The sequence below is a fragment of the Trachurus japonicus genome, unplaced genomic scaffold (assembly GCF_045865225.1).
Source record: "Trachurus japonicus isolate A0001 unplaced genomic scaffold, Traja_1.0 AP030905.1".
Taxonomy (NCBI): Eukaryota; Metazoa; Chordata; class Actinopteri; order Carangiformes; family Carangidae; genus Trachurus; species Trachurus japonicus.
In genome coordinates, this window is record NW_028221038.1 from 34,615 (window position 1) to 105,668 (window position 71,054).

The following is a 71,054-nucleotide window of genomic DNA, read 5'->3' on the forward strand; positions in this document are numbered from 1 at the left end:
TGGGAAACTGTAACATTTTATGATCAAACACATCTGCTCAACAAGAACAAGAACAGATTTGATGATAAAAATGTAATCCTGACAAGAAGTAATCCCCATTTTATCAAATATACCAGCAATCTGATGACATGTTTTTCTGTAATGTAACAGATTAGTTTCCTCTTTTTTTTAATACCATTACATGTAATCCATTACTCCCCAAGCCTGCCTGTGTGTTTGTCCTCATATGTGTGTCAGTGTCAGTGTGTGATCCTGTGTAGAGCTGATGTGAGACAGATGTTCAGCAGCTGGACACTGGACATGTTACAGTGTTACATGTTACAGTGCCACCTATGGTCACAAAGTGGAATTACAACAACATGAACTGTATGGGAGTCTAACTTAAAATGTAACTGAAATAAATGAAAATGAAGAGAAAGAAGAAAAAAATAAAAAAATAAGGGGGGGTGCTTGTGTAATGTATATACTAATGAGAGGCTCTTTATTTCCCGACCTCTACAGACACAGTTAATGACTGACTGACTCTACACTGTTGTCTATGATGCTGCTGTGCTGCTTCCATCCTTCACTACAGTGTGTGGTGCTGGACGCTGACGTCACTGGAGACTTCCCACAATGCATCTGTAATCAGAGAACTGATCAGTGATCAATGTGATGTGAATAAAAACATGTGTTTGCAGAGGTCAGAACCACAGACTGAGAGCAGAGTCTCCAGGATCCATCTGTCTGAGTGACCAGTCCAATGAACCACCACCAAACCTCAGTTCCGGACCTTCAGAGTCAAAGTAAGAGATCTGATAAAAACCTGGACTTGAGTGTGTGCGTGTGTGTGTGTGTGTGTGTGTGTGTGTGTGTGTGTGTGTGTGTGTGTGTGTGTGTGTGTGTGTGTTCTTGTACTTACTACCTTGTGAGGACCGTCGAGAGTTTTGGTAACACTTTACTTGAAGGTGGCGTCATAAGAGTGACATGACAATGTCATAAACGTGTCATAAACATTAAGTCAATGTCATTAAACATTTATGACTGTTGTCATTAAGTGTCATTCGTTTTTGTAATGACAAGTTGACATTATTTTGGTTGTCTTGATTATGACACCTTGACATTAAATGGATAGTTCACCCTAGAATGATATTTCGCTCATTATCTACTCACCCTCATGTTGACTAAGGGCTGGAAGAAGTTTCAGATTCCTCCGTGGCTTCTCTGAGTTACAGGGGGTCTCGGCATAGCAGTGCATGTCCATATAACGGTTGCAAAGGGACACCGGAGCTCTTCGTAAAAAAACACACACAAAAAAACATCCAAATACCTCCATGATGCTCGTATGTAATGTCCGTCTTGTGCTGAAGCCCCAAATTGCGTAATTGTCCCGAAAAAAATTAAATAAGTCTATATTTTAAGCTTGTTTGTAGCGGAAGCTTCTCGAAGCTCCTCTTCCTGGTCCGTCCAAATCTCGCGTGATTTGCGCCGGCGTCAGTATGCGTCAGTGCGGTTACTGCGAATCACGCGAGATTTGGACGGACCAGGAAGAGGAGCTTCGAGAAGCTTACGCTACAAACAAGCTTAAAATATAGACTTATTTAATTTTTTTCGGGACAATTACGCAATTTGGGGCTTCAGCACAAGACGGACATTACATACGAGCATCATGGAGGTATTTGGATGTTTTTTTGTGTGTGTTTTTTTACGAAGAGCTCTGGTGTCCCTTTGCAACCGTTATATGGACATGCACTGCTATGCCGAGACCCCCTGTAACTCAGAGAAGCCACGGAGGAATCTGAAACTTCTTCCAGCCCTTAGTCAACATGAGGGTGAGTAGATAATGAGCGAAATATCATTCTAGGGTGAACTATCCCTTTAATACTGACAATAAATAAAAAACAAATCTATAACAACAGTGTCTAAAAAACATTTAAAAAAAACATAAATAAATCATTCAATTTCCAGGTGGAATTTTATGTCAAGGCATGCCTTGACCTCAGCTGCAGCGCTGCAGTTGTAGCCGGGACGGTCTGCAGGCCCCGGCTACACTGGTTGTGTTCTGACCTGTCTGTATTTTGTAGTATGTTACTGTCATGATGTAGTGTCATGGACTTGGTTTTATCTCATACTGTTGATAATATGTTCTGTATTTTTAGATTAGCCGCCTATGGACTGGTGTTGAAAATTAGCACTTGTGCTAAACACACTCAAGCAAAGCATCTGGTCTGTCCACTGGAACAGTCTTAATGTATTTGTGATGTCCATATCAAATAAATAAACATAACATAACATAACCCAGGGGTGGGTTCACACTCAGGTGTATTCCTGTATGATGGCGACATAAAACAAAATGGATGTGAGTGAATCTTCTCCTACCACAAAATAAATAAAATACATTTAGCAAGTAGTACATGGAGGACGCACTACCACATGCACACCACGCACACCACACACACACTCACTCACTCACTCACGCACGCACACACACACGCACGCGCACACACACACACACACACACACACACGTACAGGGAGAAATCGCGGCAAAATAACTTTTTCTCTCCTGCTCAAAACGGTTCTTAAAACATGCTACTCGACAGAAAACACCACAAACACATCTCCAAACAGTTTTACATTAACATTCTTTCGATAAATTAGCATTAAAACTCATCAAATATAACTTTTTCGTCCTGGAGCCTACTACATTACCTCAATCAGTCAGGAACAGTGCAGACGGACGAGAGAAGGGAGCTACATGCGTCAAATCCGCAAACTTTCAAAATAAAAGCTTGGACTAGTAAAAATGAAAGAAATACAAAAATAAATCCATGAAAGTTTGAATTATACTGCTTTACATATGGATCTTTGTTACTATAATTCAATAATTCTATTTTTGTGGATTTATTTTTGTATTTCTTTCATTTTTACAAGTCCAAGCTTTTATTTTGAAAGTTCGCGGATATGACGCATGTAGCTCCCTTTCTCTCGTCAGTCTGCGCTAGAGATGGGATTTATGGCTCTTTGAGGGGAGCTGGATCTTGGTGAGCCGTTCCTTTCAAAGAGCCGTTCAAAAAACTGGCTCATTTGACTGATTTTTTAAATATTTATTAAGTTTTAAGAAGCCAGCCTGGTGGTAACTCATTTTATCTTGGAAATAATGGGGTGAGATTTGGAACAAAATAATACAAAATTAGATATCCCACTAATATCTGAGTTTGCACGCCACTTACGTAGCCAATGCGCTGTTCCTGACTGATTGAGGTAATGTAGTAGGCTCCGGGACTAAAAAGTTATATTTGATGAGTTTTAATGCTAATTTATCGAATTAATGTTAATGTAAAACTGTTTGGAGATGTGTTTGTGGTGTTTTCTGTCGAGTAGCATGTTTTAAGAACCGTTTTGAGCAGGAGAGAGAAAGTTATTTTGCCGCGATTTCTCCCTGTGTGTGTGTGTGTGTGTGTGTGTGTGTGTGTGTGTGTGCGTGAGTGAGTGAGTGTGTGTGTGGTGTGCATGTGGTAGTGCGTCCTCCATACTAGTCTACTTGCTAAATGTATTTTATTAATTTTGTGGTAGGAGAAGATTCACTCACATCCATTTTGTTTTATGTCGCCATCATACAGGAATAAACCTGACTGTGAACCCACCCCTGGGTCAGAACACAACCAGTGTAGCCGGGGCCTGCAGACCGTCCCGGCTACAACTGCAGCGCATAAACATAAAATTCCACCTGGAAATTTTTTTTTTTTTTTTTAAAGTATATTTTTTGTCTTTTCATGCCTTTATTCGATAGGACAGCTGAGAGTGTGACAGGAAATGGGAGGCAGAGATGGGGGGAATGACATGCAGGACAGGGCCGCCCGACGCGGGACTCGAACTGGGGCCGCCTGCAGCGAGGACTACAGCCTCAACACATGGGGCGGGCGCTCTACCAACTGAGCTAAACACCGCCCCTCCACCTGTTATTATAGATTTGTTTTTTATTTATTGTCAGTATAATTGTTTTTATAATTTAAAGCTTTCAAAAATGTTTGATCTCTGTTTTACGTGATGTGAAAAAATTATTGTCATAATTGTGTCATGACAGTCAGTTTATCCTTCATGATATGTTAATGACAAATACAAATGCTACCACTTTACTTGAGGTCAGAGAATTTCTTCATTACACTGTCATAATGGTGTCATGACAGTCAGTTTTGGGTATCCTGTCCACATCCTGTCAAACAACAATGACCAAGTGCTAGATTTGTTCTGTAACCTTGCACATCTAATTAATAATCATTATGTCAACAAAACAGAAAATATCTCATTAATGTCAAGTTGTCATGACAAGGCCCTTTTCTGGTAATGTCAAGTTGTCATAATAAGGACATCCCAAACAAATTTAATGTCAAGGTGTCATAATCAAGACAACCAAAATAATGTCAACTTGTCATTAGAAAAACGAATGTCACTTAATGACAACAGTCATAAATGTTTAATGACATTGACTTAATGTTTATGACACGTTTATGACTGTGTCATGACACTGTTATGACATTGTCATGTCACTCTTATGACGCCACCTTCAAGTAAAGTGTTACCAAAGTTTTTAACCAACAGTGTGGACAGTTTTGGGAAGTGTGGATATTTTGGCCGACCCTCACTTTTACCAAGAGCTGTTTGAGGGTTAAGACTTTAGGTTATAATTAGGTTTAAAGTAAGTTAAGAGTAATGGTTAAGGTTAGGGTTAGGGGCTACGGAGTACATGCTGTCAATAAGTGTCCTCACAACAATAGCATTACAAGCATGTGTGTGTGACATTGCTGAACAGGAAATGACTTCCTGTTTTGTGTGTGTCCACTGATCAGTGATCAATGTGATGTGAATAAAAACATGTTTGTGTTTGCAGAGGTCAGAACCACAGACTGAGAGCAGAGTCTCCAGGATCCATCTGTCTGAGTGACCAGTCCGATGAACCACCACCAAACTTCAGTTCTGGACTTGGACCTTCGGAGTCAAAGTAATGGCACTTTTCCACTACACATTACAGCTGAGTTCCTCTAGTTCCTCCTCCGCAGGGGCGGGGTCATCGCGAGGCCGCATTGTCTCTCTCTCTCTTTTTTCAATCCGCTCATCAGCTCCAAACTCACTCGTCTGCACTTCGTTAACAGACCACAGCGTGATTTACACGCAGAATCATCTGACTCAAGTGAAGGAATAACAACAGTCTCGATACAGATCAGAAATCAGAAATTTCCGGGTTTGATTCTCATGTCGGACGTAGCGCTTGTGACTCTTCCAGTGACGACGCTCTGCCCAATCAGTGGAAGGCAGTCGGCTGACGTCAAGTTATAGTATCGCTTTGCCTGCTTGGAACCAGGGCCGAGGAGGTACTAAAAATAGTACCTGGTACCAGGTACTAGGGCTAGTGGAAAAGCAAAAAAAGCGGGCCATGCCGCTAGTGGAAAAGCGCCATAAGAGACCTGATAAAAACCTGAACCTGAGTGTGTGTGTGTGTCCACTGATCAGTAATCAATGTGATGTGAATAAAAACGTGTTTGTGTTTGCAGAAGTCAGAACCAGAGACCGAGAGCAGAGTCTCCAGGATCCATTTGTCTGAGTGACCGGTCCAATGAACCACCACCAAACTTCAGTCCTGAACCTGGACCTGGAACTTCAGAGTCATGGTAAAAGACGGTTTCTACTGTAAACTGAGCTGAAAGTGATTCAGTCATTAGACTCATGTGAAGGAAACAGAGAGAAACCAGGAACCAGATCCATCAGACTCTGAAGGTTCACAACAAACCTCAGAGACAGAAACATGCACACACACTCTGTCCATCAGACTGATGAAGCACAGCGTCCTCATGTTCCTGTGTCATCAGCCTCAGTCAGTGTGAACGTAGCTGCACCAACACTTTAATGATCCACACGTCTGAGCCTTTAAACTGAAGCCAGAGTAGAGATTAAAGCAGCTGATACACACAGACCTGTATTTTGAAAAGTCAGGAACCAGACAGGAGTGATCAGTGTTTCCTGTTTCCTGTCTGTGACTGTCTGAGCTTCTCCACAACATGTAGTGAAGCTCAGGTGGAGCTGCTGAAGCTTCTGTTGTCAGCTTCAGTCTCCTCACACTGGATCAGAGCTCCAACACAGGTTGATTAGAGCCACACAGCAGCGTCTGGATGAGGAGCTCATTAGTTAAAGAGCTGATAGGACTCAGTCCAGAACCAACATCAAACACATGATCAGTGTCTGAAAGAGGAAAACACCACCAACAGCTTCTCAATCATTTCACACATTTGGAGTAAAAAGCAGATGAGACGACGCAGAACTGAAGAGACTCAGACTAACAGGGAGTTTGTTTTAGAGTCCAGATTTAAGGTCAACAGATAAACAGAGACAGAAACCAGACCAGTTCAGGACCAGGTCTTCATTCAGTTTGTCTCTCTACACTCGTCTTCCTCTACTTTCTCTCTCTCTCTGCTCCTCTGGTTACTGAAGCCCCGCCCCCTTGAGGTGGTTAACCAATCAGAGCTCAGATGTGGAGCTGTGACATGTTGTTGATACAGAAATGTCTTGACAGGAGGAAGAGGAGTGGTGTCTCTGTGGACCAGCAGCTGTCCTGCTGTGGTCTCTGTCAGGACGTCCTGAAGGATCCAGTCTCCACCAGCTGTGGACACTGGTTCTGCAGACAGTGCTTCACCTCAGACTGGGACCAGTCTGGTTCTTCAGGACCCCCCTCCTGTCCCCAGTGTGGAAAAAGACCCAGATCCAGAGGTGGACTGCAGACAGCCAATCAGAGCAGCTGTGTACAAAGTGAGACTGAACATCTGTCTGCTGATGTGGTCATTTGTGAAACCAGGACCTGTTGTTTTCTCCAGAGTCATTGTTCCATCACACAGCACTGACATTTAAGATGATGATTCAAACCTTCTCTTTGTTGTCTGTAGTTTTTTCTGTAGCTGATGAAAATAATCTGATCAGATTGTCAGACTCTCTGTCTTCAGTCTGACTCTGTCTCTTCTCTCTCAGCAGATCGTGGTCTGCAGGAGGTTTTAGATCAACATAAGATCAGTCTGAGGAGCAGATGTGAACGAGTGACTGAAGGAACTGAGGGAACAGGAAGTGGAACAGGAAGTGAAACCCTCCTCAACAGGATCTACACTGAGCTCTACATCACAGAGGGACAGAGTGAAGAGGTTAATACCCAACATGAGGTGAGACAGCTGGAGACAACGTCCAAGAAGAAGACCCTCCATGACACTCCAATCAAGTGCAACGACATCTTTAAAGACTTACCTGTCCAACAGAGAGAGGACGTCTCTACGGTCTCATCTGTCCAACAGAGAGAGGACGTCTCTACGGTCTCACCTGTCCAACAGAGAGAGGACATCTCTACGGTCTCACCTGTCCAACAGAGACCCATCAGAGTGGTTCTGACCAACGGCGTCGCTGGCGTTGGAAAAACCTTCTCGGTGCAGAAGTTCACTCTGGACTGGGCCGAGGGCTTGAAGAATCAAGATGTCAGTCTGCTGGTTCTGCTTTCGTTCAGGGAGCTGAACCTGATCAGAGATCAGCGGTTGAGTCTTCTCAGGCTGCTCCATGTTTTCCATCCAACATTACAGAAGGTCACAGCAGAGCAGCTGGCTGTCTGTAAACTTCTCTTCATCTTTGACGGACTGGATGAAAGCCGGCTGTCACTGGACTTCAACAACAGGGAAGTTGTGTCTGATGTCACACAGACGTCATCAGTCAACGTGCTGCTGACAAACCTCATCCAGGGGAATCTGCTTCCCTCGGCTCTGGTCTGGATCACCTCCAGACCTGCAGCAGCCAATCAGATCCCTCCTACATGTGTTGACAGGGTAACAGAGGTCCGAGGCTTCACTGACGCACAGATGGAGGAGTACTTCAGGAGGAGGTCCAGTGATGAAGATCTGTCCAGAAGAATCATCTCACACATCAAGACGTCCAGGACCCTCCACATCATGTGTCAAGTCCCGGTCTTCTGCTGGATCAGTGCTACAGTTCTGGAGCACATGTTGACCACAGACCAGAGAGGAGAGCTGCCCAAGACCACGACTGACCTGTTCTCACACTTCCTGCTGGTCCAGACAAAGAGGAAGAAGAACAAGTACGGTGAAGGACATGAGACGAGACAGGAGCTGACGGAGGCCGACAGGGAAGTTCTTCTGAAGCTGGGGAGGCTGGCGTTTGAACAGCTGGAGGAAGGAAACATCATGTTCTACAAAGAAGACCTGGAGCAGTGTGGTCTGGATGTCACAGAAGCCTTGGTAAACTCAGGACTCTGTACTGAGATCTTCAAAAGAGAGAGTGTGATCTTCCAGAAAACAGTCTACTGCTTTGTTCATCTGAGTGTTCAGGAGTTTCTGGCTGCAGTCTACATGTTCCACTGTTTCAGAAACAGGAACACACAGGTCCTGAAGAAGTTCCTGGTAGAACAAGTCAAGGAACATAACAGTGACTTGTCTTCAGATTCAGATTCAGAATCAGATTCAGAAGGAAAAGAAGAAGAAGAAGAAGAAGAAGAAGAAGAAGAAGAAGAAGAAGAAGAAGAAGAAGAAGAAGAAGAAGAAGAAGAAGAAGGTGGACAATTTTCTGATAATGGTAGAGATTTAACTCAGGATGACTTCCTGCAGAGAGTCTTGCAGAAATCCCTGAACAGTAGAAATGGTCACCTGGACCTGTTTGTCCGCTTCCTTCATGGCCTCTCTCTGGAGTCCAACCAGAGGCTGTTAGGAGGTCTGCTGGGTCAGACAGACAACAGTCCAGGAACCATCCAGATAACCATCAACAACCTGAAGAAGATGAAAACTGATAAAATCTCTCCTGACAGAAGCATTAACATCTTCCACTGTCTGACGGAGATGAAGGACCAGTCAGTTCATCAGGAGATCCAACAGTTCCTCAAGTCAGAGAACAGATCACAGAAACTCTTTGAGATCCAGTGTTCAGCTCTGGCCTACATGCTGCAGATGTCAGAGCAGGTTCTGGACGAGTTGGACCTGGACAAGTACAAGACATCAGTGGAGGGACGACGGAGACTGATCCCAGCTGTGAGGAACTGCAGGAAGGCTCGGTGAGTCCAGACATAATCAATATAATTATTGATCTGTAATTTAGATCAGTAGTTCACATAAGCAGAGTTTTTTTTCCTCATTATTTTTAGTTTGAATTTGAAAACATTATGTCAGGGATAATATAGAGTTAGCAGGCTTTGCTTCAGGGTCCCATCCGTCCTGTGAGAGTGATGAGGATCATTGCGTCCTGTCAAACTCAGAGAAGAGTCATCAGATGCATCAACTGTGTTTTTACTGCAGCTTTCATCTGATTTGATTCTGACACATTTGATATTTTCTCTCTTCACAGACTTGTTGGTTGTCAACTCTCAGAGAGTCTCTGTGAAGTCGTGGCCTCAGCTCTGAAGTCCAACCCCTCCCACCTGACAGAACTGAACATGAGTAGAAACTGGGACCTGAGTGATTCGTCAGTGAAGGTTCTGTGTGCTGGACTGGAGAGTCCAAACTGTAGACTGGAGACTCTGAGGTGAGTTCACTGACTGGACCTGTTGGACTTTTGTCTGTGTTCAGTTCAAATGTGTGAAGTTCAGTTTGAAGCAGCGACTGATTGTGACTCCATCTTACTGCATCTGGTAGAAGGTGAAGGGTCAGAGGTCACTCAGAGGTCAGTGTGATGATGATGATGATGATGATGATGATGATGATGATGAGCTGGCTCTCAGATGAAGCTGTTTGTGTGTGTGTGTGTGTGTGTGTGTGTGGTCCTGGATCAGGTCTGGACCTTTAACCTTTGATCCAGTTCAGTCCGGAATCAGAGAGTTGTAGTCAGTGTTTAATCCAACAGGTATTGATCAGATATTGATTGTATATTGACAGACTGATCTGAGGTCAGCAGCAGCTGATGAATCTGTGCTGAATGTGGATGATGTGTGTAGAAGGCCACATGATGATGATCCACAACAACACAAGGACAAAGTCCCTCTACTCATTTACACACTGACCATTGATCAGGACACATCTGATCAATCATCAATCATTTCATCTTCTTCTTTTATTCTTTATTCAGATTGGAGCGCTGCGGTTTGTCAGAGATCAGCTGTTCTTCTCTGGGTTCAGCTCTGAAGTCCAACCCCTCCCACCTGAGACACCTGGACCTGACCAACAACGAGCTGCAGGATTCAGGAGTGATGGGCCTGAGTGGTTTTCTGGAGAGTCCAGACTGTAGACTGGAGACTCTGAGGTCAGACTCTGTTTTATTTCTGTGCTCAGATGAATGTGATGCGAAAGTTGTGTTGATACTGAGCTGCAGACATGAGGCTGATATTATACTGATCCACACTGAGGCTGTAGGACAGGGTAGGCAGGTGCTCACAGACCAAGACCAGGGCTGTGGGGGGTTTGGCACCTCAGGAAGCTCATCACACAAAAACCTCACAACAAACACATTTATGCACAATGGTTTACACAGATCCAAGTCTTAAACATGTGCAACACCTTTTCCCCACAATCCATGCCGTCCTGACATCAGCTGTTATTAACACACAACTCAAATCAATAACAGGATCACATCACACAACAAACCTTTAACACAATCCACACTCAAACCTGAGCAACAAGGATGTTAACTGTACACAACAAGATGTTATTACAAGGTTTACAACAGATAAGACACACAACCTGGGCTGTGTGTGTGTGTGTGTGTGTGTGTGTGTGTGTGTAGAAGTGTATGCACTCCTGCACTCTAGCACTTTGTCTCTCAGAAACTCTTTTGATCCCCCTACTCATGGTGTTGTAAAAATGTCAATGTTTTATCTTGTTAATAGTTGTTTCGTTATGTCCTTGCTGTCTGCATTGCTATGTCGTTTATAATACTATGTTTTTCTCTCACTGTACTGTTTTTATGTTTTGGGACTCCGGATGGAAATTAGCACTGTTGCTATAATCTGGCACATTTACATATTTTTTATATGTTCATTAACTCATTGAGTGCCAGCCCTTTTATAAAATGGTCAGTGCCATGTGCCAGCGTTTTGGGGCATTTTGAGTAATATGTCAAGACCCAGAGAATATTTTGTACTATGACTCTAAAAACACCAAACAGCTGAAAGGAAAGAGGAGACTCTCTATTTAACTAGGGAAAAACCCATTTGTTTGTACCTTGTTCCATTCTTGATATATCTTAAGTTGAATAGAGCCTGGTTGCACCAAAAAGACCACCTTTTTTCTAGAAAGCTGAGAAAAATGCATTTTTGTGAAAGAGAGTCTCTCAAGAAAAACAGTGATTTATCCGTTTTCATTTTGGCTTCAAAAACATATAAGACATCTGAAAATTTCATTTCACATGTTTTTTCATGTGAACTGAATCCCCCCCCCCCCCCCCAAAAAAAAAAGACAAAACAAAAAACAAAACAACAACAACTAAAATACAACAAGTAGGCCTACGAGCAGTTGCTGCCGCCCCCTCAGCCTCTCCTACGCCCTCCTCCCCCTCCCCTCTCCTCTCCTACTTCTCCCCCTGCTTCATCCCCTCGTCTCTGAAGTAGGGAGGGAGTCTTCAGCCTCTCTGCTGGACGCGGCCGTCGGTTTCAGACAGCAACTGGTGAAACTGACTCCGCGATCCGCTTCGGCATTTTGGTGCTGATCATCCAGATCAGTTTACCTTTCCTGCCTCCTCCGATCACTTCATGCTGGAGCTATGCTAACGGCATGCGTGGTTAAGCTTTCCTCCAGCTCCACGTTACACTTGTTCCAGGCTCTGCCCATCGTTTTTCTCTAGAAATAGAAACTTTTTTATCTCCGTACCGATTGCGCTCGTCTTCTCCTTCTTCGTCACTTCTTGCTCTGATCTACAGTCTTCTTCGTTCGATGCATCCCAGAAGCCCCAAAATTACTCACAGTGTGCGCCCCATTTACCAGCCGCAGAAAAGTGCATTTGACGTCTATGGACATCATTGGCACTCAATGAGTTAATGTGCACTGTCCCACCCAAATAAACAAATAAAGTCAAGTAAAGTAAGTGTCAGAGAGAGAGTAGGTTAAAACTTGCTAACTGTCTCCCGTCAGATAAAAGCTGCTGTTGTTCTTCAGATGAAAGCTCATTAAGGTGTTCACCTCTCCAGTGGAGCATCACTGCAGTTGAATTAGCTGCTAAACTGCTGGAGGCTAAAAAGCCAGGGGACACGTCTGTGTGTTGACCATTCACCAAGGCAATGTGAACAGCAGTGCAGCTCAGACATGGTGCAGTTAAGTTAAGGGGCAGCGTAGCGTTGTGCCTCTTCACCTACATGTGAACTCTCTGTGGGAACTTACTGCACATGTGCAAACAGTCACATACACACCGTACTGACAGAAGAGGCAGAGCAACTCTGGGCCTTTGCTCTGTAATACTACACATGGCTGAGTGGTTTGTGCAGCTGCTGCCTGGACAGAAGCTAGCTCTGTTTACTGGCTTTTATTAGACCATGAAAATCACCAAATTCGGACACATTGAACTTGTAGTAAAGTTATTTGAAAGTCCAAAAGAATCCAACTTTAGATGAAGTGAATAAATCAAAGCCCTGACTGCACATCACTGGTTTTTAGTCCAGCCTGTGGCCTCGTGCCTACGACCGAATCACAGCCGTGCTGATATACAGTACAACAGCACTCCCTCTCGTGTGATATTGCTTAAATAACTGATCTATAATCAATAGCTGCTGGCTCCACCTCTTTCCTGAGGCTCTGTGATGTTTATAGTGAAAGATTCAAAGCCAACATCCCATAATAAGCTGGTTTCAGGTTTTTCTGTCTCTGAGCTTCATTCAACATGTGTTTCTACACGTTAGTTGTCATGGTAACAGAGTCCAGCCTCACATGTTTGTTGTCTTGAGCATGGTCAGTAAATCTCTGATCAATGTGGCTGCACAACATGAGTTTGTCTGGATGGAGCCACAGGTGGAGCTGACAGGTGAAGAGGCGGAGTCACTGCGTCTGTGTTGAAGCAGCAGCAGCTTCTCATGAATATTAATGAGCTGTTTTCTCTCTATGTGACTGTTTAACCTGCTTCCTGTTGCTTCAGCTGTTGGACTTTGATTTTCTAAACTTGTTCTTTCTGACGCTTCTTCAGCTCTGAACAGATGATGAGACACTGAATGATGTCAACAAGGAGCTTTGTCCTCAACTCACTGCTTTTATTCTTTATTCAGATTGGAGTGGTGCAGTTTGTCAGAGATCAGCTGTTCTTCTCTGGCCTCAGGTCTGAAGTCCAACCCCTCCCACCTGAGAGAACTGGACCTGAGGGACAACAACCTGCAGGATTCAGCAGTGAAGGATCTGAGTGGTTTTCTGGAGAGTCCAGACTGTAGACTGGAGACTCTGAGGTCAGTTCACTGACTGTTACTGTTGTAGATCTTAGATCTTTGATCCACAACTGAACCTGATTGATCTTCACTCAGGACTTGAATCATCATCGACTTTGATGTCATGAATGAAGGACGTTTGAAATAGTTGTTGTCTCATGTTTCCAGTTGTTCTTCTCTCACACTGACAATGACTCTTCACTTTCAACTCAACTCAACTCAAAATGTATTTATGTAGCGTGTAGTGTGTGTGTGTGTGTGTGTGTGTGTGTGTGTGATCTTCATTTCATGTTCTTCTTTTATTCTTTATTCAGATTGTCGGGCTGCAGTTTGTCAGACATCAGCTGTTCTTCTCTGGTCTCAGCTCTGAAGTCCAACCCCTCCCACCTGAGAGAACTGGACCTGAAAGGAGGAACCAACAACCTGAGCTCTTCATCTCTGCAGCAGCTTCGTGATCTTGTGAAGAGTCCAGACTTTCGACTGGAGACTCTGTTGTGTGACTGATCTGTAGCTGTTTCCACAGCTGATGAGACTGTGGGAGTGAAATAAAGTGTAAAGTGCAGCAGGTGAACCTGTCAGGATGTGACATCACACATGACATCATCTATGACATCACAGACTCAGAAAACGCTGCAGCAGCTTCAATGTGTCAATCATCAGTGATCCAGTCACAGGTAAAGGTGTTGAGTCAAACAGGAACAATGAGCTTCACCTGTCACTCAAGTACAGGAAGTACTTTTACTCCAGTAACTCCAAACTAAATACTTTTACTGTGATATTGTAATTATAGAAACTTTTACTCTGCTCCTATATTATAGTATTCACTGTGATACCTTGTAGAGTAGAGTAGAGTAGAGAATACTTTATTCATCCCGAGGAGGGAAATTCATATTAGTGTAGTAGCTCACACGACAATGACACAAAAAAGAAAGAAAGATGGAGTAGGGTCGCCGGATGGAGCAGGGCCGCCGGATGGAGCAGGAACCGCCGGGTGGAGCAGGAACCGCCGAATGGAGCAGGGCCGCCGGGTGGAGCAGGAACCGCTGGGAACCGCCGGATGGAGCAGGAACCGCCGGGTGGAGCAGGGCCGCCGGGTGGAGCAGGACCGATGGTGAAGAGGCAGCTGGGTGGATCAGGATCATTGGTGGAGGGGCCAAATCATTTTGCTTATCTGCCCCACTACTATATTCCTCCATCTTGCAGCAAGGAGAGAGGAGCCGTCCACCACCGCTGCTTTCCTGGTCAGTCAAGGTGCCATGAAGTGGATGATCCAGGCCGTCCAGAATTGCCTCCTCCTTCTTCAGTGCTCTAGTGCCTCAGGATGTTTAGTCTGTATCCTAGCAACAACTTCATGGAGAACTTCAGATGGAACTTAAGCAGTTGCCATTAGGTGGGATGTACACAAGTGTTGTTATGATTCGAAAAAATAAAATAAATGTCTACTTTCTGAGTCTTCACCAATATCTCCAGCTCTTCATCACTCTTGTTGGGCAGAGAGTTGATATTTCCAATGATGACTGACCTCAGAAAGGACTGATAGGACATCTCCACCTCCAAGCCTTTAACTTTGCACCAGCAGCAGCACAACAACCACCACAAAAGCACCTCTTCAGATCATCTGAGGACAGGATGGTGGTGTCCTCCAGATCTGTCCATTTTCAATGAAAGAAGCTCATCTCTGAAGAATCTCTTCTCCCCAGAGAAGCATCCATCAGTAGATAACAAAAAACACAACAAAAATAAAGCAAATGTTGAGTAAAAACTCAAAAACTTAGAGCTACCAGACTTTGCTGCTCCCAGTTGAAGCGCATGTTCCGGAATCAAAGAAGTAATTGTAAGAAGTAATTTTACTGTGATGCTGTATGTACAGAAACTACTCTTATTGTTCTACTGTAAATACAGTTATTTTTACTGTGTTACTGTAAGTACAGGGAGTACTTTTACTGTGGTACTGTAAATAAAGGATACCTTGAAGTGCAATTATTGTGATTCTGAAAATACTTTTACTCTGGTACTGTAAATATGAGAAGTATTCACTGTGATACCTTGAAAGAAGTACTTTTACTCTGATACTGTCTACAGAAACTACTTTTATTGTTGTGCTGTAAATACAGTAAGTATTTTTACTGTGTTACTGTTAGTAGCCTACTGCCACATCCACTTGTCGTGCACAACAAAACACAGCAAAAGACCAAAATACATGTTTTATAACGAATTTCTTCTTTTCGCCTTCAGTCTTATTAAACAGAAAGATGCCATTTAATTAAACTATTTAGTATTATTGATAAGTATGATTTACAAAAGAAACCCTAGCCTTTATTTTATAACTTAACACACATATGTACATAATTTCCTTCCTTCTTTTTTCAATATTTGCTCTTTCAAGACTCAACATGTAGTCATAACACATCAGAATATCATTGCAGAGCAGCTAAAACAACAACAGCATGAAAAGATAAATATTATTTAGGTGTCAGGCTCAGTTACATTTCAAAATGAAAGTGTTTATTTTCGCAAATTACAATAAAAGGTTGTTTTTTTTCATGGTTTTTACAGTGAATGTGTTGTCGAACAAGAGATTATGAATAAACGCAAGAACTGTCAGGTTTAGTTTTTTAATCACATGTGAAAAACTATGGAGTGATTTTTAAATTTTTTTTATTGATTAACTCTTTCGCGACCATTGACGAGTAAACTCGTCACAGCCTGCCGAACGTTCACGACCATTGACGAGTAAACTCGTCAAAACCGTTTTTTTTTTTACAGATTACGATAATAGACACTCTGAGGTACCCTGTGTGTGAATATGGTAGTCCTCTGATATGTAAAACAGTTTTAAACTAAAATCAAAACATAATATTTTTTATAAACTGTGTGATCTTGGTTTTGTTTGAGTAATCGTTCTCCTTGAATGCTGCTCTGGGGGCAGCGTGCAGCGCTGTGCGGCTGTCGGCTACAGTGTTGCCACTTTCTCGCTGAATCTGGCGACTTTCCAAACCCTCTTTTGACAAAAGCGACCGACGACAAATGTGGCGAGTTTTTCCGGTGCTGTTACAAACGTTTCTGCTTTGGAGACTCGGTTTTGAAAGCCCGTTATCACGGCTGTTTTCACGGCGCTGTGCAGCAGAGCGGGTGCTCTGCAGCGGGGGCTGTGACCGGCCGCCCCCGCCCCAGAGCACTCATCGCCGGCCAGTCACACAGCAGTGTCACGGAGCTGCTGCGCTGCAGCCAGAGACCCACACCGCTGCACCGCTGCTCTCCAGGCTACCACACCCCCCAGATTTGCCTACAAATATATTTATTTAGCCGTAGAAATGATTTGGGAGACGCCACACTGCAGATTATCGGTAAAATGAGCGGAATGCCATTTGACACAAAAGTGCGTTTTTCTCTGAAACTAGAGCGGGAGCTCCGTTTTTGGAGAAACCCAGCTCTCTTCTTCTACTTCGTACTCACGAACGAAACGGCGGAAAAACTCGCCGTTTTTTCGACGAGCACGTTGGAAAGTCACTCTTCAATCACGTGAAGACCGTTTGTTTCTAGGTGATGTACAGAGTTCGGTTCAACGTGAGATAAAAGGTAAACAAATAGCCAAAAACATGTGGTCCTGAGCGGATGTGCTGAGGAATTAGTGTGGTCGCGAAAGAGTTAAAACAACCTGATCTTATTTTGATTTATTTATTATTTATGTTTATTGATACATATTGGAGCACCTGTCTGATGTTTCATGTTTGATTGTATGTACAACCCTGTTCTCTGTACATCCCTTTGTATGTACAATGTTTTCAATAAAGCTCATTGGGGAAAAAAAATAAGAAGTTTCCGGTCGGAACTCTTCTCTTCTTCGTTCACAGACTTGTAAAAATGCAACTTTACATTATTTTAACCACCGGTTTGCATTTAAAAGTGTATTTTAATACCTGAAACATTTTCATACATTATATTTTTAAGGCATGTGTGCAGTCGTGTGGCGGTTTTTAAAATTTATTTATAAGACTTGCATTCCCCGCCGTCCTGTCGCTGGGGCGGTAATATTCTGGTGTCGCCAGAAAACCCTTCCTTTACTTTCTTTACTGCTCTTAGCGGTGAGCTCAAGCAATACATAACCTCCATCAAATTTTCAAGCAGCCAGAAAGCGATTAAGACTTTCAATATATATGTGAAAACTTTTGTAAATTTGTAAATTCCGCCTGGAGAGGAGGGAGATGGTGGAGGAGGAAGAGGAGGAGGGAGAAAAGGAGGGAGGAGGTGAAGGAGGAGGAGGAAGCGGAGAAAGAGGAGGGAGAAAAGGAGGAAGGAGGTGGAGGAGTAGGAGGAGGGGGAAGAGGGGGGGGAGGAGGTGGAGGAGGAGAAAGAGGAGGAGGAAGCGGAGGAGGAGGGAGAAGAGGAGGGAGGAGGTGGAGGAGGTGGAGGAGGAGAAGGAGGAGGAGGACGCGGAAGAGGAGGGAGGAGGTGGAGGAGAAGGAGGAGGAGAAGGGAGAAGAGGAGGGAGGAGGGAGAAGAGGAGGGAGGAGGTGGAGGAGGAAGAGGAGAAAGAGGAGGGGGAAGAGGAGGGGGAGAAGGAGGAGAAAGAAGATGAGGAGGAGGTGGACACAAACACACTCTTGTAACGCTCTTTAAAATAAATGTCGTCACTCTGGTGAAAAACTCTCTCCGGTCCTCACAACGTAGTAAGAACAAGAACACACACACACACACACATGAAGCCTCGGTCTGATCCGACGTCAGGAGACGAGCAGCGTCAGATCACCTGACTCACCTGAACGTGACGTGAGTCGTCCTCACCGTCACCAACGTGCACTGAAACAGACGGAGGAGAAGATCCACTTCACTGGAGTCTGAGAAAAACCGGTTTCCTTGAACGCAGCCTGAAGAGTCATGAGTTATTAAACCAGGACACAAACTCATTCACAAAACCTGACGAAGCTTCAGACATGTGAACACAGCGACACCTGGTGGTCGATCAGAGTTACAGCAGCTTTTTACACATCACTGACTTCACTGTGTCAATCTGGTCTCAGAGTTATTAGATCTAGATAATTAATGTTTAATGGTTATTAGTGTCGTTTACATGTGACGCTGTTAATGAGCTACAAACGCTGGGACGTGATTGGACAATAAAACATCATCAAAATACAACTTCACTACAGTAAAGGAAGGAGAGAGAAGAGAGAGGAAGAGGGGGAGGAGAGAGAGAGGAGGGGGGAGAAAGAGAGCGTAGAGAGAGGGGAGAAAAGGAGAGACAGAGGGATGGAGGCAGAGAGAAAGAAGGAGAGGATAGAGAGAGAGAAGAGAGAGGAAGAGGGGGAGGAGAGAGAGAAGGGGGGAAAGAGAGAGAGGGGGAGACAGGGAGAGACTTAGAGGGAGGGAGGAAGATAGAGGGGGAGAGAGAAGAGAGGGGGAGGGAGGAAGGGCAGAGAGAAAGAGGGAGAGGAGAGAGAGAGGAGAAGGGAAGGGAAGAGAGGGAGAGAGAAGAGGGAGGGGGAGGGAGAGACTTAGGGGGAGGGGGCAGAGAGAAAGAGGGAGAGGATAGAGGAAGTGGGGGAGGAGAGAGAGAGAAGGGGGAGAAAGAGAGCGTAGAGAGAGGGGGAGACAGGGAGAGACTTAGAGGGAGGGAGAAAGAGAAAGGAGAGAGAGGGGAGGAGGGAAGGGGAGAGAGAGAGAGAGAGAAGGGGGGAGGGAGGAAGCGAGAGGGGGAGGAGAGAAGAGAGACCTTTGACCTTTAACTTTCCCTTTAATTCATCAAATACTTCACCTCCATAAAAGCAGATGCATCAAATCAGCCACATACAGATCAACAGCAGCAACATGAACAAACATTCTCCTCCTCCTCTTCTTCTACCTCCTCCTCCTCCTCCTCCTCTGAACACATCAGGTCTGTGGTGTATTAATATAGAATATTAATATTATTGTTATTATTTATTAAATAGCATAGTGGTTCACATGAAGTGGCAAATTGTTTGAAGTTGTCATGGTGATACGATATGAGTCCTGTTCAGTCATTGGTCAATATGGAAAAGAGCGACCGTTGTGTGTGTGTCTCCATGGTAACGCTTCAGTGTCGATCAGCTGTCTGAGGAGTTGCCGGTGTTTCTGTTATTGAGATGTTGTGAGATGGAAATAAACAACGAAACTAAAGATCAACAATACGACTCGGAGTCATCATCGGAACCCACACCCCGGTACACAACAAGGTCCACTGTAGCAAGTAGCCGTCCTGAACCAATCAGAGAGAGGGATGAAAATAATGCTGATAATGTGACTGGCCACCAGTGACACGCCCACTTGTTACACATGATAATCTATTCTTTCTAATCCCAGAGTCAGAGATGAACTCAGCACAATCAGCTTCTGTTCCCCACAGAAAAACACCTGTAAGATTTACAACAAGGTTTACAACAGATAAGACACACAACCTGGGCTGTGTGTGTGTGTGTGTGTGTGTGTGTGTGTGTGTGTGTGTGTGTGTGTGTGTGTGTGTGTGTGTGTGTGTGTGTGTGTTCCTGTATTTAGTACGTTGTGGGGACCGTCGAGAGTTTTTAACCAACAGAGTGAGGACATTTTTGGGAAGTGAGGACATTTTGGCCGGTCCTCACTTTTTCCAAGAGCTGTTTGAGGGTTAAGACTTTAAGTTATAATTAGGTTTATATTAGGTTAAGAGTAATGGTTAAGGTTAGGGTAAGGGGCTAGGGAACACATTATGTCAATGAGTGCATTTCTAAAACAATTTCATCATGATTCTCCTTGTATCCTCCTGGTTTCTGTGTGGACTTACATTTAGTTGTGGTTGTGTTTTCCATATATGGTCGTGTTGCCAGACCGGGGCGAGTTAAGTTACAACACTTAGACACAAATTAGTTGATGACAACATGTGTGATGAATAAGACAGAGAACAGACTGAGCTGTAACTTGTAGTGGAGTGTCTTTAAACCTCTCAGCAGCTCTTCTACCACAGCTGGATCTCAGCTCACTGTTTATTCATGGTGTCAGAGTTCACCTGTCCACACAGGTGTAATACCAGGAGTTACCCAGCAGGTGGCGCCACTCTACTGTAGAAAGTGACTTCCTCATTATAATTTATTGTTCAGTTTAAAGTCCATGAGATGAACTTTAAACTGAACAATAAATGATTGTAACTGCAGAGCAGAGGGAGGAGGTAAAGGTGTTCAGACGCCATTTTAGAGTGAACGGAGCAGAAGGAGAGAAACTGAAGTCTGAGACGAGTGAGTGTCAACACAACATTATTATTATTATTATTATTATTATTATTATTATTATTATTGGGTTGTTGTGGTTGTGTCAGAGTGTGAGAGTCAGTGTGTCTGTGTGGACTGTGGAGGGAAGAAGAGTCAGACGTAGTCCGTACATACGTCAGCACATTGTCTCAGATTCACCTCCACACAACTTCTTCAAACTCAGAACAAACATCAAAGGTCAAAGGTCACGGTGACTGGATAAACATGGATTTAATGTCAAAGTCATAGATATATACACGTAGATGCTGCATTCAGGCTTGTCAGGCGCGTCAACACGGCCGCCATCTTGGTCAGGGGTTTCTGACCATAGACAACAAGTCAGACCCGGTCAGACCCTTGTAGAATAAATTACAGTCTATGTATGCATGTGTGTGTGTGTGTGTGTGTGTGTCTGAGTATGTAAGTGTAGGCATGTTCAATATAAAAACATATATTATATACAAAACAATTAACAATCTATGTTGTATCACAAATTTATGTCTGACATTTATAATAAAACAAACTTGAAAATCGGTTGAATATTCAGTGAGTGATGGTGATTTTAATGGTTGATAGACCTCTGCCTCTGTAGACTAATGCAGTAAGTAGACACGGCTTCCCCCTGCCCAAGATGGCGGCCGCGTTGCAGCATCGTTCCAATGGACAGCAGCATCAGAGGAGGCGTCTACGTGTTCATATCTAAAGTCAAAGTCCTATGAGTGGTGGAGGTCAACAACCAATCAGTTTAAAGTCCATGAGATGAACTTTAAACTGAACAATAAATGATTGTAACTGCAGAGCATAGGGAGGAGGTAAAGGTGTTCAGACGCCATTTTAGAGTGAACGGAGCAGAAGGAGAGAAACTGAAGTCTGAGACGAGTGAGTGTCAACACAACATTATTATTATTATTATTATTATTATTATTATTATTATTATTGGGTTGTTGTGGTTGTGTCAGAGTGTGAGAGTCAGTGTGTCTGTGTGGACTGTGGAGGGAAGAAGAGTCAGACGTAGTCCGTACATACGTCAGCACATTGTCTCAGATTCACCTCCACACAACTTCTTCAAACTCAGAACAAACATCAAAGGTCAAAGGTCACGGTGACTGGATAAACATGGATTTAATGTCAAAGTCATAGATATATACACGTAGATGCTGCATTCAGGCTTGTCAGGCGCGTCAACACGGCCGCCATCTTGGTCAGGGGTTTCTGACCATAGACAACAAGTCAGACCCGGTCAGACCCTTGTAGAATAAATTACAGTCTATGTATGCATGTGTGTGTGTGTGTGTGTGTGTGTCTGAGTATGTAAGTGTAGGCATGTTCAATATAAAAACATATATTATATACAAAACAATTAACAATCTATGTTGTATCACAAATTTATGTCTGACATTTATAATAAAACAAACTTGAAAATCGGTTGAATATTCAGTGAGTGATGGTGATTTTAATGGTTGATAGACCTCTGCCTCTGTAGACTAATGCAGTAAGTAGACACGGCTTCCCCCTGCCCAAGATGGCGGCCGCGTTGCAGCATCGTTCCAATGGACAGCAGCATCAGAGGAGGCGTCTACGTGTTCATATCTAAAGTCAAAGTCCTATGAGTGGTGGAGGTCAACAACCAATCAGTTTAAAGTCCATGAGATGAACTTTAAACTGAACAATAAATGATTGTAACTGCAGAGCATAGGGAGGAGGTAAAGGTGTTCAGACGCCATTTTAGAGTGAACGGAGCAGAAGGAGAGAAACTGAAGTCTGAGACGAGTGAGTGTCAATACAACATTATTATTATTATTATTGTTATTATTATTATTTTTATTACTGTTTTTGTTGTTAGTATTGTGTCAGAGTGTGGGAGTCAGTTTGTCTGTGTGGACTGTAGAGGGAAGAAGAGTCAGACGTAGTCCGTACATACATCATATAAAAAAACAAACAATTTATGTAGTATCATAAATATATGTCTGACATTTATGATAAGCCAAACGGCTTGAGAATCGGTTGAATATTCAGTGAGTGATGGTGATTTTAATGGTTGATAGACCTCTGCCTCTGTTGACTAATGCAGTAAGTAGACATGGCTTCCCCCTCAAAGTCAAGGTCAAGGTCAGGTTTATTTATAGAGCACCTTATAGACAACCTTGGTTGACCAAGGTGCTTTACATAAAATAAATAACAATAAAATACAATGCTACATTTCAAAAGACCATTTAGGCAATGACACATACATTCAGCAAACCAAACAACTTCGTCTCACACAGGTCTGAAAGCCTGGGAGAAAAAATGGGTTTTGAGAGAGGACTTAAAAATCTCTGACGAGTGGATATTAGGGGTGGTGAAAAAAATTGATAATCGATTAATCGCGATTATTAAATGACTGATTATGAATCGATTATTAATTTTCCAAAAATCGATTATTAATATTTTTTTTTTTTTAATTTTAAATTTAATTATTATTATTATTATTTTTTTTTCAAATTGTAATACAAAGGCGAGTCCTCCTGTTACTGGATGTCATACAGGATTTAACCACAAGGTGGAGCGGTCTGTCTGTCATAACAAGACGCCGTGTAACTGAGCCAGCGAGCAAGTGTGTCTGCACAAACAAGGTGCTAACAAGGTGCTAACGGTGCCGGAGCGAGACAAGATCGATACAATTGAGTGGCGACAGCTTTTGATGTCGCCGCCAGCGCGGTCACGTGGTTCATGTTCCAAACGAGGCTGCCGCTGTCATGTTTTTCTATGGGACAGACAGCAGTGAGCTTGCTTTTGAAGCATAAAGTCCGCTAGCTTAATGCTAACGTTGTATAATGTAAAACACCATAGACGGGCTAACAGAAATTAGCATCGCTACAACCATAGCAGTAAAGCTGCTAAAAACTGTTTTAATTCTGGCTTTAGCGCTGTTAACACGTCACAACATGTGGACCAGCTGGTCTTCCTCCATAAGAATCTGGTTGCTCCAGAGCAATGATTTGATCACTGAAGTTGAAGTTACACAGCGTGCTCTGTTTTTATAACAGTAGGCTAAAGTAAAATGTGTGCAAGCTGGTTGTTCCAGAGCAATATTATTTGATCATTAGTTACGTGTGTTGTGTTCTGTTTTTATAACTGTGTACATTATCTAAAGCCTACAGTAGCCTAAAATATGTGTTGCATCTGTCTTTCAAAAAAATAGACTTACTAATTTAAATCTCCTTTGTGACACTTCCAAAAATACAAAGGGTCCATGATCAGTTAAAGTAACTTATTGTAACAAAAAATCCAAGAATCAAAAAATGAGCCAACAAGCAATCAACGCACAAAGAGAAAATTAATCTGTGGTTTTCAATAAACAGAGATGGGACCAAGTCACACATGTGCAAGTCTCAAGTAAGTCTCAAGTCTTAACCTTCAAGTCTCAAGTAAGTCCCAAGTCATTTTTCTTTGGGCAAGTCAAGTCAAGTCACAGGTTATGTCAAGTCAAGTCCAAGTCAAGTCGTGCATAGGTCAAGTCAAGTCCAAGTCAAGTCACCTTATTATTGCAATTTCACCCGCAGAATCTAATCTAAATAAAGTGAAGACAATATATTAGAATAGAATAGAATAGAAAATCTATTATGTCTTATGTCTTATCATGTCTTATAATGCATTAATGAGCATACCTGATCTGATCACAAAAGGTTAACTCCTACTACATCAATAGAATAGAATAGAAAATCTATTAGCTATATTCTATCATGACAACACCATTCTCAGCCTGCACTCATACCAAGTAGTTAGATATTAATTTGATATTTTATATTCAAAAGTCAAAGAATGTGTAACATTGAAACATTCCTGGATGCTATGAGTGACAGGCAAACAGCTGTGTAGTCACTGCAGATTCTGCAGCAGTGAGAATGTGAGGCTGAAGGAGAGGAGAATTTTTTATTTTTAAAAAGGACACGTTAGCTCCTCGCTATGGTAACGCTGGTAACAGGTGACTGTTAGGTCTATTGGTTACTGTGCGTTTGTCCCGACTCTGAACAGCGGCGGTGACGCAGCGTTAATGAAGCAGCGTCAGGCCGATCACCGTCACTTTTTTGAAATTCCGGATTAAATCTCTGTTTAAAAACACTGAGCTGCGAGCGTGATAGCACTCCATGGCCATGGATGTATATTATAGCCAACAGATCCATGTAGCACGCCCGCTGCAGCGACCCTGGAGGCCCCTCCGTACCAAACCCCCCTCTCACTCTCTCCCCCTCCCTCTCTCTCTCCAGCGGTCCTTTCAAAATAAATGCATAAAAAGTCCGGGGAAAAAAAAAAAACACCGACTGAGCTGGTGCCGTGCCGGTGAAAAATTCAGCGGTGGCGGCTGGTCATTCAAGTCATTCAAGTCATCGTGTCTCAAGTCAAGTCAAGTCCCGAGTCTTTAACCTTCAAGTCCGAGTCAAGTCGCAAGTCTTTTATTTTTTGTCAAGTCAAGTCAAGTCGCATCAAAATAGCGACTCGAGTCGACTCGAGTCCAAGTCACAGTGACTCGAGTCCCCATCTCTGTCAATAAATAAAAATAGGCTAATAATAATTCAGCAACTGACTGATAATAATCACAACAATAATCATTAATAATCGAAAATCGAATCGATAATCGTTAATAATCGAAAATCGGTCTGTAATCGAATCGAGACTTCAATAATCGTAATCGGGAAATTGGGCCAATTAACCACCCCTACTGGATATGCTGTGGTAAACTGTTCCACAGCTCAGGTTCAACCACTGCCAACGCTCCATCGCCTCTAGTTTTCAGCCTGCTTTGAGGCACATCCAGATGTATTTCATTTGCAGATCTCAGAGCTCTGATTGGTCTGTGGACATGTATGAGTTCTGCTAAGTACACAGGGGCCATACCGTTTAAACTGGACAGGAAGCCAGTGCAGAGAGGCCAGAACTGGGCTTATGTGCTCCTGTTTCTTTGTGCCTGTCAAAAGACGAGCAGCAGCGTTCTGCACAAGCTGCAGGCGTCGCTAAGAGCGCTGGTCTAAACATACAGACAAGGAATTACAAGTCTGTATCTTGGGCGGCAACATCAGAGGAGCTTCTATGTGTTCATATGTTGTCCTCTGTGGATTTGGGTGTGTCTTGATTCTGTGTGTGTGTGTGTGTGTGTGTGTGTGTGTGTTACTGGTTTCCCTCTCAGACTGACTGAAGTCCTGAAGATGAGTGGTAATGTGGAGAAACAGGAGGACAGATCAAAGTCTCTGAAGAATGACTGGTCCAAAGGAAAGCCTCCAGTCTTTAGACCTGGACCTGGACCTGGACCTGGACCTTCAGAGTCACAGTAAGAAACCAGATACAGACCTGTGTGCAGGGTTGGGAGTGTTACTATTAAAATGTAATCCAGTATAATTACAAATTACATGTTAAAATAATGTAATCACACAATTAAAGTAACATACTGGATTATGTTTAGTTACTTTTGGATTACTTCAATACCAAACATGCAAATTAAGAATATCAAGCAGCCAGCATGCATCAATCCTCATCGGTTAGATCACTCAAAGTCTAAAGCACTGAGTATCCCATAAATGTCAAAATAGAACAATGGACAAACTCCAGATTGTAGTCCTTCAGAGTCCTGAAGCTGACAGGATGTCATGGAGGAAGAATAAAATAATAGTGGAGGTGGAAAACTGCAACATTTTATGATCCAACACATCTGCTCCACAAGAACAACAACAGCAGATCGACCTCAGAAAGGCAAAGTGACCTGTTGTTCACATTTCAGTCTCACTTTCTACACGGCTGTCGTCAGGTCAGCTGGTAGTTCTCTGTGATTCTGTGATCTGGTCTCCAGCTGCTCTGGGATCTGGAGACAGAGCAGTGGGCCGTGGTTTGATCCCACAGTCGGAGCTAAACCGCCACCCAAATGGAGACAGTGTGTGGCTTTGGGCTCCACACAGATGGAGGCTACACAGGAGGTGGTTTCACGTGTTGGTCTGTTGTGGTGTTGTGTCCTACAGTGTCACTATAGCCGTTTTCCCACTAAAATTAGCGGGTCGACGCAGGTTTTTTAAACGCGGGTCGACCCGCTAACAATCGGCATTTGGCCCCTTTCCCATTGACCAAAATGAGCCGAGTCTGACCCCCGCTGAGGGATCAGACAGAGCATAAACCAGTCCTGCCTTTTTTTCTATCGTTTTTGGTCAGTGTTCTCTGATCTTTTGATCCCAGTCTCGGATGAGAGCAGAGCGGAGCAGAGCTTTGTTTTGGTACGTGATATGAGACGCGACCGGTGCGATGACGTAGCGTCACGTAACGTTCAGTGTCATCACGTAAATTAGCGGGTTGACCCGGGTCTGGCGTTCCCACTGCAAGCCGTTCGGAGCCGAGCCGATTAAAGGCGATTTTAACCCGCGTCGCTTGCTGAGTCGTTTGACCCGCGTCGACGCGGCTCGGTGCGCCTTTCCCACTGCCACCAAAAGCCGATTGTTAGTGGGTTTAAACGGGTTTTTTGGCCAGTGGGAAAGGGGTATAAGTGTGGGCACTGTGCACATGTCTGCTGCATTGTACTATGTGTTTGATTTTAAAAATGTAATTCTGACAATCCATCCCTCACTACAGTGTGTGGTGCTGGACGCTGACGTCACTTCCCACTTCCCACAATGCATCTGTGATCAGAGAACTGATCAGTGATCAATGTGATGTGAATAAAAACATGTTTGTGTTTGCAGAGTTCAGAAGCTCAGACTGAGAGCAGAGTCTCCAGGATCCATCTGTCTGTCCATGAAGAGTGACTGGTCCAAAGGAGAACCTAGACCTGGACCTGGACCTGGACCCACCAGCTGGTCTGCGAAGAGTGACCGGTCAATTGGACATCCTCCACTATTCAGTCCTGAACCTGAACCTGGACCTGGACCCACCTGCTGGTCTGTGAGAAGTGACCGGTCCATTGGACATCCTCCACTATTCAGTCCTGAACCTGAACCTGGACCTGGACCCCCCAGCTGGTCTGTGAGGAGTGACCGGTCCATGGGACATCATCCAGTATTTAGTCCTGAACCTGGACCTGGACCTGGACCCCCCAGCTGGTCTGTGAGGAGTGACCGGTCCATGGGACATCATCCAGTATTTAGTCCTGAACCTGAACCTGGACCTGGACCCCCCAGCTGGTCTGTGAGGAGTGACCGGTCCATGGGACATCATCCAGTATTTAGTCCTGGACCTGGACCTGGACCTGGACCTGGACCTGGACCTGGACCTTCAGAGTCACGGTAAGAGACGGTTTCTACTGTAAACTGAGCTGAAGATGATTCAGTCATTAGACTCATGTGAAGGAAACAGAGAGAAACCAGGAACCAGATCCATCAGACTCTGAAGGTTCACAACAAACCTCAGAGACAGAAACATGCACACACACTCTCTGTCCATCAGACTGATGAAGCACAGCGTCCTCATGTTACTGAAGTCACAGTAGAGATTAAAGCAGCTGATACACACAGACTTTTATTTTGAAAAGTCAGGAACCAGACAGGAGTGATCAGTGTTTCCTGTTTCCTGTCTGTGACTGTCCGAGCTTCTCCACAACATGTAGTGAAGCTCAGGTGGAGCTGCTGAAGCTTCTGTTGTCAGCTTCAGTCTCCTCACACTGGATCAGAGCTCCAACACAGGTTGATTAGAGCCACACAGCAGCGTCTGGATGAGGAGCTCATTAGTTAAAGAGCTGATAGGACTCAGTCCAGAACCAACATCAAACACATGATCAGTGTCTGAAAGAGGAAAACACCACCAACAGCTTCTCAATCATTTCACACATTTGGAGTAAAAACCAGACGAGACGACGCACAACTGAAGAGACTCAAACTAACAGGGAGTTTGTTTTAGAGTCCAGATTTGAGGTCAACACTGCAAAAACTCAAAATATTACCAAGAATATTTGTCTTATTTCTAGTCAAAATGTAATTTCTAGTCAAAACAAATCAAATTATACTTAAAATAAGACTCATTAAACGTGAAAAAGTAGCTTGTTTTTAAGACAGTTTTTACTTTTTTCAAGCATATTTTCAATTGAAATACTGTAAGTAGAAAAATCTGATAGTGGAGCAAGTTTTTCTTTCTTATTACACAAAAAACCAGCTTTCACTGGCAGATTGTTATACTTATTTCACGTGAAAATTTGTTTGAAACAAGTGAAAATGATCTAAAAACAAGGGTGGTGATGAGTCTTATTTTAAGTTGAAAGAGATTAGTTTAGACTAGAAAAGAGACATTTTAAAAAGAAATAAGACAAATATTCTTGGAAAGTTTTTGAGTTTTTGCAGTGAACAGATAAACAGAGACATAAACCAGACCAGTTCAGGACCACGTCTTCATTCAGCTCGTCGCTTTTTTTTATTTTTTATTTTATTTATTTATTTAGAAGTCAGGACAATGCACATTAATAAAACATGTACCGTAGTACGTGCAAATGTGCCAGATTGTAGCCCGTGGGCTAATTTCCATCTGGAGTCCTCTAGGCAGGTTGGTGTTACAATACAATACAAAAGGTTAGAATACATTTTAAGTAGAAAATAGCATAGACACATACAATATTACAACACATTACTAGTACTAATATATGTTAAAACAGGTCAGTACATTAGAGACAGACAGATCAGTACATTAGAAGCATGCAGTTAGAACATTAAAGGTGATTACATGTTTGGTTGGCTCTAAGCCATACCTTCAGGTAGCTCTTAAAGGTAGTCAAGGTAGGGCATTCCTTTATGGGTAAGGGTAGTGTGTTCCAGATTGCAGTTCCTTTCGTAGACAGGGCATTTTGACTGAAAGAGGTTTTCCTGTATGGAACCACACAGTCCCTATTAGTAATTGATCTGGTGGTCCTCGTTTGTTTAAATGCAATAAACTCTTTAAGTGGAGATGGCGCCAGGCCATTAAGTACTTTATATATTAAGCATACAGAGGAGAATTTACAAAAATTAGGAAACTCAGCAAATTATATTTCACTAGAATGTTACAATGATGGTAAGAAAACGTTTTTTTGTCTAAGATTTTGAGTGCTTTTTTATACAGTAGCTCAATTGGTTTCACGATAGTAGAGCCGGTCATAGACCAGCTGGTAATACAGTAGCTTAAATGAGAAAAAATCATAGAGTGCAGAAACATCAAAGCGGCAGCTTCTGACAACGATCCTCTGATTTGCTTAAAGTTGCAAAGGTGATATTTAATTTTTTTTGATAACATTTTAACATGATTTTTAAAAGAAAGTTTAGAGTCTATAATCACACCTAAATATTTAAATTCATTAACAACTTCCAATTCGTCAGCACCCAAAAAAACACCTGAGCGAGAAGGCATTGAAGAAGCAGATTGCTTCGACAGAAATAGACAAACAGTTTTTTTTGCATTCAAAATAAGACACGAACTTGTGAGCCATGTTTGTATGTGTGTGAGTGCTGTAGAAAGCACCCGTGCTGCCTCCTCAGGATTTTTAGCTTTAGTAAAAATTACCGCATCATCAGCGTAAAGCTGAACATCCACATTTAAACAAAAATCGGGTAAATCATTAATATACAATGTGAATAAAATGGGCCCCAGTATGGACCCTTGGGGGACCCCTAAAAGAGGAGCTGGCACCGGCCACCACAGTTTGTTGTTCTCTATGTGACAAGTATGAGTCAAACCATTTAATAGATTGAAAAGAAAAATTAAAATGAGACAGTTTGGATAAAAGTACCTTGTGATTAACGGTATCAAACGCTCTTTTTAAATCTAAAAAGACAGCACCAACACATCCATGAGCATCTAAATAACACTTAATTCTCTCCATGAACATGGTCAATGCAGTCTCGGTGGAATGGTAAGGTCGAAACCCAAACTGCATGGGATGTAAAGGAGTAAGGCTATTGCCAAGGAAATCAATAACTTGTTTGGCGACCCACTTTTCAATTACTTTAGAGACTACGGGCACAATACTAATAGGTCTGTAATTATTTTAATCAGACTTGTCGCCAGCTTTAAATACTGGAGTAACTGAGGCCATTTTCCATGCCTTAGGTACAGTTGAGTTTTTGATCGATAAATTAACCAGATGCACAAGTGGGGGAGCTATGGCCTCCTTATGTGATTTCAAGAAACTGGTGGTCTCTACACTCGTCTTCCTCTACTTTCTCTCTCTCTGCTCCTCTGCTGCATGAAGCCCCGCCCCCTTGAGGTGGTTAACCAATCAGAGCTCAGGTGTGGAGCTGTGACATGTTGTTGATCCAGAAATGTCTTGACAGGAGGAAGAAGAGTGGTGTCTCTGACGTCCTAAAGGATCATGGACAAAGACCCAGAACCAGAGGTGAGCTGCAGACAGCCAATCAGAGCGGCTGTGTACAAAGTGAGACTGAACATCTGTCTGCTGATGTGGTCATTTGTGAAACCAGGACCTGTTGTTTCCTCCAGAGTCATTGTTCCATCACACAGCACTGACATTTAAGATGATGATTCAAACCTTCTCTTTGTTGTCTGTAGTTTTTCTGTAGCTGATGAAAATAATCTGATCAGATTGTCAGACTCTCTGTCTTCAGTCTGACTCTGGGTGTGTTCGAAACCGCATATTACATACTATATACTTCCATACTGCATACTGTCCATACTCCATACTACATACTCATCAATCAGACAGTATGCAGAGCGTTTACACTGCAGCATACTACATGATAACCCATAATGCATTGCGCTCCTACCCGAGCCAAAATCAACAGGCTAAAGCTGATTTCATTTTAGCTCTAAATTCTTTAAATATATCACTTTATTAACTGTTCAGTTTAATTAATAAGATTCAGATAAAAAGGTTAAAATCAGTTAAAAAAGGATTTGATGTGTTTAATTTCATATATTTCATGATGTCTCATTTGAGTAAGTTAAAAATAAGTGAGTCAAATGGCAGTACCGCCATCTACTGGCCGATTTTGGTTCAGCGGCTAGGCTTTGTCGATCTTGAATAAAACCTTTATGCAGGAAGTGACAGAAAACAACAACAAAGAAGTACAGAGCAGCACATTTGTCAGCTTCTAGCTATGACTAGCCATTCCAGCATACATCTTCGAGTTGCATCGTCGGTACGTGTTGTTTACATGTTAATTTACGGTTATATGCTTGAGCCTTAAGTGGCAGAATATTACCGGTACATTTTGTACTTATTTGTGTTATGTGTTTACATGTATTTAGCCTACTTGAGTGAGCTACCGTATTTCCTCTAATAGAGGCCGAGGCCTTTATTTACTTTAGCTGCCCAGGGGAACCGGCCTGTATTGGAGACCGGCTTATATTTGAGAGAGGCTATTATTTCTTCCTCTGTTTCATGCTGGTGCTCAAATTTGACAGTTACCGTGCTCAGTTTTCATTCTGCCTACAATTAATTATATTTTTTTACACATTACAGATCGGGTAGCGTCGCAAATCGGGTAGTGACACGCCATGCTGCTAAAGCTCTCTTCGGTCGAGTTGTCAGTGACTGTTTCCTTGAAGCGTGGGTTCATGTGGCACTTCAGATCTAGCTACTGCCATCTGCTGGCACTTGTGGGTTATTGCATCCGTGTTTGGCCGCCTGAGACCAGTGCATCCACAGTGACTGAAATTCAGGTTTTTTCTGTTTGTTTGTTTTTTTCCCATTGACCCGGCCTGTATTTGGGGCCGGCCTTTATTTGTTCGTGTAAACCACGCCCCCGGCCATTATAACAGACCCGGCTATTAAATAGATACCGGCTACTATTAGAGGAAATACGGTATTTAGTTAGCCATGCTAGGTTTTGGTAATTGTTTATTTTATGGTTTATGCATCTCCATAAATGCAATATTCATGACTGTATTATTTGTTTATCTCTTTTAGTTTCACACTTTACTTCATCAATAAAACTGGCAAAAGGAATACCCAGTGTGTTGTTTGGAGTGAAGAGTTTAGCTGCCTGTCAACACATGCATGCTACGCATTGAGGACAGAACATTAACATTTCAAACGTTTTTAGGCGAGAAAGTAGCCGTTTAGATCAGCAGTGTGTCGTTAATTTGTCTAAATACCAGCTGTTTACAATTTTGTTCGGACCATTTCGGCGCTACTAAAGCTAGCCGTCGTGAGCAACGCACTTCCGGTTACTTTCACAAAATAAAACACCCGTTGCCCTTTACTATATAGCAGGGGTTCCCAAACTTTTCTTACTCAGGGCCCACTTGAGAATCTAAAAAATGTTCGAGGCCCACCTTCATCCCTACATCGACCAAATGATGCGTACTCATAGCTTTTTTATTTTATTTTTTTAATTTAATGATAAAGATTCAGGACTCAACTAAAAGCAGGGGGCATGTACAGTAGGAAGCTCCACAGTCACTACTGTAACACAGCTGATGCTGCCAGTTGGAGGAGCATCCTGACTAAATCCTGAATAACAGAGAGGCTTCAGTTTGGGAGGATGACATGAGTTCACTTTCATGTTCACTGAGTGAGACGGGCCACAGTTTGGTTTGGTTTGATTTACATTGTTGTTGTTTTCCTATAACTCTCCAGAAACACCATTATGTCCGTTTAATTTTAAAGAATATTAATGTTTTATTTTTATTTTAATCATATTTTTTGTATTATAATATTTTCATTATAAAGATGTGCATGCCTCACTGTTCGATGTTAGACTGCATTAGTTAGGACTAGGCTACCTGCAGTGAGAGGATGCAGCTGTACATCTACTAGCCTACATCTGTTATTTTGGTAAAATAGGATCTCCTTCTATGGATCTTGATGAATATTTAGCTTTTTTACTCTTAAAAATCCGAGGAGCCCCGACATCGATTCACTTCACACAGATAAGAACCCATACACAAATCTACCCGGGTAGTAATTGAACATTGGACTGAACATTACACAGAACATAAACGCAATTGAACTCTGACCTTCGAAAAAGAGAAGGATGGACAATTTTCTTTGAACTTTTTTATTTTTTTATTTTGACAAAATAAAGAGCTATATTTTTCTGTATTTTATTTTATTTTTTTATTTTCATTCATTGCAATTCAATAATTGTGACAATAAATTGTTCACTATTACCAGCTCTTACGAACCTAGAGAATGTAGTGTTATTATTGTTATTAGCCAGAAAGACTACAGGCGCTACATAACCATGTTTTTTTATTCAAACAAACTTCTGCTACAGCCACAATTGTTAGATTTCATCAATGAGACCAACATTTAGAACCCCAATGTGCGGTTAGTTTATCCAAACGACGGCTGTTTTAAGTTTGCCCCGATGTTTTATCCCCTAAAAAGAGTTTAATCAGCCGGTGGTAAACCTCTAAAAGCCATCGGGTAAGTTAATTAGCGGTCGTTTTCTCCACCTGGGCGAGGACCGTAGGCTGGCCGGCGGAGCACGTCAGGAGCCAGTCTGCTGCCTCTATGATGTCGCGGTCGCTGCTTGGACCTGGAGCTTCACTTCTCCGAAAAGCATCGGGGCAAACTTAAAACAGCCGTGGTGAAACTAACCGCACATTGGGGTTCTAAACAGTTACTTTCTCGCATGAAAAAATATTAAAACTTAATAAAGTCACGTATTAACAGGCACATTTCTGTTGTCCTGTTTAGTTGTTTTTTTTTCCCTGTTCGCGGTAAGGAAAAGACTATCCGTGACGTCACGTTACGTTGCATCTTGGGTAATTTGAGTGTGAGTAGCAAGCTCCTCATGTATACTCACATTCTGGCGAATCTAGTATGCCATCCGGGAACTTCTCGCATACTCAGACCGACTCAAACTCGCATACTGTGCATTCGCATACTCAAAATGACGTCAGAATTAGTATGAGTAGTAGGAAAGTATGCGGTTTCGAACACACCCTCTGTCTCTTCTCTCTCAGCAGATCATGGTCTGCAGAAGGTTTTAGATCAACATAAGATCAGTCTGAGGAGCAGATGTGAACGAGTGACTGAAGGAACTGAGAGAACAGGAAGTGGAACCCTCCTCAACAGGATCTACACTGAGCTCTACATCACAGAGGGACAGAGTGAAGAGGTTAATACCCAACATGAGGTGAGACAGCTGGAGACAACGTCCAAGAAGAAGACCCTCCATGACACTCCAATCAAGTGCAACGACATCTTTAAAGACTTACCTGTCCAACAGAGAGAGGACGTCTCTACGGTCTCACCTGTCCAACAGAGAGAGGACGTCTCTAAGGTCTCACCTGTCCAACAGAGAGAGGACGTCTCTACGGTCTCACCTGTCCAACAGAGAGAGGACGTCTCTACGGTCTCACCTGTCCAACAGAGACCCATCAGAGTGGTTCTGACCAACGGCGTCGCTGGCGTTGGAAAAACCTTCTCTGTGCAGAAGTTCACTCTGGACTGGGCCGAGGGCTTGGAGAACCAAGATGTCAGTCTGCTGGTTCTGCTTTCGTTCAGGGAGCTGAACCTGATCAGAGATCAGCGGTTGAGTCTTCTCAGGCTGCTCCATGTTTTCCATCCAACATTACAGAAGGTCACAGCAGAGCAGCTGGCTGTCTGTAAACTTCTCTTCATCTTTGACGGCCTGGATGAAAGCCGACTGTCACTGGACTTCAACAACAGGGAGGTTGTGTCTGATGTCACACAGACGTCATCAGTCAACGTGCTGCTGACAAACCTCATCAAGGGCAATCTGCTTCCCTCTGCTCAGGTCTGGATCACCTCCAGACCTGCAGCAGCCAATCAGATCCCTCCTACATGTGTTGACAGGGTAACAGAGGTCCGAGGCTTCACTGACACCCAGATGGAGGAGTACTTCAGGAGGAGGTCCAGTGATGAAGATCTGTCCAGAAGAATCATCTCACACATCAAGACGTCCAGGACCCTCCACATCATGTGTCAAGTCCCAGTCTTCTGCTGGATCAGTGCTACAGTTCTGGAGCACATGTTGACCACAGACCAGAGAGGAGAGCTGCCCAAGACCACGACTGACCTGTTCTCACACTTCCTGCTGGTCCAGACAAAGAGGAAGAAGAACAAGTACGGTGAAGGACATAAGACGAGTCCACAGGAGCTGACGGAGGCCGACAGGGAAGTTCTTCTGAAGCTGGGGAGGCTGGCGTTTGAACAGCTGGAGGAAGGAAACATCATGTTCTACCAAGAAGACCTGGAGCAGTGTGGTCTGGATGTCACAGAGGCCTTGGTGAACTCAGGACTCTGCACTGAGATCTTCAAAAGAGAGAGTGTGATCTTCCAGAAAACAGTCTATTGCTTTGTTCATCTGAGTGTTCAGGAGTTTCTGGCTGCAGTCTACATGTTCCACTGTTTCACCAACAAGAACACACAGGTCCTGGAGAAGTTCCTTGGTCAAAAACATGTTGATTTAACCCTGGATGAGTTCCTGCAGAGAGTCTTGAAGAAATCCCTTGGCAGTAGAAACGGTCACCTGGACCTGTTTGTTCGCTTCCTTCATGGCCTCTCTCTGGAGTCCAACCAGAGGCTGTTAGGAGGTCTGCTGGGTCAGACAGACAACAGTCCAGAAACCATCCAGAGAACCATCAACAACCTTAAGTGGATGAAGAGTGATTACATCTCTCCTGACAGAAGCATCAGCATCTTCCACTGTCTGACGGAGATGACGGACCAGTCAGTTCATCAGCAGATCCAACAGTTCCTCAAGTCAGAGAACAGATCAGAGGAGAAACTCTCTGGGATCCAGTGTTCAGCTCTGGCCTACATGCTGCAGATGTCAGAGCAGGTTCTGGACGAGTTGGACCTGAAGAAGTACAACACATCAGAGGAGGGACAACGGAGACTGATCCCAGCTGTGAGGAACTGCAGGAAGGCTCGGTGAGCCAAGACATAATCAATATAATTATTGATCCGTAGTTTAGATCAGTAGTTCACATAAACAGAGTTTTTCTTTTTTTTCTCATTATTTTTGACTAAGTTTGACTTTCAAAACATTACATAAGAGATAATATAGAGTGAGCAGGCTTTGCTTCAGGGTCCCGTCCATCCTGTGAGAGTGATGAGGATCATTGTTTCCTGTCAAACTCAGTCAGAGAAGATGAGCTGAAGCTCAGATGTTCATCACATCATCACATCCTGTCAGATGCATCAACTGCGTTTTTACTGCAGCTTTCATCTGAATATGATTCTGACACATTTGATATTTTCTCTCTTCACAGACTTGGTGGTTGTAAACTCTCAGAGAGTCACTGTGAAGTCGTGGCCTCAGCTCTGAAGTCCAACCCCTCCCACCTGACAGAACTGGACCTGAGTGGAAACAACCTGAGTGATTCATCAGTGAAGGTTGTGTGTGCTGGACTGGAGAGTCCAAACTGTAGACTGGAGACTCTGAGGTGAGTTCACTGACTGGACCTGTTGGACTTTTGTCTGTGTTCAGTTCAAATGTGTGAAGTTCAGTTTGAAGCAGCGACTGGTTGTGACTCCATGTTACTGCAGCTGGTAGAAGGTGAAGGGTCAGAGGTCACTCAGAGGTCAGTGTGGTGATGATGATGATGATGATGATGATGATGATGATGATGATGAGCTGGCTCTCAGATTAAGCTGTTTGTGTGTGTGTGTGTGTGTGTGTGTGTGTGTGTGTGTGTGTGTGTGTGTGTGTGTGAGGGGGGGGGGGGGGGGGGGGGTACTGGATCAGGTCTGGACCTTTAACCTTTGGTCCAGTTCAGTCCTGAATCAGAGAGTTGTAGTCAGTGTTTAGTCCAACAGGTATTGATCAGATATTGATTGTATATTGACAGACTGATCTGAGGTCAGCAGCAGCTGATGAATCTGTGCTGACATGTGGATGATGTGTGTAGAAGGCCACATGATGATGATCCACAACAACACAAGGACAAAGTCCCTCTACTCATTTACACACTGATCATTGATCAGGACACATCTGATCAATCATCAATCATTTCATCTTCTTCTTTTATTCTTTATTCAGATTGAGGACCTGCAGGTTGTCAGAGATCAGCTGTTCTTCTCTGGGCTCAGCTCTGAAGTCCAACCCCTCCCACCTGAGAGAACTGGACCTGAATGGAAACTACAAGCTGCAGGATTCAGGAGTGAAGGATCTGAGTGGTTTTCTGGAGAGTCCAGACTGTAGACTGGAGACTCTGAGGTCAGACTCTGTTTTATTTCTGTGCTCAGATGAATGTGATGTGAAAGTTGTGTTGATACTGAGCTGCAGACATGAGGCTGATATTCTACTGATCCACACTGAGGCTGTAGGACAGGGTAGGCAGGCGCTCACAGACCAAGACCAGGGCTGTGGGGGGGTCGGCACCTCAGACAGCTCATCACACAACAACCTCACAACAAACAGATTTATGCACAATGGTTTACACAGATGAAAAAAACCAAGCCTACTTTTTAGGCCTTTTCTCGAAAATTGCATATCCATAATGAAATGAGTATATCTCTGCAACCACAAGGTCTATTTGAATACTTTTGGTGTCATAGTAAACGGAAAAAATTGAGGAATTGCTGAGATGTGTAAATTTCAGTATATCTGTTACTGGTGAAGAGTAAATGAAGATGACACACAGAAAAAAAATAGTAAAATTAATATTCGCCTAAAAAAAAAATTATTGAGATTTTACTACAAAATATTCAGGCGAACTTTCCAAAATGTCCATTTTTGGCACAGCTTGGAACCACCTGCTACTATAAACTATTGTTTAATCTTTATTTTCACACAATTTGGATAAACTAACTGAAAATGAATCTACTGGAACCGATTGGAAATAACTAACATGTTGATTTCAGTCTCTCTGCGCACTGCTGCACTCAGAGCAGCTTCTGGGTGGGTTTGGCTATCAGCCTCTATCTCTGCAGCGCATTGGTCGATTCGAGTGATTGACGGCTCATTCTAACCATTAGAGAGCATAGAATGAAGCTAGACCCACTTCGATGTGATTGGCCGCACTGGCAGCCATGAGCCAGCCATGAACCAATCAGAATCAGCAGCAGATCCACGTGCAGGCCAACGTGGGGTTGTGTGCGCTCGTGCAGGCTTCCCCGGGTCCTAAAGCTAAAGATTTAGATGTAAACACTAGGCAGAGTTCAACTGGAAATATTGTGGATTTACCCATAACCAGCGCAGGAATTTCACGAGGGCCACGAGGGCCATGGCCCTCGTGCCCGTCCGATTTGGCCTTGTGCCCTTGAAAAAAATATCTGCCCTAAGGCCACAGTGGCCTTGATGCCCCACCCGCACTGCCCCGGTGATTTTGCGGTTTTCTCCATTGCCTCTTTCCTGTCAACACGGCTTTGACACCTGCGTCTGTTGAACAATGCGTATTTTGATGCCATTGTGGCAGCAGCATCATCAGGGGTGGGTTTGATTCGGGCCTGGCATAAACCGCTAGGGCGGCTATAACAACAGTTTGATGACCAATCGATCACCGGCCAACCAGGTGACTTCATCAAACACACCCCACTCGCCGAACCAATCATGTTATAAATAAATTGATGTCGACTGATATGAAAAAAATTATTGTGATAGGATTTTTTCTCATATCGCCCAGTGCAATAGTGAACAAGTAAGATAGGAATTTCAAAACATAGCTGCATAGGACTGGACCCTTGTGAAAAAAAAATAAATGCATAAATGAATTTAAAGTAGAACATTTCTGGTTTGCTTGAGCCTGTTTTATGTATTAATTTAACAGATACCGGCGGTAGTTAGTAAATTCATTAAAGACATGGATTTAAAATCATTGTTTTATTTTATGGCCTTGCTGCCCTGGCTTTTGGCCTTTGTGCCCTCAAAAAATTGACAACACGAAAGGCCAAGTGGCCCTGCCCCTAAAATGACGAAATTCCAGGCCTGCCCATAACACAACCTTTTCACGGCAAAACAGCAAAGGTAAGAGGAAATGTACGACCATGTTTTGGCCACACAGCGTCTGTGTTTGCTCGACTTTGCTCGTTGTTGGCTTCTCCCTCTGTCGTGCTGCTGTGTAGCTTCTGTGTTAGCCGCGGTTGCTATGTTATGCCCATAGACTGTATTTTTTTTTTTTTTTTTTGGTAACGCCCCAATGTTTGTATCCGGCTCGTTCAGATGAGCGGTAGCCGATGTGTTTTACATAATGTACAGTAGTATACGAGCCAGAAATGTGGCGACTGGGTCCACACAGAGGTGCTTCATGAAGTTTGATGTTTAGTTGTTTGTTTGAGTAGTGTTTGGGCTGTGTTTGGGTCATATAAACATGGTTTTTACACGTTGTAGCCCAGCTGCTGCTGTTTAATTTGACATATAATATGACTATATTCTTTCATAATTGTGCAGTGGTGGCTCTGGTGTGTGTGTGTGTGTGTGTGTGTGTGTGTGTGTGTGTGTGTGTGTGTGTGTGTGTGTGTCAGAGAGAGTAGGTTAAAACTTGCTAACTGTTAGCCACCGTAGCTCAGGCGTTGGTCTCCCGTCAGATAAAAGCTGCTGTTGTTCTTCAGATGAAAGCTCATTAAGGTGTTCACCTCTCCAGTGGAGCATCACTGCAGTTGAATTAGCTGCTAAACTGCTGGAGGCTAAAAAGCCAGGGGACACGTCTGTGTGTTGACCATTCACCAAGGCAACGTGAACAGAAGTGCAGCTCGGACATGGTGCAGTTAAGTTAAGAGGCAGTGTAGCGTTGTGCCTTTTCACCTCCATGTGAACTCTCTGTGGGAACTTACTGCACATGTGCAAACAGCCACATACACACCGTACTGACAGAAGAGGCAGAGCAGCTCTGGGCCTTTGCTCTGTAATACTACACATGGCTGAGTGGTTTGTGCAGCTGCTGCCTGGACAGAAGCTAGCTCTGTTTACTGGCTTTTATTAGACCATGAAAATCACCACATTCTGACACATTGAACTTGTAGTAAAGTTATCTGAAAGTCCAAAAGAATCCAACTTTAGATGAAGTGAATAAATCAAAGCCCTGACTGCACCTCACTGGTTTTTAGTCCAGTCTCTGTTTCTCTTCATGTTTCACCTCCACTACAGAAACACATGTGATGTATCAGACAATAACTGATCTATAATCAATAGCTGCTGGCTCCACCTCTTTCCTGAGGCTCTGTGATGTTTATAGTGAAACATCCAAAGCCAACATCCCATAATAAGCAGATTTCATGTTTTTCTGTCTCTGAGCTTCATTCAACATGGGTTTCTACACGTTAGTTGTCATGGTAACAGAGTTCAGCCTCACATGTTTGTTGTCTTGAGCATGGTCAGTAAATCTCTGATCAATGTGGCTGCACAACATGAGTTTGTGTGATGCCCACTGATGTGTGCCCACATTTGTGGAGAATTTATCAGAACTCACCTTTGAGAGCTTCTACAGTTTGACCAGTAGGTGGCAGTGTAATGCCAGGTGATCATCCCAGGGGGCAGGCATTTTCCGGGGTTTCCGCCTGAGTTTTCAGTCTATATGAGAACTCCACAGAAGCGGCTTGTGTCCTGCTATTTCTTTTATTTTTCTCAGGTTAGTCTGGTTTTCTTACATATTATAACCACTTTTATTGTCGTTAATCTAATATGAACGAATATGATGGGTAAATGTCCTGAGAAAACATTTGTTTTGGGTACTGTGCTGACGATGTGATAATGATGTTTACGTATCGATAGTGATACAGTATAGCACAAGCTAAGCTAAGCTAATTCTGATATCAGTGGCTCACGTGTTGCTGTTTGTTATGTTTCTGGCTTCGTGGTTTATTTTGAATGAATGTGGAATAAATCAGTCTATATGAGAACTCAACAGAAGCGGCTGTGTCCTGCTATTTCTTTTATTTTTCTCAGACGACATACAACTGGCTAATGGGCATCGGCGGCCCCGGTACCTGTTACAGTTTATTGGGGGCTCGTCCCGGGATCTCTTCCACCGGCTGGACGGAAGATGATCAGCAGAGAATGACACCGTGGACCAAGGGCTGGATGTAAACAACGAGCATCATCCTGTTAGAGACTAACTACGGCGCTGTGCAAAAACTGTGATTCGTCACGGACAAAGGCAGATAGGGACTTCGGATCCTGGACTGTGTGATCGCGAGTGTGGAAGCAGTGATGGCGGACAGTGAGAGGAAAGACTTGGTGAAAAGCATCAAGAAAGAGTTGCTCATTCTTCCTGCAGAGATACTCTTCCATATTGCAGAGTCGCTGGTTCCAGTGCAAGGGATGGACCAATCTTGTCTCACGCCAGAGGACGAAGAGGCTTCTTTTGAATACGTCTGCAGTTTCATGCGCAGTAAGCCCCTGTTAGAATCTGAGGATAAAGGTATGGCCCACTTGCTAGAGTTAAAAGACGTTGTTGATGCAACTTTGCGTCACACTTCAGAGTCTCAAGTACATGTAACAGATAAGGTTGTGTCACCTGACTGTGTTGATACTGTAAAAAAGCAATCCGTGGATGGTAATGTGGGTTTAGCTGTTCAAAGTGAGATTTCTGAGGTTGATAGTGCAGTAGCTCCTGCTTTAACTACAGAGGTAGAAATTCAAAGGATGCTAACTACTTATGAGGAGCTTGGCAAAAAAATTAAGCAACATTTGCCCACATCCACATTCCAACCTACACCTCAGTCTGTTGCAAAAACACAGTCCATGATGCAGAATCAGTATGCAGCTGACACCAATCACAAACCTCCACCACATGATCAGATGATACCCTTTAAAGAGTTTCCTTACCTCCATCGCAGAGAGTTTAAGATTCAGGGGGGTCAGATTGGGGATGAGGGGTCAGACATCAGCTACAATAACATCTGTCGCCAAATTGATGAAGGATTAAAGGAGCAGTTCAGCAACGCAGAGATTGTGAGAGCTGTCCTCAGAGTTATCAAGCATGGAAATTTCAAGGACATGTTAATGAACAAGGATGATTTGAGTGTTGTGGAACTGAAGGGCTTTCTCCATTCTCATCTGGGTGAACAAAGTAACATGGAACTTTTTCAAGAACTCATGTGCACAAAACAAAAAGACAATGAGACTCCTCAACAATTTTTATACAGAGTCATGGGTCTGAAACAAAAGATCATATTGGCCTCAAAACACGCTGATGCAGATGTTAAATACAGTGTGAATACAGTTCAAGATGTTTTCCTTCATACTGTGTATCAAGGTCTGAGCCACAAACATGATGACATCCGCAGAGAGCTCAAACCACTGCTTGCTGACACCAGTGTGACTGATGAGGTGATCCTGAAACAAATGAAAAGGATAATGAATGATGAAAGTGAACGACAGCGGCGTTTAGGCCCAGCTACCCGCTCAAGACCCACAAATGTACACAGCGCTCAAGCTGAAGTAAAAGCTGCTCAGTCCCCCAGCGTCAAGGAAGAAAACTTGGAGAGTAAGCGAAAAACAGACACAATTCAACAATTAACAGAAAAAGTAGAAAAACTCACAAACCTTGTTGAACTGTTACAACAGTCAGTACAGACACAACAGTCGGAACAAACCAACGTTCTACGGAGAGGCAAAGCAGACAGTAAAAAAGAAAAACTGTATGGTTGTAATGAGTGTGTTGAGAAAAACCGTGCTAACTGTTCTCACTGTTTTCAGTGTGGTGGAGAAGGGCACAGAGCAGTTGGCTGTCTGAGGAAACCAACACGGCAGGCAAACTGGAGCCGGTCCCTGCCAGGGGACAGACAGTGACCGGACCTTTATTGTCCCAACATGGAACAGACCCTGTAGATGAGTTTAGCAGACAAAATGTGACCAACGTGACTTACGTGACCGACGTGACAGACATGACAGAGGACACAAGACAAAGACAACCGAAACAGACACCTGACTCACCTTCTCCTGTCCCACCCCAAAACAAAGGCGAACGTTTAGCCAAGCTCATTGGGAAAAAAGCCCTCACCCATTGTAACCTCAACGGTTTAGCTGTCACTGCCCTGTTGGATACTGGAGCCCAAGTAAGCATGATTGACAGAGACTGGAAAAACAAATACCTACCTGACACCACTGTAAGACCACTTAGTGAAATCATTGATGAAGAAGAGGGGTTCAAAGTGCACGCAGTGAATGGTGACATTATCCCATTTGATGGCTGGGTGGCACTTACTGTTAACTTGGTGGGAAATGAAAATCCTGATTTGTCTATCACGGTGCCTTTTCTTGTCAGCAGATCAGCTTTGGAGAGACCACTGTTGGGCTTTAATGTGCTGGAGGAGATGATACAGGAGCAGCCGGAGCAACTGGTTCCAACACTCACCGGACTGCTCTGCAATGCCATGTTGATCGCAGAGGAACAAGCTGAGCTCCTTGTAACTTTCATCCAGACCAACAGACCCGTCATGCAGTGTGCACGCCTGCGGAGCCAGAGGCAAGACACCACCATCCCAGCTGGCCAAGTGGTCTGGATCAAGTGTCCCATCCCGCCCAACATGACAGATCCGGTCTTCCTGTTTGAACCTGGTGAGAGTGCACACTTAGAAGAATTAGATGTCGGTGAAGGTTTGTTACCAGTGCAAAACACACATAGACCCTATGTAGCTGTACCTGTTGGAAACAACACCAAACACACAATCCTGCTCCCTAGAAAAACAGCCCTAGGCAGTATCCATAGTGTTGAAAAGGTAATCCCAACAAACTCACCTGACATATCAGAGCCCACAGTGACCGTCAATAGTGCCACCTCAGCACCTGTTAACACCAGCCCAACACCATGGCAACCACCTATTGATCTCAGTCACCTGGATGAGGAAAAAAGAACAGTGGTTAACAAGATGCTTTGTGAAGAAGCTGGGGCCTTTGCCCATGACAGTGGGGATATAGGGTGTATACCAAGTCTACAAATGTCTATCACCCTCAAGGATGATATCCCTGTGCAGAGAAGCTACTCCTCGGTCCCTAAACCGCTCTTTAAAGAGGTCAAGGAATACATACAAGAGTTGTTGATGAAAGGCTGGATAGTCAAATCTAAATCTCCATACTCTGCCCCAGTCGTCTGCGTAAGAAAAAAGGATGGCAGCCTGAGATTGTGCATCGACTATCGCCTCCTGAACAAGAAAACCGTTCCTGATCGCCATCCGCTTCCCAGGATACAGGACCTGACAGACACTCTTGGTGGTAATGCTTGGTTTAGTATCCTGGATCAAGGCAAAGCATATCATCAGGGATTCATCTCTGAGGATTCTCGCCCGTTCACTGCCTTCATCACTCCCTGGGGGCTCTATGAGTGGGTCCGTATTCCGTTTGGGCTCTCGAACGCTCCTGCAGCCTTCCAGCGGAGTATGGAGGAGATGTTGGGCCCCCTCAGAGATGAATGCTGCATTCCGTATCTAGATGATGTGCTCTGTTATGCAGAAACGTTCGATGAGCATGTTAAGGCCCTGCGCAAAGTTCTCCAGGCACTTCAGCATCATGGAGTGAAACTGAGGCCTGAGAAGTGCGAGCTGTTTAAACAAGAAGTCAGGTACGTGGGTTGTCTTGTATCAGCTGAGGGGGTGAAGATAGACCCACGAGACCTTGAAGCTGTAAAAGTGTTAACAACAAAGAGACCACAGACAGTTGGAGAAGTGAGGAAACTGACAGGCTTCCTGGGCTATTACCGCTCATACATCCAGGATTTCTCCCGGATAGCAAAACCGATCTACGAGCTGCTCCAAATCAAATCAGGCCACGCCCAGAATCCAACACGGGGCAGAAATGTCAAAAATCCTCAGTTGTCCTCCCGAGAACCTGTGAGTTGGACTGTCGAACATCAGGAAGCTCTTGAACAACTAGTAGGTATCCTGACAAATCCACCTGTTTTAGCCTACCCAGACTTCAAACTGCCTTTCACACTACACACAGACGCATCAAATCAAGGCCTCGGAGCTGTCCTATATCAACGTCAGAGTGGGAAACTGAGAATTATAGGATATGGTTCAAGGACACTCACACCAGCTGAGCGCAATTATCATCTGCACAGTGGAAAACTAGAGTTTCTTGCATTGAAATGGGCTGTGTGTGAGAAGTTCCGCGACTACTTGTACTATGCTCCACATTTCACTGTCTACACAGACAACAACCCGCTGACTTATGTCATGAGCACAGCGAAGTTGAATGCAGTGGGTCACAGGTGGGTGGGTGAACTCTCAGATTTTCAGTTTGACATCAAATACAGACCGGGAAAGTCTAACGTGGACGCAGACACTTTATCCCGCCTTCCACTGGATATGGAGGAATATGAGAGGGTCTGTACAAAGGAACTTTCAGATGAGTTTGTGCGAACAACATGGGATGGGAGCCGGGCAGCTGAGTGTAAGGATGTGGCTTGGGTCGCAGCGGTGAATGTCTCCTCTCCAGACACTCATTTTCAGCAGCACTCTCACCTGTCGACCATCAGCCATGATGAACTTGTGGATGCACAAAGGAAGGATCAAGCCATAAATCAGATCATCCAGTTAAAGGAGGCACACACCAAATTAACAGATGAAGTACGAAAAACATTAAGTGGGGCTGCTCAAAAACTACTCCATGAGTGGAGCAAGTTACACATGGAAAATGGACTTCTATACAGAAGAACAACAGAGAAAAATCAGTTAGTCCTTCCTGCTAAGTACAGAACATTAGCTCTGAAACAACTACACAATGAGATGGGTCACGTTGGCACCGAAAGAGTACTCCATCTGGCAAGGGAAAGATTCTATTGGCCCTTTATGACCAAAGAAATAGAAGACTATGTCACACGAAAATGTCCATGTATAAAGTCCAAGAAACCTACAACACATGTTCGTGCCCCGATGGGTAGCGTCACATCTAGCTTCCCTTTAGAACTTGTGTGTATTGACTATTTGCATTTGGAAACCAGTTGTGGAGGCTATGAATATATTCTAGTAGTAATTGATCATTTCACTAGATTTGCTCAGGCGTACCCCACAAAGAATAAGAGCGGGAAGACAGCCGCTGAACGCATTTTCAGTGATTTCATACCCCGATTTGGTTATCCATCAAGGCTGCATCACGACCAAGGCCGTGAGTTTGAGAACAAACTGTTTCAAACACTGCAACAGCTATCTGGAGTAGGTCACTCGAGGACAACACCATACCATCCTCAAAGCAATCCAGCAGAGCGGTTGAACCGCACCATACTCCAGATGCTGAGGACACTGACTGAGAGTGAGAAAATGCGATGGAAGGACCATCTCCCAAATGTTGTACATGCGTACAATTGTACCCGGCATGAAGCAACGGGTTATTCCCCTTTTTTCCTCCTCTATGGCCGCCACCCACGTCTCCCAGTGGACTTGTGTTTTGGGTTAGCTAGGGAGAAAGAGTCATACTCACCCAAAGGTTATGCAGAAAAGTGGGCTGCGAGAATGTCAGAAGCCTACCGAATTGCCTGTGAAAACAGTAAAAAGTCCAGTGCAAGAGGTAAAGTAACTTATGACAAAAAAACAAAAGGAGTTGTGTTACAACAAGGAGACCGGGTTTTAGTCAGAAACCTCAGTCAACGTGGAGGGCCGGGGAAATTAAGAGCGTACTGGGAGAAAACTATCTATGTTGTCAAAGCCCAGCTGGCCGAGAGCCCAGTGTACATTGTGTCTCCAGAGATTGGTGATCAGAAAAAGACACGAACACTACATCGTAATCTCCTGTTGTTGGTAAATGACTTACCTGTTGAGACTGTCCCACCTCAGACCCGATCACCGACTGAAAAGAGACAAACACATAGACGCAGACGAGAAAAACAGACAGAGACAAGAGTAAGTGACAACTCAGACTCAGACGATGACTGTAGTTCAGGTTACTGGTTGAGAATACCAGCCGAGAGGACAGAGAAGAGACCACCTACTCCTCAGGAGCAACCTACCTTGCAGCAGAGATGTAAAACATCTACTCCTCCAGAACCTGCAGAGGAGGAAATTCACACTGCACCTGAGTGGTTACCAAACTCTGTCTTGACATCTGAGGAAGAGGAAGTTGGAGAGAGGCAAGGAGTTGATAGAGACATGTCTATGAGCACAGGATCTGAGAGAGAGGCTGAGACCCACCACAGTACAGATTCTGGCACAGAAACTCATCCTCTGACCCCTCTTGTAGAACACACACCCCCGCATGTTAGAAGATCCACACGTGAAAGGAAGCCACGACAGTTCATCACATATGAGTCACTAGGTGAACCATCAGTGCAGTCACATGCTCATGTTAACTCATTAGCTGCAAACACAGTGCCACACCCTTCTGGTGTAAATGTACTTTTTCATGCTTCATCTCCACACACTCTCATGTCACAACTGCCACAGATGTGCATGTCAGACTCACACCCTATCTGGTGTGCCCAGATGCCATACATGTCATACAGTTACCACACCCCAGCAACATACACCTCACCTGCCATGTTTTGTTGTTGAGTATAGATTTTGAGTTCAAGAATTATGAAAATGTTTACCTGTGAGAATTGAAAATGGTTATATATTCCAGAGAATTGTTTTATGTAATGTCAGGAGCCATTGTATTTTGTCAGGGAGCGTGTGATGCCCACTGATGTGTGCCCACATTTGTGGAGAATTTATCAGAACTCACCTTTGAGAGCTACTACAGTTTGACCAGTAGGTGGCAGTGTAATGCCAGGTGATCATCCCAGGGGGCAGGCATTTTCCGGGGTTTCCGCCTGAGTTTTCAGTCTATATGAGAACTCCACAGAAGCGGCTTGTGTCCTGCTATTTCTTTTATTTTTCTCAGGTTAGTCTGGTTTTCTTACATATTATAACCACTTTTATTGTCGTTAATCTAATATGAACGAATATGATGGGTAAATGTCCTGAGAAAACATTTGTTTTGGGTACTGTGCTGACGATGTGATAATGATGTTTACGTATCGATAGTGATACAGTATAGCACAAGCTAAGCTAAGCTAATTCTGATATCAGTGGCTCACGTGTTGCTGTTTGTTATGTTTCTGGCTTCGTGGTTTATTTTGAATGAATGTGGAATAAATCAGTCTATATGAGAACTCAACAGAAGCGGCTGTGTCCTGCTATTTCTTTTATTTTTCTCAGACGACATACAACTGGCTAATGGGCATCGGCGGCCCCGGTACCTGTTACATTTGTCTGGATGGAGCCACAGGTGGAGCTGACAGGTGAAGAGGCGGAGTCACTGCGTCTGTGTTGAAGCAGCAGCAGCTTCTCATGAATATTAATGAGCTGTTTTCTCTCTATGTGACTGTTTAACCTGCTTCCTGTTGCTTCAGCTGTTGGACTTTGATTTTCTAAACTTGTTCTTTCTGAAGCTTCTTCAGCTCTGAACAGATGATGAGACACTGAACGCTGTCAACAAGGAGCTTTGTCCTCAACTCACTGCTTTTATTCTTTATTCAGATTGGAGGGCTGCAGTTTGTCAGAGATCAGCTGTTCTTCTCTGGTCTCAGCTCTGAAGTCCAACCCCTCCCACCTGAGACACCTGAACCTGAACTCCAACTACCTTCATGATTCAGGAGTGAAGGATCTGAGTGGTTTTCTGGAGAGTCCAGACTGTAGACTGGAGACTCTGAGGTCAGACTCTGTTTTATTTCTGTGCTCAGATGAATGTGATGTGAAAGTTGTGTTGATACTGAGCTGCAGACATGAGGCTGATATTCTACTGATCCACACTGAGGCTGTAGGACAGGGTAGGCAGGCGCTCACAGACCAAGACCAGGGCTGTGGGGGGTCGGCACCTCAGACAGCTCATCACACAACAACCTCACAACAAACACATTGATGCACAATGGTTCACACAGATCCAAGTCTTAAACATGTGCAACACCTTTTCCCCACAATCCATGCCGTCCTGACATCAGCTGTTATTACAGTTTTTCTCCGTTCGTTTGGCTCATTTTTCAAAACAGATATTACATTCTCAAAACAACATGGAAAAAACCTGCAAACCACTTAGCAATTGTTCACAACAGAATTGTATTTCTCATTCATTTCATCAAATTGCAAATGTCTTCATACATCTTTGCAAATGATTAAGTACAGGTAGCTGCAGTAGCACAGTGTCCAAGTGAATAGATCTTGTCGATCTAAACTGATTGTTGATTTTCAGTCTAATGGTTGTTCTCTCCAAAACACATCAGCCTCATTTCATTCTATAAGTCATCACATGCACAACAGTCTGTTCAATTGTCAAAATTAGTCAAGAACATAAAACCATGAATACCATATATTTATTTACAGCACTGTAAGCTATATCATTCTCCTCATTTTTCTTTAAGTGGTTATATTACAGTATATTATGCTGATTACATTTTCTTATTCTGATTAATGGAAGTTACTTTATGTGTGAATAAAAAATGCTACCTTTCCTTGACAGTAGGGATCAGCGGCGCCGGATTCATTTTAGAGGTGGGAGGGCCATGGAGGTTCGGTTGTTACGAGGCATAGATTTACACACTCACTGTTGGTGCAATAGTCATATTGTAGCGTCCGGCCGTGATGCGTAATACTAGCATAATGCGTACCAGGCTGTCATGCCTATAATTTATCAAAAAAAGAAAAAGAAAAAAAGAAAGCCCTGTACTCCGGTCTCCTGTGCTGGTCTTGCTGCAGGTTTGAGTAAATAAAATGTTCTGAATACACCTCTTAAAGCCCATTTGAGCAGTTTCTATAAACTGCTAGGTTCTCAAAGACTCGACCCGGTCCGATCCAGGTGTTGAAGCCTGGACCTGATGCAGCCGGACTCACAAGCAGTCTCTCGGCTGGACCACGGCAAAAAAAAAAAAAAAAAAAAAAAAAGAAGGCCATGGTCCGACCTGACCCAATTTTTAATCAGAATTTTAACAATAGAAAACATCATTTGTGAATTTGAGATCTCTAAAATATTAGTAATGTTACTTTTACCATGCAATTAGTTTTTCTGTAGGTAAATTAATCATCATGGATCTAGCAGAAAATCAGCCTTTGTAAAAGCCGAAGTAGCCTACTGTAACAGTTTATGAGCACTCAGGTCTGTGGCGCATCAGTCTGCAGCGGCTACTTTTCACCTCTTATTCTCATCATTCATGTTTTAATAATAGGAACAATGCTTAAGGTCAACGCCTGCTAAGACAGACGTTTGGACTTTTATGTAGCTAAATAACTTTGTCTCAGTCCGTGACCGTGCTCGCTTCATAAAGACAGCTGTTATAGACCACTCGGCCAGCTGTGGTCACAGGAGTTATTACAATGTTTCAATTTTGTTATTTTTGCGCATCTCTTCTTTTTCTCACAAGTTATGGTTTTTACTGGCAAAACGATCCAGTTAGAAATGAATAAAGGAAAAGAAAAACTAATATCCAGGAGACTTTGTCCCGTCCTCAGGACGTGCGTGAGGGAGGATCAGCTGGTGGCTCAGGTTTAATGATGTCATGGCTGTCAGCTGCACATCTGTCAGCAGGTCCGCTTGACCGCTCCACACTTCACAAACTTTAGGAATAAGCTAGATGTTGATTTTGTAAACAGACAGTGACATGTTGGAAATAAGCAGACACATACTCGCCCTCGTTAATATTGATTATTGAGTTACGTAACATCATAAATCTCTCGCCGCTGTAGTCCGGTTCATCACCTGTCTCTGTGGGTGTGTAGGCTACGTCATCTCCAGGTGTAACAACTGTAAAACACCTGGAATTGATAATAACTAAAAGGCATATCACCAAAGCTGAACTATAACACGTCAGGTTAATTCATCTTTTCCTCGCATTTTTTCAAAGTAAACTTCCCTTGCTCACCGGCAGAGCAGAAATTGCACTTTCTGAGATGGTGCACTAGGTCCACAGTGTTTGTGGATGAAGCCTGCAGGATGAGAAGGTGACGAAGGTGAAGGTGACAATAATAAGCGGAGGGAGGGCGACGGAAGCTGGAGAAGCTCCGCTCAGCTGTGCATTCACGTGGGCACCATATGGCCCGAGAGACTTGAATTGGGACTATTTAGCCTACTGGGCTGCACTACAGACAGAGCATTAGATTTGATTTAAAATGAAAGATTCTTCTAGCCTATGTTTTATTGGTTTATTTCATTTGATGTGGGTGGGACCGGGGGAATTATTGAAACCGGGATAGCGGCCTATGGCGATCAGCGACCGGCAGAGCAGGGCAGGGGCGTAAAGTGGGGGGGCCAATGGCCCCTTGGCCCCCCCCATTCCGGCGCCCTTGCTGTGGGGGGGTCGGCACCTCAGACAGATCATCACACAACAACCTCTCAACAAACACATTTAAATGCACAATGGTTTACACAGATCCAAGTCTTAAACCTTTTCCCCACAATCCATGCCGTCCTGACATCAGCTGTTATTAACACACAACTCAGATCAATAACAGGATCACATGTTGGAGCACCGCTCACATCACACAACAAACCGTTAGAGACCTGAGCAACAAGGATGTTAACTGTACACAACAAGCTGTTATGGTAAATGGTCTTGTATTTACATACCTGAACGATACCCAAAGCGCTTTACAGTACATCACATTCACCCATTCACGCACACATTCACACACTGATGGCGGAAGCTGCCATGCACGGCGCGAACCACGACCCATCAGGAGCAAGGTGGGTAAGGTGTCTTGCCCAAGGACACTACGGCAGCAACCGGGACAGAGCGGGAACCAGCGCCAACCCTCTGATCATTGGACGACCCGCTCTACCACCTGAGCCACTGCCGCCCCAATTACAATGTTTACAACAGATAGGACACACAACCTGGGCTGTGTGTGTGTGTGTGTGTGTATGTGTGTGTGTGTGTGTGTGTGTGTGTGTGTGTGTGTGTGTGTGTGTGTGTGTGTGTGTGTGTGTGTGTGTGTGTGTGTGTGTGTAAAAATGTCTAAGTGTCAGAGAGAGAGTAGGTTAAAACTTGCTAACTGTTAGCCACTGTAGCTCAGGCGTTGGTCTCCCGTCAGATAAAAGCTGCTGTTGTTCTTCAGATGAAAGCTCATTAAGGTGTTCACCTCTCCAGTGGAGCATCACTGCAGTTGAATTAGCTGCTAAACTGCTGGAGGCTAAAAAGCCAGGGGACACGTCTGTGTGTTGACCATTCACCAAGGCAACGTGAACAGAAGTGCAGCTCAGACATGGTGCAGTTAAGTTAAGAGGCAGCGTAGCGTTGTGCCTCTTCACCTCCATGTGAACTCTCTGTGGGAACTTACTGCACATGTGCAAACAGCCACATACACACCGTACTGACAGAAGAGGCAGAGCAGCTCTGGGCCTTTGCTCTGTAATACTACACATGGCTGAGTGGTTTGTGCAGCTGCTGCCTGGACAGAAGCTAGCTCTGTTTACTGGCTTTTATTAGACCATGAAAATCACCACATTCTGACACATTGAACTTGTAGTAAAGTTATCTGAAAGTCCAAAAGAATCCAACTTTAGATGAAGTGAATAAATCAAAGCCCTGTTTATGTGATGTTTATAGTGAAACATTCAAAGCCAACATCCCATAAATAAGCAGGTGTGTTTCAGGTTTTTCTGTCTTTGAGCTTCATGCAATATGTGTTTCTACACGTTAGTTGTCATGGTAACAGAGTTCAGCCTCACATGTTTGTTGTCTTGAGCATGGTCAGTAAATCTCTGATCAATGTGGCTGCACAACATGAGTTTGTCTGGATGGAGCCACAGGTGGAGCTGACAGGTGAAGAGGCGGAGTCACTGCGTCTGTGTTGAAGCAGCAGCAGCTTCTCATGAATATTAATGAGCTGTTTTCTCTCTATGTGACTGTTTAACCTGCTTCTTGTTGCTTCAGCTGTTGGACTTTGATTTTCTAAACTTGTTCTTTCTGAAGCTTCTTCGGCTCTGAACAGATGATGAGACACTGAACGCTGTCAACAAGGAGCTTTGTCCTCAACTCACTGCTTTTATTCTTTATTCAGATTGAGGTACTGCAGTTTGTCAGAGATCAGCTGTTCTTCTCTGGGCTCAGCTCTGAAGTCCAACCCCTCTCATCTGAGAGAACTGAACCTGAACGACAACTACTACCTGCAGGATTCAGGAGTGAAGCATCTGAGTGGTTTTCTGGAGAGTCCAGACTGTAGACTGGAGACTCTGAGGTCAGTTCACTGACTGTTACTGTTGTAGATCTTAGATCTTTGATCCACAACTGAACCTGATTGATCTTCACTCAGAACTTGAATCACTGACTTTGATGTCATGAATGAAGGACGTTTGAAATAGTTGTTGTCTCATGTTTCCACTTGTTCTTCTCTCACACTGACAATGACTCTTCACTTTCAGCTCATTTCACTCAGTCTGATCAATAATCAATGATCTGATCACTGCAGGTGTGTGTGTGTGTGTGTGTGTGTGTGTGTGTGTGTGTGTGTGTGTGTGTGTTTAGTCCAAAAGGTATTGATCAGATATTGATTGTATATTGACAGACTGATCTGAGGTCAGCAGCAGCTGATGAATCTGTGCTGACATGTGGATGATGTGTGTAGAAGGCCACATGATGATGATCCACAACAACACAAGGACAAAGTCCCTCTACTCATTTACACACTGATCATTGATCAGGACACATCTGATCAATCATCAATCATTTCATATTCTTCTTTTATTCTTTATTCAGATTGGAGCGCTGCAGTTTGTCAGAGATCAGCTGTTCTTCTCTGGGCTCAGCTCTGAAGTCCAACCCCTCCCACCTGAGACACCTGGACCTGAGCAGCAACAACCTGCAGGATTCAGGAGTGAAGGATCTGAGTGGTTTTCTGGAGAGTCCAGACTGTAGACTGGAGACTCTGAGGTCAGACTCTGTTTTATTTCTGTGCTCAGATGAATGTGATGTGAAAGTTGTAATGACACTGAGCTGCAGACATGAGGCTGATATTCTACTGATCCACACTGAGGCTGTAGGACAGGGTAGGCAGGCGCTCACAGACCAAGACCAGGGCTTTGGGGGGTCGGCACCTCAGACAGCTCATCACACAAAAACCTCACAACAAACAGATTTATGCACAATGGTTTACACAGATCCAAAGTCTTCAACATGTGCAACACCTTTTGCCCACAATCCATGCCGTCCTGACATCAGCTGTTATTAACACACAACTCAGATCAATAACAGGATCACATATTGGAGCACCGCTCACATTTATTTATTGATTTATTTAAAAGGGACAATACACATTAATGAACATTCGTACAAATGTAAATGCGTCAGAGTAAGCAACTTGCTAATTTGCATCCGTAGTCCCTTGGCAGGTAACACACAGACAGAAATGCACAAGAATTATACAGTGGTTCACAATCATATACATCACACAACAAACCTTTAACAACATCCACACTCAGACCAACAAGGATGTTAACTGTACACAACAAGCTGTTATTACAAGGTTTACAACAGAGAAGACACACAACCTGGGCTGTGTGTGTATCTAAGTGTCAGAGAGAGAGTAGGTTAAAACTTGCTAACTGTTAGCCACCGTAGCTCAGGCGTTGGTCTCCCGTCAGATAAAAGCTGCTGTTGTTCTTCAGATGAAAGCTCATTAAGGTGTTCACCTCTCCAGTGGAGCATCACTGCAGTTGAATTAGCTGCTAAACTGCTGGAGGCTAAAAAGCCAGGGGACACGTCTGTGTGTTGACCATTCACCAAGGCAATGTGAACAGAAGTGCAGCTCAGACATGGTGCAGTTAAGGCAAGGCAAGGCAAGGCATCTTTATTTATATAGCGCATTTCATACCAAGGCAACTCAATGTGCTTTACATAAAGACAAAACATTAAAAAAAGAAGCATAAGACAGAATAAAAACAAACAAAACACTAAAAACAGATTTAAATGCAAGAGCAAATAAAAGTCAAATAAAAGAAAATAGATAAAGTTTTAAGTTCTCAGCTATAAGCACGTGAAAAGAGAAATGTTTTTAAGTTTAAGTTAAGAGGCAGCGTAGCGTTGTGCGTTTTCACCTCAATGTGAACTCTCTGTGGGAACTTACTGCACATGTGCAAACAGCCACATACACACCGTACTGACCGAAGAGGCTGAGCAGCTCTGGGCCTTTGCTCTGTAATACTACACATGGCTGAGTGGTTTGTGCAGCTGCTGCCTGGACAGAAGCTAGCTCTGTTTACTGGCTTTTATTAGACCATGAAAATCACCACATTCTGACACATTGAACTTGTAGTAAAGTTATCTGAAAGTCAAAAAGAATCCAACTTTAGATGAAGTGAATAAATCAAAGCCCTGACTGCACGTCACTGGTTTTTAGTCCAGTCTCTGTTTCTCTTCATGTTTCACCTCCACTACAGAAACACATGTGATGTGTCAGACAATAACTGATCTATAATCAATAGCTTAGTCTTTGGTGGAAAGTTGGTTTCGACTTCGTTAGTGCCCTATGCTGTTATAACGACAGTCGTTGGAGTCACTTGCCACTTTTGTCATTTAAACGACTGTCGTTGGCACTTGGAGCACAAAAGGGAACCAGTGACATCATCACCCTTGTGAACACCCACACAAGAGGTTAAATAGTGAGTCTCCACACCAGATAGTTTGACCAGTCCCAGCCTGGTCAGATGCGTACATGAACTGATGAAGCCTCTTGGATGAGAGGTGAAACGTCTTCCTAGACAAATAACTAAGTCCAGTTGCTTTCCATTTAACCTCCTTTGAAATACTATGACCTGGACAAATGAGAATATTCACCGGCTTATTTTCTAAACTTGTTCTTTCTGAAGGTTCTTCCGCTCTGAACAGATGATGAGACACTGAACGCTGTCAACAAGGAGCTTTGTCCTCAACTCACTGCTTTTATTCTTTATTCAGATTGGAGTACTGCAGTTTGTCAGAGATCAGCTGTTCTTCTCTGGGCTCAGCTCTGAAGTCCAACCCCTCCCACCTGAGACAACTGGACCTGAGCAGAAACTACCTGCAGGATTCAGGAGTGAAGCATCTGAGTGGTTTTCTGGAGAGTCCAGACTGTAGACTGGAGACTCTGAGGTCAGTTCACTGACTGTTACTGTTGTAGATCTTAGATCTTTGATCCACAACTGAACCTGATTGATCTTCACTCAGAACTTGAATCATTGACTTTGATGTCATGAATGAAGGACGTTTGAAATAGTTGTTGTCTCATGTTTCCACTTGTTCTTCTCTCACACTGACAATGACTCTTCACTTTCAGCTTGTTTCACTCAGTCTGATCAATAATCAATAATCTGATCGCTGCATGTGTGTGATCAGGACACATCTGATCAATCATCAATCATTTCATCTTCTTCTTTCATTCTTTATTCAGATTGTACAACTGCAGTTTGTCAGACATCAGCTGTTCTTCTCTGGTCTCAGCTCTGAAGTCCAACCCCTCCCACCTGAGACACCTGGAGCTGAGTCTCTACAACAACCTGAGCTCTTCATCTCTGCAGCAGCTTCATGATCTTGTGGAGAGTCCAGACTTTCGACTGGAGACTCTGGAGTGTCAGTCTGATCTGTAGCTGTTTCCACAGCTGATGAGACTGTGGGAGTGAAATAAAGTGTAAAGTGCAGCAGGTGAACCTGTCAGGATGTGACATCACACATGACATCATCTATGACATCACAGGCTCAGAAAACGCTGCAGCAGCTTCAATGTGTCAATCATCAGTGATCCAGTCACAGGTAAAGGTGTTGAGTCAAACAGGAACAATGAGCTTCACCTGTCACTCAAGTACAGGAAGTACTTTTACTACACTAACTCCTAACTAAATACTTTTACTGTGATACTGTAATTATAGATACTTTTACTCTGCTCCTATATTATATTATATTACTCACTGTGATACCTTGTAAGAAGTACTTTTACTGAGATGCTGTATTGTTCTACTGTAAATACATGAGTTATTTTTGTTGTGTTACTGTAAGTACAGGGAGTACTTTTACTGTGGTGCTGTAAATAAAGGATACCTTGAAGTACAATTACTCTGTTTCTGAAAATACTTTTACTCTGGTACTGTAAATGTGATAAGTATCCACTGTGATACCTTGAAAGAAATACTTTTACTCTTATGCTGTTTACAGAAACTACTTTTATTGTTGTGCTATAAATACATCAAGTACTTTTACTTTGGTACTGTAACTAAAGGATACCTTATATAAAGTACTTTAACTCTGATACTGCATCTACAGGAAATACCTTTATTTTTATATTATTACATATGGCTCATTAAGTAGTTTTACTGTGTTACAGTAACTACAGTGAAGAACTGTTTACTTTGGTACTATTAATACAGTAAGTGTTTATAATATTGTAACTACAGGAAGTACTTTTGCTGTGGAACTTTAAGTACTGTGAAGTAAAAAATATCACTAACTTTTCTCTCCAAAAAAAGAAAAACAAACATCTCTTATCATAACTTTATTGACACAAACTCTAAACTGAAAAAGCAAATCTCATATTGTCTCTGCACAAAGACAACAAAGAGCTTTTTAACTGTGAAAACAGTTCAACCTGTTCTAGAGTTGTGTTTGGGCAACACGGCCACACAACAGGAGAAACACTGAAATAGTTTATTCGGTAACGCTTTATATTAAGGTCCTTGTAATAAGCATTAGTTAATAGGTAATAAGGCCCTTATAAGTGATTACAAGATGCTTATTAACATTATTATGCATTTATAAGACTATATATGCATTAATAGACTCATTATAATATAGTTAATAGCAGACTATAAGAGATTTATAATAACTTATAATAAACTTAGTTAACTGTTTGTTGATGCTTATGAACATTAATAAAATCCTTATGAGTATCTTATAATTGTTCATAATAACATTACAAACACATATATTGACTCAACTAGCCCAATCATTATGTCTTTATTAATCTTAAGGTCTGTGTAATAAGCGTTAGTTAATAGGTAATAAGGCTCTTATAAGTGCTAACAAGTATTAATAGTCTCATTATAATAGCAGACTATAAGAGATTTATAATAACTTATAAGAAACTTGTTAACTGTTGATGCTTAAGAACATTAGTAAAATCTTCATGAGTATCAATCTAACCCAACCATGATGTCTTTGTCATGCCTTTATTAATCTTTTTTTTGTTTGATTTATTAACATTATTCTTTATTGCTCATCTACGTATTATAAGTTTACTTGTTTACAGTAAACTGTGCTTTTTGCAGGTACTGGATCTAAAGCGAGAACAATGTCTTATTAAGGCTGATAAATCTTTTATTATGCATTTGATTTTGGTTTTCAGAAAGGTGCGTCGGAGGAGAAGAGCAGACTTGAAGAGTTTCTTCTCACTTGAAACATTTTACCCTTTCGCTTTTATTTTGAAGGCAAACAGCAAAACCGGAAGTTCCGGTTTAAGCTAGCAGCTGATAGCTTAACACATGCCCATGTGTAAAATGGAGGTAGTTGCCCAACATTTTTGCCCCCGAGTAGAATTCAAACCCATTCTGGGCCTCGAAAAGAAGCAGCTGACAAGAGGAAGCGTTGTGAGACGGAGGATGACTCTTCTGGTAAGTTTAACTGCTGCTAACTAGTTAGTACAAACTCAAACATGCATAGCTAACGTTAGCCGAAGCTAGTGTAGACCTAGCCGCCTCAAGACTGTTGCTGCCCTACGGAAGCGCTCCTCTGTGTATCAGTGAGAACGTTTTTATATTAAAATGTAGTTTATTTTGTCTCCAGCTAGGCTTATATACATACAATGTACATTGTCGAAATATATAACTTCTCTCTTTCGTTGTGCACCGTCTGATATGTTCTTGACACTTTTCTGTACATGATAGCCTACTTACTGCTGTGTACATTCAGCACAGTCATTTGAGTTTGAGTTTAATGAAATGTGCTACATTAAGACTCTATTTAAAATGCTTGAAAATTAAACTGTAAAGTGTTATTGCAGGATATATCAAGACTTTTATTTTTTATGTTTTTACATTAAAAAAAATGTCATTATGAAAACTCAGATGTAAATTTCCTCTATCCTCATTCTCTCCCGACCCCTCCTCAGACTCCTCAAGCTCCTCAACCTCAGATGATGGCAAGAAGAAGAGGAAGAGGGAATTGCTTTTGATGCAAACAAGAGTGCAAAAGAGCAGCTGCGTTAAATGTTAAATGGAATTAAAAATTAAAAAAAATAAAAGTGTACTTTTTTTTCAAAGACCTGTTTTAGGTTATTTTTATACATTTTAAGTATAAAAATCATGTTGCACTTTGCAAAATTGCACTTTTTTGAGTTAAATTATTTGTATAATATGCCTAAATGTTTTAAAGGTGCTTTCTACCTGTTTTAGGTGATTTAGATTTTTATACATTTTCAGTAAAATGTCTCTTTACTTGACAGCAATGAATAAAACAATGTTGGGCTTCACTGTTGAAACATTTGTATTACTATGCAATCTTTTCTTTACATTTCATCAACCTTGACCACATGTATTGTTCATTACAGATGTGGAAGTTGTGAAAATCATTGTTAACCATTAATGAATGCATTACAAAAGATTTATTAGACTTAATAAGGCATTGTTCTTGCTTTAGATCCAGTACCTGCAAAAAGCATAGTTAACTGTTAACAAGTGCATAGTTAACTGATAATAAGGGCATAATAATGCACAATAAAAATATTTATCAGCCTTAATAAGACATTGTTCTCGCTTTAGATCCAGTACCTGCAAAAAGCATAGTTAACTGTTAACAAATGCATAGTTAACTGATAATAAGGGCATAATAATGCACAATAAAAGATTTATCAGCATTAATAAGACATTGTTCTCGCTTTAGATCCAGTACCTGCAAAAAAGCATAGTTAACTGTTAACAAGTGCATAGTTAATTTATAATAGATGAGCAATAAAGTATATATTAATGTTAATAAATCAAACAAAAAAGATTAATAAAGGCATGACAAAGACATCATGGTTGGGCTACACTCAATGTGTTTGTAATGTTATTATGAACAATTATAAGATACTCATGAAGATTTTATTAATGTTCTTAAGCATCAACAAACAGTTAACAAGTTTCTTATAAGTTATTATAAATCTCTTATAGTCTGCTATTAACTATATTATAATGAGACTATTAATACTTGTAAGCACTTATAAGAGCCTTATTACCTATTAACTAACGCTTATTACACATACCTTAGGATTAATAAAGGCATAACAAAGACATAATGATTGGGCTAGTTGAGTCAATATATGTGTTTGTAATGTTATTATGAACAATTATAAGATACTCATAAGGATCTTATTAATGTTCATAAGCATCAACAAACAGTTAACTAAGTTTATTATAAGTTATTATAAATCAATTATAGTCTGCTATTAACTATATTATTATGAGTCTATTAATACATATATAGTCTTATAAATGCATAATAATGTTAATAAGCATCTTGTAATCACTTATAAGAGCCTTATTACCTATTAACTAATGCTTATTACAAGGACCTTAATATAAAGCGTTACCAAATAATTCACTATAATTGTTGTTGAGGCAAGATTTGAACCAGCAACCTTCAGGTCTCCAGACCAGCAAGCTAACCACTAGGCTACAGACAGAGAGAGTATGTGAGGGGTAAAGAAAACCTTTGATAAGAGGATCACTGGCTTCTGCTTAAAAAAAAAAAGTAAGGAATCGAACCCATGATCTCATGATCAATAATCCTTTACTCTGCCACTTTGCCACAGAGAGCACAGACATAAGCATGTTGCCATTGTAATGTGATGATGTGCTGCAAATGGTGGCAGAAGCAATTAATGCGTCTCTTAATGAACACCTGTAACCAATTGAGGGTGGGGGAGGGGAGCAGAATTCAACATCACATAACAAGACTGCTCAGCCTGGATTCGAACTAGTGACCTTGGGGTTGGCAAACGGCCACTTTACCAACTGGACTACAGACAGAGTTGTGGAGAACTCTCAGCATTGGGCTGAATGAGAGCAGAGAGCTCCCTGGCTGCATTTAAAAAATATTTAAAATTATTATCTAAGTCTCTTTGCATTTTTGACCAGAATTTTAGCCAGAAGACAAGTGTGGCTACAAAACTGGAGAAAATAATTTGTCTAGAGTTTAATTTGCAGAAAAAGTTAAATATTTTAAAAAGTATAAATAGTTAAAAAGAGAAAAGTAATGCCGATAAAGTTCAAAAAAGCTGCACGTTTTGATATATGAATTGTTGAAATAGCACAACACCTAACACACTAACCATATGGCCACAGAGAACCTGAGTTACAATGAGCTTTATACTATGAGGAATCAAAGACTGTCCAATGACAGCTGAATAATTGGAATCAAAAGTCAAGCAATGAAGTGAAAAGACTGAGGCAGGAATCGAACCCATGACCATATGATCACTAAACCTTTACTCTGCCACTCGGCTACAGAGAGCACACTGCTTTCAAGACTGTTGTCATTCATTGTAATGTGATGATGTGCTGCAAACTGGTATGAGTAATCAAGGAGATAACAAACACCTGTAACCAATTGAAGGCGGGGGAGGAGAGCAGAATTCAACATAACATAACAAGAGTTCTTCCCTTGGATTCGAACCAGTGACCTTAGGGTTGGCAGGCAGTTACCCTACCCCCTACACTACAGTGGAGTTGTCAAGAAGAGAGGTTGAGACTTTGATGAATGTGAGATTTTTCAATGATGCTTAAAACAAAAATAAATTAATATAAATTAGCCACACCAAGTAAGAAGAGGACTTTTTTGTGACCTGTGACTATTTTTTGGTGAATTAAAATGAATTAAAAAGCACTTAACAGCAAGTTACAAAGTTGAGCTCCTTCTCCTGCTGATGTGAAAAAAATACATTGAGCTGAATGAGAGCAGAGAGCTCCCTGGCTGCATTTAAAAAATATTTAAAATTATTATCTAAGTCTCTTTGCATTTTTGACCAGAATTTTAGCCAGAAGACAAGTGTGGCTACAAAACTGGAGAAAATAATTTGTCTAGAGTTTAATTTGTGGCCGTGCTGACAGTTTAGCCAGAAAAACTCTAGAATGTTTTTTTGCCTCTCTACACTCTGACACCACTCTGGCTCTGCTCGTTAGACGCAATACACACACATTATAAAGCTGAAAAAAATCAGAAAAAGTTAAATATTTGAAAAAGTATAAATAGTTAAAAAGAGAAAAGTAATGCTTCAGCAGTCACACTAATAAGAAAAAATCCACACAATAACAGTAGTGCCCGGGCTTTGCCCGGGCACTGGTCCCTGCAGCTATTTCATAGCTGTTGGGACCAGTGCCCGGTGCGATTGCCCGTGGCCCTAATAAGAAAAAATCCACACAATAACAGTAGTGCCCGGGCTTCGCCCGGGCACTGGTCCCTGCAGCTATTTCATAGCTGTTGGGACCAGTGCCCGGTGCGATTGCCCGTGGCCCTAATAATAAGTTTAAAGAAACAAAATGGCCGAACAGAATAACAATACTGTGAATGCTTCCAGTATTCACACTTACTAGAAAAAGAAAGCATTTCCTGCAGAAAATGCGTGTGAATGCTGTAAGCAGCTGAACGCTATTGCTGAAGCAATGCTGAATAAGCTGAAGAAATCATTGAAACAAAGTTGAATTAGCTGAAGAACTGTTGAAAAAGTCTAACGTTGAAGCTGAAACATATAACTTGAAGATTAATGCCTTTTTAAGGACAAAAAGCATTAGAAATGTAAAAAAAAAAAAAAAAAAAAGGAGAAGAAAATGTTAAAATCCTGCATGTTGAAGATGTTTAACAGTTGAAGAGTTGAAATCTGCAGCTAGCCACAGCAAGGAAAACTGATGAACCAGCAGTAACATAGCTGAAGCAACAAGTGAGAATAGATTAAAAAGAAGGAACATGTAAGCAGGAAGCTGATTGACATGACGTGATGGAAAAAATTTAAGTGTAATAAATGTGTGTTTAGTCTAAAAGCAGTAGAAATGTTGAAAAGGCAGAGGAATGTGTTGGAAAATCCTGCATTATTAAGTCTAACAGTTGAGGAGTCTGCAGTCAGCTGCAAAAAGCACTGCTACAGAAAACAGATAAACAAGTGCTAACATGGCTAAAGTAATAAGTGAAAATAGATTAACAAATGGAACCTGTAAGAAGGAGGTTTATTTTGTATGAAATGATTGGAAATTATTTAAATTGTTGAAGATTAGCATAAAGAAATTGAAAAGCTGAAGTCTACTCAAATATATTTAAACATGACAGCATGAATACATTGTTGGACTATTACTAATATAGATTAAACAATATCTAGGTGGTTGGAAATTATTTGAATTGTTGAAGATTGTGGTGAAAGAAAAATTAACATTTTAAGTACACTCAAATTACTCTAATAAAAATTATATGTGTGTTGGATATGTGTGTATGGTCAGTGTGTGTCCGTGTGTGTGTGTGTGTGTGTGTGTGTGTGTTGGATATGTGTGTATGGTCAGTGTGTGTGTGTGTGTGTGTGTGTGTCCGTGTGTGTGTGTGTGTGTGTGTGTGTGTGTGTGTGTGTGTGTGTGTGTGTGTTGGATATGTGTGTATGGTCAGTGTGTGTCCATTTGTGTGTGTGACCGACAGACAGTCAAATAGAGAGAATGTGTGTGCGTTGCCATGGTGAGGTTACCATGGTGAGGTTGCCATGGTGAGGTTACCATGTTGAGGTTACCATGTAACTGTTGGCTGGTGGCTTTAAGGCATGGTGGCAGCTTTAACCATAGGCTTTAACTGCTCTGTGACACCCTCAAACAGATCTAATGTACGACAAATCTGTACTTAGTACGAGCAAAAGGTTTACATTTTCGAACCATAAGACCTGGCTGAACGCGTCCATGTAACTTTGGTGTTTCTAGAGTAAAAAATTGTTGATTGTGTCGCTGGTTGGGAAACTTTGGGACGGTTTGTAGAAATATCAGCGCCTACTTATTGAATGGGAGTCGATGGGAAGGGAGAGATGGGAAAACTGGCTGCCACTCGGAGGCGCATAGTTTTATATTGCTGTTCGTCTCTCTGGTTTCTTGAGCACTATGAAGAGATCAAGGATGAGCTTGTCTACAAACGTGGCCGATATTTATGTGGTTGTGAGAGTGTTAATCTCGTGGGCCGTTGCTGGCAGGATTAGAGAGATAAAGTATGTGTAGAGGATTTTTTTAGACCCTCTGTACATACATGCCAAACGTTTGTTTAGTCCGTCAGTTCTATTCAGTCACATTGACTTTCATGTTTAATCTGGAATTTTGTCAGAAATTTTAATGATTTTAAAACGATATACTTTTATCTGAAAATACAATATGTTTGAAAGATATCATTAAGCTGTGATTCTTGCTGAATAGTTGAAAGGTTTGTGAACAGTTTAATAGTTGAAATTGAAGTCTGTAGCTGGAAAAGTATGCTGAAGCTTTTAGAGGCTGAATGAAGCAGAAGATTTGAAGAAGTTTGAAGACTGTTTCCAATATCATTTTCTATGATGAGGAAAAAAATTGCAGGAAAAAAGTTAACATATTTTAAAAAGTATAATTAGTATGAAAAGAGAAAGGACATTAGCATAAATGTCCTGAAAAAAGCTGCACGTTTTGATATATTGATATTGTTGAATTAGCACAAAGTATGAAGAAGTAGTTAAACACCATGAAAAAGGGATGAAGAAAGATAAGTGACGTACTAGAGATAATTTCCTCTGCGGGGAAATTTTGAATGGGCCACGGGGCTACTGCGGGTTGTTGCCATCTCTGTCAACATAGGCGAATCAAACCCACGATTCTTTAAGGTCAAGACAGAGGCTGATCAGACAGACACATGATCATACTTTCTATAAGCACTCGATATGGTGGGAGCTGTAATTACATTAGGTGATGTGTGTGTGTGTGTGTGTGTGTGAGTTGTGTGTGTGTGTGTGTTTTGTGTGTGTGTGTGTGTGTGTGTGTGTGTGTGTGTGTGTGTGTGTGTGTGTGTCCTGACTGTGTGTGTGTGTGACTGTAATCACATTGAAGCTGGCTCTAGAGTCTGTGTGTGGTGTTGTTGTTGTGTTTTTATGTGTGTGACTGACTTGACACATAGTTAGTTATTTGCTGCATCCTGATGTGTCAGTCTGTTTTAGCTGTGTCTGTGTTTATAAACATTTAAAACGAGCGCCAGGTGGATTGTTTATGAAGTCTAACGAGCTCTGGCCTGAGGATCAAAGAGGTTACCACGGCGATAGGGGCAACGCTGGCTGAGACAGACAGAAACGTGGAGAAAAAGAGCCTTTTTACTCGCCCTCTGCACCGGTCTCACATTTAGGCTTAGCATGACAAAACGGTAACTCCTATCAGAACCAAAACACAGATACTACGTTGCTCTAAGGACTTACATGAAAATTTCGGTTTTATCAGATTTGGTGTTTCTACAGTAAATATTTTGGCGACGCTGGGCATGTTTTTATACATCAGGCCCGTTCTGATTCTCTTCAGAAATTATGCGCTGTATGGGTCTCAATGAGGAGCAGGGAAGGTCGTGGCCGCACTAAGAGGCTGATTCTGTCAATTCTGTAAAGTCTCTCTGATATTTTGAGCACTTGACATGAGATGATAATAAAGTTTTGTCTTACAAAATTCTGAAAAAATTATGTCTTGTTTAGAGTGTAAATTGTGGCCGTTGTGCTGACAGTTTATCCAGAAAAAATACAGAAATGTTTTCTTCACTCTATCCCACTCTAACCGATGATGTCACGCACTATGACGTACGAACATTCCTTGCAATACACACCCATTTTTAAACTCATTATTTCTACATATAATGATCTTGGGTCATTGATCTGGGATTGTTCAAAAACTATCCCATTGAACTATCAAAAAGTGGTGTAATACGACAAAATACACAAGACTTGTTTGTCTACTGTTTAAAGTTTTAAATGGAGTCTCTAGTGTGAATGTATGCCTGAGCAGTAGACGTTTGTTATACTCCAATGTTTGGTCTTTTTACGGTCTTTTTTTTTGCAGCCCGTCCCATTGACTTAATTGCAAAATTTTTGCGCAGGTTTTCGAGACTACGTCGCGGTAAAAAATTCGTAAAACTGTTGAGAAAAGTAATTGCACACCGATCCCGATCAGGACAAGTCGCGTTTTGATATATATTTTGGTCAGTTGCAGGACTAGTAGCGCATCGAAAATCGGCCGGAAGTGGAAAACATAATTACTAAATAGAAAAAGCATTTCCAAGAATGGAAATGGTGTGGGGCACTGCTGTTAGCAACTGATACGCATGGTTTGCAGAATTAACAAATAGTGATAGCCCTGTTGTGATCACCATACAAATGTTTGACCAAGGTCAGAATCGAACCCACCATCTCTCATGGTCATTTGACTTCCACTCTGCCTCTAGGCCACGGTGCACACACAGTTGCCAGAGACTGTTGTCTGTTTAATGATCTGCACCAATGTCAACATCAAGAAAGCTTGAGAGTCAAGTTGGAATGACTTAGAATGAAAATGTCTGTGAATTTCAGCTGAGCAACTAACCATATGGCCACAGAGAACCTGAGTTACAATGAGCTTGTATACTATGAGGAATCAAAGTCTGTCCAATGAAAGAATGAATAATTGGACATCAAAAGTTCAAGAAATGAGTTGAAAAGAATGAGGCAGGAATCGAAACCCATGACTTTTATGATCACTCCTAATCCTTTTACTCTGCCACTCGGCTACAGGAGAGCCACACTGCTTTCAAACTGTTGTCATTCATTGTAATGTGTTGTATGTGCTGAAAAAATGGTCCAAGTGTAATCAAGGAGATAACAAACACCTGTAAACAATTGAAGGCGGGGGTTAGGAGAGCAGGAATTCAAACATAAAATTACAAGAATTCTTAACTTGGATTTGAACCAGTGACCTTAGGGTTTGCAAAGCATCCACCCTAACCCCTACACTACAGTGGAGTTGTGAAGATGAGAGGTTTGAGACTTTGATGAATGTGGAGATTTTTTGTGAAATAGTTAATATATTTTTAAAAAAGGTAAATAGTTAAAAAAGAGAAAAGTAATGCCGATAAAGTTCAAAAAAAGCTTGCACGTTTTGATTTATGATTTGTTGAAATTGCAAAATGTATGTTGGACTAGTAGATGACCGTAAAAAGGCGGAAGAAAATGGCCACCAAACAGAAGAACAATAGTGTGGACTGCTTCAGCAGTCACACTAATATGAAAAATTCCACACTATTTATGTAGTGACCAAGTGCAGGGTCACGGGTCAATTCTGCTTAGCCCGGGCACTGGTCCATGCAGCTATTTCATAGCTGTTGGGATGTGCACGGGTGCGATTTCCCGTGGCCCTATTAATAATAATAACTAGAAAAGTTACTCTCGGTGTAATTTTGAATGGGCCACGGGAGCTACTGAGGGTTGTGAATCTCTGTCAACATGGGAAAACAAACCCACGATCTTTAGGTCAAGACAGAGCTGTTCAGACAGACACATGATCATTCTTTTCTATAAGCACTGATATGGAGGAGCTTGTAACCACATTAGGTTACCTGTGTGTGTGGCGTGTGTGTGTGTGGCGTGTGTGTGTGTGTGTGACTGTAATCATCTTGAAGCTGGCTCTTAGAGTCTGTGTTGTGTGTGTGTGACGGAATTGACCACATAGTTAGTTTGTAGCTGCATCCTGTGTCAGTCTGATTTAGCTGTTGTCTGTGTGTATAAAAATTTAAACGAGAGCCTGGTGGTTTGTTTATGATGTTAAAGAGCCCTGGGCCTGAGGATCAAAGTGGTTACCAAGGCGATAGGGGACCAAGCAGGCTGAGACAGACAGAAACGTGGAAAACAACAGACATTTTCGGCCCTCTAAAAACGGCATTATCACAATTAGGATTAGCATGACAAAACGGTAAAATCCTATAAGAACAAAACACAGATCATTGTTTGCTCTTAGGACTTACTGAAAATGTTCTCGTAAGATTTGGTGTTTCTACAGTAAATATTTTGGCGACGCTGGCAGTTTTAATACATCAGGCCTGTTCTGCTACTATCAGAAAATATTTGTATTGGACTCAATGAGGAGCAGGGACAGACGTGGCCGCACTCAGAGGCTGATTCTGTAAGTTCTGTAAGTCTCTATGATTTTTTGAGCACATGACATGAGTGATAACAAGTTTGTCTTACAAATTCTGAAAAAATTATGTCTGTAGTGTGATAAAGTGTTGACTGGTTGGTGGCAATTTATCCTGAAATATTACAGAATGTTTCTTCACTCTCTCCCACTTCTAACCGATGATGTCTACGCACTCTGACACGAACATTCCTTCCAATACACACCCATTATAAACTTTAATTTCTACAAAATATGATCATGGTCATTGTTCAGGGATTGGTCAATAAACTTGATATGACCTATCAAACCGTGGAGGTAATTCGACAATGACACAAGACTTGGGTCTACTGTTTAATAGTTTTAAATGGAGTCTCTCGTTGAAAGTTTGCCTGAGCAGGTAGACTTTTGTTAAACTCCAATGATTTGTCTTTTTCGGTCTTTTTTTTTTTCGCCCGTCCCATTGACTTCTTACATGCAAAATTTTTGCGCAGTTTTTTCGCGACTACGTCGCGAAAAATTCGTTGTAAAACTGTTGAGAAAAGTAATAGCCACAGCGGATCCCGATCTAGACGCACGTTTTGATATAAAATTTGTCCTGCAACTCTTCGAGTTGCAGGACTAGTTGCACATCGAAAAATCTGGAGATGTGGAAAAATATTAATAATAACTAGGGTAAAAATTACAACACAATAACTGTAGTGCCCGGGCTTCGCCCGGGCACTGGTCCCTGCATGCTATTTCATAGGGTTGGGACCTGTGCCCGGTGCGATTGACCGTTGGCCCTAATAATTATAAAGATTTGAATAACAATAGTGTGAATGCTAAAATAATAATTTATAACTAGAAAATTTCCTCTCGGGGTATATTTTGAATGGGACTCGGGTGATACTGCGGGGTTGTGCCATCTCTGTCTACATGGGAATCAAACCCCTCGATCTTAAGGTCAAGACCAGAGCTGATCAGACAGACACATGATCATCTTTCTATAAGCACTGATATGGTGGTGCTGTAACCACATTAGACTAGTGTGTGTTGTGTGTTGTGTACTGTGTGTGTGTGTGCTCTCTTGTGTGTGTGTGTGTGTGTGTGTGTGTGTGTGTGTGTGTGTGTGTGTGTGTGTGTGTGTGTGTGACTGTAAATCAAATGAAGCTGGCTCTAGAGTCTGTGTGTGTGTGCGTGTGACTGACTTGTCACATAGTTAGTTAGTTGCTGCATCCTGTGTCAGTCTTGGTTTAGCTGTGTCTGTGTTTATAAACATTTAAACGTGCGCCAGGTGGATTGTTTATGAAAGTTATAACGAAGCATGGCCTGAGGATAAAAGTGGTTACCACGGCGTTAGGGGCCCTCCAGCAGGCTGAGACAGACAGAAACGTGGAGAAAAAACAGACATTTTCTGCCTCTAAACGGTCCTCACTATTTGGCTTAGCATGAAAAAAACACCGGTAACTCCTATCAGATCAAAAACACAGATCATCGTTGCTATAAGGATCATTACTGAAATTTTCGGTTCGATTTGGTGTTTCTACAGTATATATTTTAGGCGACGCTGGGCAGTTTTTAAAACATCACGGCGTTCTGCTCCTCTCAGAAAATATTGGTATTGGACTCAATGGTGGAGCAGGGACAGACGTGGGCCGCACTCAGAGGCAGATTTCTGTAAGTTCTGTAAGTCTCTCTGATATTTTGAGCATCTTGACTTGAGAGTTAACATGTTTGTCTTACAAAATTCTGAAAAATTTATGTTTCTGTAGAGTGTAAATTGTGGCCGTGGTGGAATATTTATCCAGAAAAAAAACAGAATGTTTTCTTCACTCTCTACCACTCTAACCGATCGATGTCACGCACTCTGACACGAACATTCCCCATGCAATACACAACCATTATAATCTCATAATTTCTCAAAATATGATCATGGTCTTTGATCAGGGATTGATCAAACACTATATGACCTATCAAAACGTGGAGATGAAGTAATACGACAATACACAAGAATTGTGTGTCTACTGTTTAAAGTTTAAATGGTGTCTCTAGGTGAAAGTATGACTGAGCTGTTGACGTTTGTTAAACTCCAATGATTGGTCTTTTACGGTCTTTTTTTTTCGCCCGTACCATTGACTTACAATGGCAAAAATTTTGCGCAGGTTTTTCGCGTCTACGTCGCGTAAAATTCGTAAACTGTTGAGAAAAAGTTATAGCACACCGATCCCGATCAAGCCGCACGTTTTTGATATATAATATGTCCTGCAACTATACGAGTTGCAGGACTAGTAGCGGAATCGAAAATAGTCCGGAAGAGGACGAAGAATAAATAAGGCAAGAATAAATTCCACACAATAACAGTTGTTGCCAGGGCTTAGCCCGGGCACTGGTCCATTGCAGCTATTTCATAGCGGTTGGGACCAGTGCCCGGTGCGATTGCCCGTGGCCCTAATAAGTTTAAAGAAACAAAATGGCCGAACAGAATAACAATACTGTGAATGCTTCCAGCATTCACACTAATAATAATAATAATATTAACTCATTGAGTGCCGCGCTCCTTTCCAAAGTTTTAGTCAAGTGTACCGGCTTCGCCCGGGCACTGGTCCCTGCAGCTATTTCATAGCTGTTGGGACCAGTGCCCGGTGCGATTGCC

General features: G+C 42.4%; 1 protein-coding gene across 1 annotated transcript; it reads left to right on the forward strand.

Moving 5' to 3' along the window:
• The first annotated feature begins 6,463 nt into the window (after positions 1-6,463).
• LOC146959921 (uncharacterized) lies at positions 6,464-57,165 on the forward strand. The gene is made up of 14 exons (XM_085772784.1): positions 6,464-6,779; positions 6,996-9,063; positions 9,354-9,530; positions 10,071-10,244; positions 13,189-13,362; positions 27,275-27,723; positions 34,425-36,357; positions 36,699-36,872; positions 37,469-37,645; positions 48,820-48,993; positions 53,329-53,505; positions 54,024-54,197; positions 56,220-56,393; positions 56,692-57,165. The coding sequence occupies exons 1-14, from the start codon at positions 6,503-6,505 to the stop codon at positions 56,885-56,887; spliced, it is 6,498 nt and encodes a 2,165-aa protein (XP_085628910.1). The 5' UTR covers positions 6,464-6,502; the 3' UTR covers positions 56,888-57,165.
• Positions 57,166-71,054: the final 13,889 nt, after the last annotated feature.

Coding starts and splice junctions, on each gene's coding strand:
- LOC146959921 (XM_085772784.1), top strand. CDS start 6,503: ATGTGGAGCTGTGACATGTTGTTGATACAGAAATGTCTTGACAGGAGG. Junction 13,363..27,274: donor TGTAGACTGGAGACTCTGAG/GTCAGTTCACTG, acceptor TTGTGTTTGCAG/AGTTCAGAAGCTCAGACTGA. Junction 56,394..56,691: donor TGTAGACTGGAGACTCTGAG/GTCAGTTCACTG, acceptor TTCTTTATTCAG/ATTGTACAACTGCAGTTTGT.